General features: G+C 35.7%; 3 protein-coding genes and 1 long non-coding RNA gene across 12 annotated transcripts; 2 read left to right on the top strand and 2 right to left on the bottom strand.

The window, feature by feature from the left end:
• The first annotated feature begins 19,386 nt into the window (after window positions 1-19,386).
• HCF152 (Tetratricopeptide repeat (TPR)-like superfamily protein) lies at window positions 19,387-38,269 on the top strand. Of its 9 annotated transcripts, XR_015781557.1 has the most exons (4): window positions 19,389-21,662; window positions 22,143-22,222; window positions 34,961-35,181; window positions 37,993-38,269. XR_015781557.1 is itself a non-coding variant. In XM_088096251.1 (2 exons), exons 1-2 carry the CDS (start codon window positions 19,463-19,465, stop codon window positions 22,118-22,120), a joined length of 2,172 nt encoding a protein of 723 aa, XP_087952377.1. In that variant the 5' UTR covers window positions 19,387-19,462; the 3' UTR covers window positions 22,121-22,280. The 9 variants fall into 9 exon arrangements, 2 of the variants coding, with proteins under 2 accessions (XP_087952377.1, XP_087952379.1); XR_015781561.1 differs by lacking the exon at window positions 34,961-35,181 and having other exon boundaries at window positions 19,388-21,564; XR_015781560.1 differs by lacking the exon at window positions 37,993-38,269 and having other exon boundaries at window positions 19,388-21,564; window positions 34,961-35,400.
• A 22,621-nt stretch (window positions 38,270-60,890) lies between these two features.
• Window positions 60,891-61,912, bottom strand: LOC148194229 (uncharacterized). Its single transcript, XR_015781398.1, has 3 exons — window positions 61,703-61,912; window positions 61,421-61,566; window positions 60,891-61,168 (listed from the first exon to the last, which is right to left on the bottom strand). It is a non-coding gene; the product is annotated as an uncharacterized LOC148194229 (long non-coding RNA).
• A 2,175-nt stretch (window positions 61,913-64,087) lies between these two features.
• LOC124824650 (uncharacterized) lies at window positions 64,088-67,773 on the top strand. Its single transcript, XM_047297109.2, has 2 exons — window positions 64,088-64,291; window positions 64,381-67,773. The coding sequence occupies exon 2, from the start codon at window positions 64,390-64,392 to the stop codon at window positions 67,411-67,413; it is 3,024 nt and encodes a 1,007-aa protein (XP_047153065.2). The 5' UTR covers window positions 64,088-64,291; window positions 64,381-64,389; the 3' UTR covers window positions 67,414-67,773.
• A 2,577-nt stretch (window positions 67,774-70,350) lies between these two features.
• Window positions 70,351-72,001, bottom strand: LOC124824652 (small ribosomal subunit protein uS12). Its single transcript, XM_047297110.2, has 4 exons — window positions 71,846-72,001; window positions 70,968-71,123; window positions 70,753-70,879; window positions 70,351-70,656 (listed from the first exon to the last, which is right to left on the bottom strand). Exons 1-4 carry the CDS (start codon window positions 71,848-71,850, stop codon window positions 70,516-70,518), a joined length of 429 nt encoding a protein of 142 aa, XP_047153066.1. The 5' UTR covers window positions 71,851-72,001; the 3' UTR covers window positions 70,351-70,515.
• Window positions 72,002-72,089: the final 88 nt, after the last annotated feature.

Below are 72,089 nucleotides of genomic sequence, written 5' to 3'. Positions count from 1 at the left end.
ATTAAGTATAAAAATAACGATTTTTCAACCGTTATCAATATCTTAAACATGATTTAGCCTTTGTTTTATGTTTAATTAAGTTAAGTGTTGGTTAGTTATAACTCTCTATTTTTGCACTTTTATTTGTCTTTAGAAGTCTAAGTTAGCTTGTTTTTCTTTTTAATTGCTTAGAATTAGGATAGTTTTAGGTTTTTCCTTTAACTCTTTAGTTTTATAAAATTTTAGTTAAAAATAGATTTTTAGTGTATTTTAAGTATATTTGTAAATAGGTATAGGAAATTAGTATTTTTAGAAATTCTTTCCATAAAATTGTTTTGTTCTAATTAGATGTTAATTTCATGATTTTTTTTTTCTTATTTGCATTTTAACCTTTCAATTCAATTTTTTTAGATTTGGTGTTGTTGAGTACAGTTGGGTTGAAAGGCTAAATCATTTTAGAAGAATTATGTCATTGGAATGCATTGATAAATTGGGCCAAAGCTACTGCTGATTGAAAGTAAAATTGGGCCACTATTTTGGGCAGATTTCTATTGAGCCGCTGCCAGGGTAGCTAATCTGCACCGCTGCACCGTTTCTGCCACGCTTGAAGTTGGGGCTGATGCCACTGAATTGGGTCGCTAGGAAGCTTTCTGTACCGCTGGAATGCATTGATATATTGAGCAAAATGAGTTGCAAATGGAGCTTGGCAGATGCACAACCTGAGCAGCAGCATTGGGCAATTGGATTTGGGCCTGAGTTTATTGGAACGACATCGTTTTGGTAAGTTGTTGCTGCCCTGGGAATTTTGCTCGAGCTTCAGACTTTATTTGACTGGTGAAGATGAAGAGATTGAAGATGATCGGATGGTCGGAAGTGGAGCTCGCAAGGGAAAAATGCGGACCGTCTGATTGAGATTTGGGAGGTGTCAAGGAGAAGCTTACAACAAGCAAGGTTCCTATTTTTGGGGTTGTGGTAACGGTTAAAAAGCCGTTATTTTTATAATTAATTTTTGTATTAAAAACAACCTTTATGACTTAGAAACAGGCTTGAAATTTTGCTTAAGTTTTGGAAATAAAAGAGTTGGATAGGTTTTATGCTTGGTTTTCCTTGTTTTGACAGGAGTTAGGATGAATTAGATGAAAGAAGTTGAAGTAGTAAGGAGCTGGACTTAGGAAAGGAAGTAAAAGTGCACAAAAGAAGAGTCGCATTCACCACTCAGCGCAACTTTTACCGCTAAGCGGCGTTCTGAAGCACCGTAGTCACCGTTGAGGGCTAAAACTACAACTGAGGAAATTATCCCAAGAGCAATATTACCTAGACATAGGAATAAGAGGATTGGTTGCCTTTAAGCTTCTGTGCGAATGTAATGCATGAATAATTGCTAGGGAGACAAGACATTGTAAACTAGTGATTAGGAGTAGGCTTTCTTCACCGAGACATCAGGTTTAAGGTAAATTAGAAAGTGACATTAACATTAATGAAGGAAGATGAATTCTTGAATACATGAGAGTGGATAGGATGAGTCGGAAACCCAACAACATAATCATTCATATTTTACATCAATCACTTTTGCATCTTTCAATTCAATTGATCAACACATTCATTCATATTTACTTTTCAGTATTTGCATCTAAACCTAAGATTTTGTTTACAAGTCTAATTTAATCAAGAAATCACATAATTGTTTAGGCCGTGAGTCCTTTAGGAAACGATAGTTGGTCTTACCATTTTATTATTACTTGATATTGTCGCAATCGGAATCGCGACGGGACGACGATCCAAAAAAAGAACGGGTTTTGAAAAGAGATTTGGAGTCGCCACCATAGTTTATTCTGGAAAACTACAGAAAAACCATAAAATAATAAGACACGGCCCACGAAAACCATATTCTGGGTTCGGGAGTCGGTTACGCGTAGGGAATGTGTTAGCACCCTACAACGCCTGCCCTAAGGCAGTACCTTTAATTAAATACGCGAATGTGATGTGGTTCTCAAAATATTTAACTATCCCCTAAAATAAAACTCTAAAGAAACAAAATATATTTTTTTTGTTTTTTGGGCCCGACAAGGATTGACCTTGCTCCTACGTATTCTCATTCAAAATGAGAAATCAGGGTTACGTAGTTCTTTTTGAAACTGTTTGAGAAGTTTGTTTGGAAATTGTTTAAAAATTTGTTTTGAAATGATTTTGGATTTTAGGAAGTGAACCTAACAAGGACTAGCCTTGCTGTATCTCCACTTTTGATGGAGAATCAAGGATCACGTAGTTTTGGCTAAAAGGTTGATTGTTGTTTGAAGATGCGAATGTTTTATATTTTGGTATTTTCATGTGAGAAGGAGAAAAATTTTTAGCACAAGGACGATGCGAACGTTCACACATGTGCCTAAACCTTTAAAATATATTTTTGTGTTTTTATAAAAGAAAGAGAAAAGGTTTCTAGCACAAGGACGATGTGAGTGATCACACATGTGTTTGACCTTTAAAATGTATTTTTGTATTTTTATAAAAGAAAGAAAAAGGTTTATAGCACAAGGACGGTGCGAGCGATCACACATGTGTTTGACCTTTAAAATGTATTTTTTGTATTTTTCTAAAAGAAAGAGAAAAGGTTTATAGCACAAGGACGACGTGAGCGATATGCTGGACCTTTAAAATGTATTTTTGTATTTTTCTAAAAGAAAGAGAAAAGGTTTATAGCACAAGGACGATGCATGCGATCACACATGTGCCTAAACCTTTAAAATATTTTTGTAAATTTTGTATGTATATATATATATATATATATATATATATATATTATTTTTTATGTATTATTAAATATGTATTTTAAAATAAGTAGATATTTAGAATAAATAAATAAAATAAAATGAAAACAATAAAAACCAAAACAACAATAAAAATATTAAAATAAAAAAAAACAAATAGAATAAGATAAATAAGGGAACAAAATAAAATAGATAAAGAAAAGCAAATAAATAAATAAGTAATAAAAATAAAACAAATAGTGGGGGTGCCTAAATGAGAAACTGGGGTGTCTAAACTATTTTTTTTCTTTTGTAAATGCACTAGGCCAAAAAATCCAAGCTGAAAGGGGGTGTGGAAGTGAGAAACAGGGGCTGCGGGAGAAAAGGTTTTCAATTATTCTTGGGCTTGGCCCAACACTGGCCCGAGGTGGTTTTCCAGACCTAGAATCCCCTAGGGGTTCAACATTCCCCTTCCATTCCTTACCCACTCAGATTCAACATTCCCAAGGTCTCTTACTCTGACCCATAAGCTCACCGCCGCTTCTGCCAGAACCGGCCACCGTCGCCTCAGCCAGAACCGGCCACCGTCGCCTCAGCCAGAACAAGCCTTGGCCTCGCCGACGACAACTTGCGCCACCAAAACCACCGCCAGCCACGACGCCACCGTCTCCACTCTTCTCCCTTCGAAAACGGCGATCCCAAGGGAGGGTCTCGCCTCCGCCACACACACCGACGCTACCCCCCGTTCGCGGCCACCGCTGCCTCTGATGCCACACTGCCGCGTCCTACAACTGGATCAGAGACATCATCGGCGGCAAATGCTAATGTCAGAAACGCCTTCGCTGCTCACAGGTCTCCTCACGGGTCTCCCTTTCACGCTTGGGATAGAAACGCCGCCACCGGCACCCCCCCTTGTTCGACCCTAACTCACGCCGGCGCAACTCCCAACCACCGTCGCCGGTGTGTGCAGATGATTGTTCTACATATTTCCTTTATCTTTGTGTTTAGGTTTTCCTCTTTAGGTGATTTGAATCTGTTTTGGTGTTGTTTGTTGCCATAGCAATGAAGACAGATTTTGATTTTTTTTTGCAGTTAATGGTGTAGTCAATGATGGATGACGGGTGAAGATAGGTGGTGGCCGTGAGGTGTTGGTAGTGACCGGTGAATATGGATGATGGTTGATGATTGGATGAGGGAATGAGGTTTGGTTGAGTAAATGGAGGAATAGGAAGTTCGCGTGTGTGCCCGTGATGATGGGTGGGAGTTGCAGTAGGGAATGAAGGTGATCACGGGTATTGGAAATCAAGTGTTGGAGGTGAAGATTGATGATGTTTGGTAATAATGAGCATATACAAATATCAAACAGAGATATGTTCATGGGCAAATAACCAACTCAGTAGAACATGTTGTTTAAGGTATTACTTACCTCTCGAAGATCTGTTTGCTATTGCCAACCTTGCGTCTCCCTCTCCTTTGGCTGGCGTCTGTCTTTTTCTGCAGGTGAAAATGGTGAATGCTCTCAGGGAGACTCGATGATGATCGAAGATGAAGGTCCGAGAGACAGTGTCCAATCCTCCTTTGCTTTTCTCTCCCAAAACCAGAATCATAATCCCTTCCCTCTACTCTCTCTGTGCTTGCTTTTGTGCAATTCCCTGCCCCAAAGTGTATTGTACTGATTTCGTACGCACCCAAATCGCGTCTGCAACCCTGCTCTCCTCCAAAACGTCTCTGCCACCACCTTGGCTCTCTGTAGAAACGGTTTCTGCCCCCCTCTTCCAAGCACACACACGTACACTGTTCCGTCCAAACCAAACATTCTTTTCTCCTTTTTTTTAACTTATATCATATTAAAACAAAATAAAATAAAAAGGGTAAAACTAAAAAATAAAAAGTAATAAAAGTGGAGAATGAAATAAAAATAAAAATAAAAATAAAAATAAAAAAATAAAATAACATATATATAAATAAAGATGGAATAAACCAAATAATAAATAAAAAAAATAAATGGCAATAAAAAAAATAAAATAAAATAAAAAGGATAAAAAATGAAAATAAAAACAAAAACAACAATATAAATAAAAATAAATAAATAAATAATGAAACCTAGGAGAATAGACTACAGTAAAAATCCAAAAACGATCCGGATGAAATTTGGTATTGACAGATACGATTCGGTACACTTGCTGAGTGATGGACAAATTTGTAAGCACCAAAATATGATGTCACAAACTTGTTTCACAATCGGCAAGTATGACCGAATCGTTTCAAGTAATAAACTTGGTAAGACCAAGTATCGTTCTCCCAAAGGACTCACGGCCTAGTTTAGTTATGTGATTTCTTGATTAGCTAAGACTTAAGAAAACAATGATTGAAATTTTAATATGCAAGACGAAAATAAACATGTATGCATGAATTGATCAATGGCAAAGACATAAGATAAACACTTTCAATGGAATATATGAATGAATATGTTGTTGGGGGTCAATTTCATCTCATCCACTCTCATACATTTTAGGAATTCAACATTCAAATCATCATTGTTAATGCCACTCACTAATGTACCATTCTAGATGGCTTCTCCCTAATCAAATAGTTCATACAATTCCTAGCATTCCTAATGATTAGTTCATTACCTCAGGAGCTTAAGGCAACCAATATAATATTGTCAGTAAAATATTGGGAGAAATTCCCCGGATCTAGATTTCCCCGTACGTGTCCGTATCAACAAAACCAATAATCATGCATTAGAATGAGTTAAACAATGCAAGCATTGAGCAAAGAGGAAAAACCCTAACTAATGATGAAAAGAAAGCATATGTCTTAATTCAAAGATGTATTCAACAAATCCATATATGAGAGCTTCAAGAGATTACATTGATTCCCCAACAAACATACAAGGTTTAGTTCACCATATTCATGGTGAACCTAGATGAATAACAATGAAAGTATGAAAGAATAAACCCAATAAAGGTGAAGAGGTAGCCTGAGCATCCAAGATCCTCCTTCAAAGGGGTGAAAGAGAGAGTGTTTGCCTCGTTTCTGCCAAAAGATCCCTAACTATAGGACGTGCAAGCCCTTATATACTAATCTAGAGTTACAAAAGATTACAAAAGCCCAAGCCCAAAAAGTGCCGCTCAGCGCCATTTACCGCTCAGCGGTGGTTACGCGTCTTCTTTCTTCCCCTCAGCGGCCATTTGCCCCTCAGCGGTTCCAACGCCACCTCTTGAGTGCCGCTCAGCGGTAGTTTGCCGCTGAGCGGTGCCTTCGACTTCTCCTTTTTGCACTCTTTCTTGTCTTTTCTAATGTCCTCTCTCTCATTCTTCACTTCTTTCACCAAATTCACCTCAAAACCTGCACAAAAACACTCAAATCAAGCATAAACCTGTCCAGCTCTCTTATTTCTGAAAATATAAACAAAATGCATGATTTCAAGCTATTTTCTAAGTCTAAAGGTTGCTTTTAGTATCACTTTTAAGCATGAAAATAACAGTTTTTCAACTGTTATCACAACCCCAAACTTAGAACTTTGCTTGTCCTCAAGCAAACAAAATGTAACTCCATCTCCAACCAATTCATATGATGATTCACTCATTCAAAATCCTCTTTTCAAGATAAGTAATAACTTCACTCAAACTTATGACCAAGAGTTAATTCAAGATGTGCACATGCTTTAGTGTTCACAAAGTCATTTAAGTTCCAACAAATGCTATTTTTCATGAATGATCAATCAATTAAGCATGGATGTTCATGTGCTTATGGAATCTTTCCTCACTAGGTAAAGTGTTTCACTCAACACACAAGTATATAAGAGGTAAAGTGTTTCACTCATTCACTCCACTATCACAATGTCACATGAATCAACTTTGCCTTTCATTTAACCACAATCAAATACATTCACAAGCATGCATCATCACAAGGACTTTTCAATGGCTTATAATGTGGCTGGGCTAACAAGAAAATTGGTTTTTCTGGATCACAAAATCCTTGAGTTAAGAGAGTCATAACAACACAATCTTCTTATTCATTCCCAACTTTCTTTTGCCTTTGCTTTTGCATTTGCATTGAGCTTTGCTTCTTTTTCTTTTCTTTGCTTTTTCTTTGCATATTTTTACTTTTAGCTCTTAGCTCAATGCTTTTCCTTTTTCATGTTTCCCCAATAACCCCAAACTTGAACATTTAACAATACCACACAAGATCTTCTACTTAACTCAAGGTAAAGATTTTCAATCAAGGGTGTTCAGTGTATGTTTAAGGCTAAGGGTTCAAAGGATAGAACACAACGTGTTCTCTTTTAGTAGGCTAACTTTATGAATTTGGCCAATAAAATGGGTTTCAACAACACGGCCTTGATCATATGATGCAAAACAAGCAATTGATTCAATCATAGAAAACCTGGGCAAAATCATTCATGCTTTCAAAGTAATAGCATTCAACAATAATAACTCTGGAGCTCAAAACCTCACATATAAGCTCATTCACATTTGACATGCACATCCTGCTTAATTTCACAATCACAATCATGATATTATGCATTTGTTCACAAAGCTTGTGAATCACCTGTATAAGCATTTTAATGTGCACATCATCTCAACATCAATCAATCAATAAGCATCATCAAGCATTACTTATCACACAATCACAGTTAATAGCAAACCATCATAAGGAACCAGGTGTTCAATAGAGTACATCAAACCCTAATCTAAAAACAAAAACAAATAAGTTCAGAAAACTTAAACCACAAAAGCATAATCATATGATAGCATTCATCAGTAAATGCTATCTCAGCTCCTCATCAGTCCGAGCTCTCTGTATCTTCCTCTTCCTCTTCATCATCATCTTCATCAAATGCATCCTCCTCCTCAGCTTCATCTTCATCCATGTCTCGGGCTGAAGCTTCAGCTGCTTCAGCTCCTCCATGCCATGGTTCTTCTGGCCAAGCTACCACATTATGGAATTCATCCATAGTCCACCTGTGTGCTGGAGGGGTATCATACATCCCCACTATCATCTCAGCCGTGGCCACCTGCCCTCTGTGGATGGACTGCAACTGAGCACCTATAAGAGACATATACATGTCCCTCATCTGGAATGGTTCTGCCTCATGAGTATCAGCAGAAGTCCTGCCCTGTGCTGGCCTTCTCTCTCTACGAGCCTGGCGTGGTGGAACTGGCTGGGCTGCCTCCTCTCCTCCACAGTACTGTCTGTAATAGGCCTCATCTATAGCTTTTCTTGGCCTCTCAAATGGTGGAACAGAAGTGTCCACCCCAGCTAGCTTGCAAAGGTGAGTGATCAAAGAAGGATGTCCCAGTGGTGCTTTGTTGTTTGAGGTGTTAGCACACACACTAATCTCATCAGCTATCACCTGTCCAATATTAACATTCAAGTTTCTGATAACACAGTAGATGAAGAGTGCCCTGCTGAAAGTAATATCTGACACATGTGAACATGGCTGAATGTTGGCATGAGAAAATGCCATCCAATACTTTGCAAGAGGAGTCAAATCTGTCCTCCTAATGTTAACCACTGAGCCAGATCTATTCCTTTGGAAGTGTCCTCCAGGTATACACAATACTCTCTCCACATCCTCATAATCAGCACCTTCCTCCATGCTAAGAGCAAACTGGCATTGCTCACCAGCCCACACAGTATCCAGAAAGTTATTTATGGAGTCAGGATCATACCTGATAGCATGGCCTCTAACATAGCCCAAATAATTCTCAGCTGGATAATCACCAATCTTCTTTGCATTGGTATAGAATTCTTTCACCACAGCTATGTTGGCAGGTGATGGATAAGTGGCTAGCTTCCCCCAATCATTCCCTAACACTTGCTCTCCAAATTGAGGAGCAAAGTTAGGTATCATTCCAACCTTTCTCTCCATTAGAAGTCTCCTGTCCTGAACCACCCTAAAGTGCTTCTCATGTTTCCTAGAGAGGAACCTGCCATTATGGGGCTGCTCTGGTTCCTTTTCCTTTCTCTTGGTTGCCATGGTTTTCAATCTCTTTCCTGAAGAGGATGCCATTCCTGCATTCAAACACAAATCCAAAACCACAGAACATGATGTTCATCATTAGTAAACTCAGAACACAACTCCTTTCGAAGCTAAACCACCGCTGAGGGCCAGAATTTCCCCTCAGCGCCACCAGTGCCACATTCAAACACGCAATAAACCAGAAAAAAAACAAATCTGGCAGAGTGCCGCTCAGCGGTGATCTGCAGATTTTTGCAAATCTCTTTTTAAAACAGTCCTAACTCCACCCAAATGCAATTTTCAGTTTTTCCAGTTCATAATCAAGCAGTTTAATTGGTTCAAACATCAAATATATCATCAAATCATGCATAGAAACTAAAACCCCTAAATATTCATGCTTTGACAATCACATTCAAATTCAAGAACCCTAGAATGAACAAAATGCATTTTACTTACTTGGGTGGAGATGCTAGATGATATGAGAATGCTTCGAAACTAGAATGCTCTCTTCCAACCCCAAACTTTGATAGCACACTAGTGTAAAAGTGAGTGGAAGAGAAATTTTCTAAAGAGGAAAGAGTAAAAAGATGTGGAAAACCTAAGAGAATGTGTGTGGAAGTGTTTGTGCAGAGAGAAGCCAGAAAATAAACCCTTAAAACGCAGCTTGGGGTATAAAAATACCCTAATGGGCTCGGGTCCCGCTAAGGGGAACTTAAGCCCATCTGCGATAGTACCGCTCAGCGGTAATTGCCGCTCAGCGGCACTTTCGTGATGTGCCCTTCTCCTTCTTTTCTTGACCTACGTGCCTTCCTAGCATACCCCTCATAGGTTCCCTGCAATTCAATGTTAAAAATGCTTATGCAAACCCTAACTAAAATAAACAAACAGAAAACAATCAATCAACTGGGTTGCCTCCCAGGTAGCGCTTGTTTAACGTCACGAGCCTGACCCAAATTCCACCAACACCCATCAGTAGGTGTTTCCAACTTACCAGCACCCATCAGTAGGTGCAAAATCTTCTCACCAACACCCATCAGTAGGTGTTACAAACTTAGTATCCTTCAGTAGATACTTAATCACCTAGCATCCTTCAGTAGATGCTAAATCCAACAAAATAATGTCCAGAATAATGTTCACAAATTATAAATTACAAAACCAAATCAAAAGTTTGTAAATCCACTGGGTTGCCTCCCAGCAAGCGCTTCTTTAACGTCACTAGCTTGACCCTGTTAAAGCTCACGTTCCATCTTCTTTATAGTTGACGTAGTCCTTCCACCAACCTTTCAACTGCTTCCTTTGGACTGTCTTAGATTCTCTAGAATATGGAGACTCTATCTCTATCATCTCCTTCTCTTTAAAGCCTTTAATAACCCACAACTTGTTCTTGAGTCTTACAGGTGTGCCAAGTTGGAGTCTTAATTTTTTCCAGTCTCTAGGAACTTCTTCTCCTTTTCCAATCTCTTCTACCTTGGGTACCTGAAAATACAAACAATGGTTATCAGAAACCTTAAGATTTTTATTTTTACCTCTCGTTATGGGTGCATCTCGAAATGCAGCTTTATAACTGGCTTCTTCCTCCTTTGCTTGTATCTCATCTTTGAACACATCCACCACCACTCTCTCCTCTCTGTCTTGGAGAACCACTATACCTTCATTCACATCAATGATAGCCCTGGCCGTTTTCATAAACGGTCTTCCAAGTATGATAGGTATCTTCTCGGTCTCCATCTTCATCACCACAAAGTCTGCCAAGAACTGAAGTTTGCCAACACAAACTATAATGTCCTCTACAATTCCACTTGACTCCTTTGAAGATCCATCGGCCATTACTATTCTAACCTTTGCAGGTTTCATTTTAACCTTGCCAATTTGCTCCAGTAAAGAATAAGGCATCAAGTTAACACTTGAACCTAAATCAAGGAGAGCTTTCTTTACCTTTTTCTTCCCTATAGAACAAGGGATAGAAAAGCTGCCTGGATCAGATGCTTTAGGAGGGAATGGCTCTTTTTTAACAGCTATACACTTCTTTGCTTCCTCATCTCTACGTCTTTTCTTTATAGAGATGTTCTCATCAGATTTTGTGTAAACTGTGATTTTCTGTAGAATCTGCTCCCAAGGTGCTTCATTATCCAACATATTAAATAATTCTGTGAAATCCATTTGTTTCTCCTGATTTATTGGAAAAGGAAAATTACTTTCACTCTCTATTTCTCTTCTTTCTTCTGTTTCTTCTTCTTCTTCCAACTCAATGATCTCTTCATTTACACTCTTGACCACTTTGCACTCTTCTCTGGGGTTAACCTCAGTATTAGCCCCAAAGTTTCTGTTGGGTCTTTCTTCCAATTGCTTGGTGATCTGACCCATCTGAATCTCCAGATTCTTTATAGCAGCTTCAGTGCTCTTTTGAGAAGATTCAGTTTTTTGGATGAATTGCTGAAGAGTTTCTTCCAACTTTGTTGATCTGTCATTAAGCATAGATAATTGTTGCCACAAAGTTGGTTGCTGCTGCTGCTTATTAAACTGATTAGCCTGCCCAGTTTGTCCTTGGCCAATGCTTGGATGTGGTTTCCAACCCTAATTATAATTTCCTTGACGGTATGGAAACTGATTAGCCATGAAGTTAACATCCTCCAAGGCCTCTACTGGAAAAGCACACTGGCCATTGATGTGATCACCTCCACATAGTTCGCACAACTGGGTTTGTACCTGTGCAGCAGATTTTAACTCTTTAGGTAGTGAAGCAAGAGTTTTGGTCAGAGTTTCCAGCTGTTGAGTTAGAATCTTATTCTGTGCTAGCAGAGCATCATGGGTTTGTAATTGAAGAACCCCTTTCTGTTGCATAGGGGTGCCTCTTTCATTGTGAAGCTCATTATCACTTGTAGCCATATTTTCAATAATTTCAGTTGCTTCCTCTGGAGTCTTCCATTTGATATTGCCTCCAGCTGAGGCATCCAACATCATCTTGGTTTGTGAACCAAGCCCTCCAAGGAAAGTTAGGACTACTTCTTGATCTTCAAAGCCATGCGTGGGAGTTTTACGTAACAAGCTTTTATACCTGTCCCATGCATGTCCCAGTGATTCCTCCATGCCCTGCTTGAATGAAGATATCTCTTGCTTTCCTTTAGTCACTTTAGATTGTGGGAAGTATTTGCTTAGAAACTTTGTAACCACTGCTTCCCACTCCGTGAAACTTTCTTCTGGAAAAGAGTTCAACCAAAGCTTAGCATTGCCTCCCAATGAGAAAGGAAACAAGCTAAGTTTGATAGCTTCGTCTGGCACCCCATTGATCTTGACCGTGTTGCAGATCTCATTAAATGTTGTAAGGTGCTCATATGGGCTTTCATGTGATAACCCATTAAATTGATTACTCTTTACCAGTTGAATTAATGCTGGTTTGACCTCCATGTTGGCTGCATTAACTCTAGGCCGAGCTATGCTATTGAAGTGCTGAGGTCCAGCAAGATTAGTGTAATCTGCAAGAGTTCTTCTAGCATTATTATTGTTCTCCATACTCCCTGTGCTGTGAACAGAACCTTGTGGTGATGATTGTAGGAGAGTTTCAGGAGAAGGGAAAAGTTCTCTGGACGTTCTGATTCTTCTCCTCCTTCTACTCTCGTCTAGCCCTTCAAGTAGTGGTTCTGTTGTTTTCTTACTTCTAGTTCGAATTGCCTTCTGCATGCACAAGAAAACAAAACCCTAGAACAGATTTGTTAGCACAAAAAGATATAGAAGAAAATAAAGATTGAAAAGATATAAGAAGATAAAAGATTTAGAAGATAGAATCAAATAAAATAGAATAAAACCTAATCTAAAAAATAAAATCTAATCTAAAAGATAAAATAAAATAAAATCTAACCTAAAAGATAAAAATAAAATCTAATAAAATCTAACCTAAAAATAAAAAAACAGAAAACAGAAAAACAGAAAACAGAAAAATAAAATAAAAATTCGAAAATAAAATAAAATAAAATCTAATCTAAAAAGATAAAAATAAAATCTAACCTAAAAGATAAAAATCAAATTTAATAAAATCTAACCTAAAAATAAAAAAAACAGAAAACAAAAAAAACAGAAAACAGAAAAATAAAATAAAAATTCGAAAATAAAATAAAATAAAATCTAATCTAAAAAGATAAAAATAAAATCTAACCTAAAAGATAAAAATCAAATTTAAAAAGATAAAAAATAAAAACAGAAAAAATAAAAACAGAAATTCAAAATTAAAGTCAAAGGTAATCAATAATCACACAAATTAACCAGTTAAACCACGAATCCCCGGCAACGGCGCCAAAAACTTGATGGACAAATTTGTAAGCACCAAAATATGATGTCACAAACTTGTTTCACAATCGGCAAGTATGACCGAATCGTTTCAAGTAATAAACTTGGTAAGACCAAGTATCGTTCTCCCAAAGGACTCACGGCCTAGTTTAGTTATGTGATTTCTTGATTAGCTAAGACTTAAGAAAACAATGATTGAAATTTTAATATGCAAGACGAAAATAAACATGTATGCATGAATTGATCAATGGCAAAGACATAAGATAAACACTTTCAATGGAATATATGAATGAATATGTTGTTGGGGGTCAATTTCATCTCATCCACTCTCATACATTTTAGGAATTCAACATTCAAATCATCATTGTTAATGCCACTCACTAATGTACCATTCTAGATGGCTTCTCCCTAATCAAATAGTTCATACAATTCCTAGCATTCCTAATGATTACTTCATTACCTCAGGAGCTTAAGGCAACCAATATAATATTGTCAGTAAAATATTGGGAGAAATTCCCCGGATCTAGATTTCCCCGTACGTGTCCGTATCAACAAAACCAATAATCATGCATTAGAATGAGTTAAACAATGCAAGCATTGAGCAAAGAGGAAAAACCCTAACTAATGATGAAAAGAAAGCATATGTCTTAATTCAAAGATGTATTCAACAAATCCATATATGAGAGCTTCAAGAGATTACATTGATTCCCCAACAAACATACAAGGTTTAGTTCACCATATTCATGGTGAACCTAGATGAATAACAATGAAAGTATGAAAGAATAAACCCAATAAAGGTGAAGAGGTAGCCTGAGCATCCAAGATCCTCCTTCAAAGGGGTGAAAGAGAGAGTGTTTGCCTCGTTTCTGCCAAAAGATCCCTAACTATAGGACGTGCAAGCCCTTATATACTAATCTAGAGTTACAAAAGATTACAAAAGCCCAAGCCCAAAAAGTGCCGCTCAGCGCCATTTACCGCTCAGCGGTGGTTACGCGTCTTCTTTCTTCCCCTCAGCGGCCATTTGCCCCTCAGCGGTTCCAACGACACCTCTTGAGTGCCGCTCAGCGGTAGTTTGCCGCTGAGCGGTGCCTTCGACTTCTCCTTTTTGCACTCTTTCTTGTCTTTTCTAATGTCCTCTCTCTCATTCTTCACTTCTTTCACCAAATTCACCTCAAAACCTGCACAAAAACACTCAAATCAAGCATAAACCTGTCCAGCTCTCTTATTTCTGAAAATATAAACAAAATGCATGATTTCAAGCTATTTTCTAAGTCTAAAGGTTGCTTTTAGTATCACTTTTAAGCATGAAAATAACAGTTTTTCAACTGTTATCACTGAGTGTTAACAATTTCGTGCTTTCCTTTTATTCTTGTTTTTTGTGTTGAGATTGTTATGTGATTTTGATGTCTGTAGTGGTTTTGTTTAGAAAATGATTTGGATTTTGTATCTCTACAATTTTATAGTTCCTTTTGGAATTAAATGACTCTGTATTGAGCATTATTTTTCGAGATGTCTTCTCGAGTCAGAGTTGAGTCCAATGTATAAAGATTCATCCAAATTTGTGTTTCTATTCTATTCTTTTTATTGTATATCACATTTAGATTTGCATTGATTAAGAATGAGTGGAAATTATCATTGTAAGTTCTGAAACATGAACTATAAGACCCTGTGATGGGCTTACTTTAGTTAAAATGTCTTTCTGAGTGTAATTGAAACTTTATCCTCAATCATTTGCACATTTAAATTTTGTTCTATGCTTTCTTGACTTTGTTTGTGAATTTTAGATTGATAAATATGCTAATGAACATTGATTGGACAAATGAGTGGAAAGAGGCAATTCAAACTTCTGAAATATGAACTAGAATACCCTGGATTGGGATTCACATTATTAGGATGTCTTCCTGAGAACTCTAAGCACTCTTTTATTCAATCCAATGTGCATTTCACCTATGAATTCAATTCTGCTTTGAGATTTTTAATTGTTTTGATAGTAATAGACTTTGATTTTGTTTTGCTTTCTTAGGCTTGTAATTAGTTGATTTGTGCATGTTATATTTTCTGATTTGGTGTTGTTTTAAATCTGTATATTTCATTTAGTTGTTGATTTCAGTTTTAGTTGATAATACTTTTTACTCTGATTCTTTGATTTTTTTCTTCCTGTGAATAAAGATTAGGTTCACTAGCTCTACCATTTACTAGTACTTGTTCACTCCTAACATCACCCTAAGCTAACATTATTAAGGTGATCATTGAAAAAGAGAAGACAAAACACGAAAAAGACAACACAAAAGTAAGGGTAAGCTAATATACCAAAAAATATAGTTATAATTAAACTGTAAATACCACACATCACAAATGAATCAAGCAATCCTAAGCATACAGTTCTAGACTCACTATCCGGATAAGGTATGAATGTCGAGCTATGGCAGGTCATGCACTTGTGGTGGCCTCTACTGTTTTGCAGAGTCATTGTCAATGGGTTTCGCCCTACCACACTCACAAGGTTAGTCCATTAAACAACGTCTTAGGCCAAGGTAAAGCTTCTAGACTAGGACATCCTGCTACTCTCACCACATGTCTCACCCATCTCTACTTGAAAATGGATGACCATTAGAGTGTTAGGATAACCCCAAGACTAAGCTTCCTACATTCATACCAACAACACTTTGATACAACCATTAAGAATCTTCCTTATAACTCTTACAAACCTCTCTTACAAACCTCAAATGCATACCATCATATATTTCAAATCACTTCACTGAACATAAAAGTAATAGTCATACCAATTACTTCCAAACGTATAAGAGAAATACAAATAAAACCAAAACACACTCATTCTCAACACAAACTCATATTTAATAAACAACATACATGTTCCCCATCATGTTATTAACCAATCATTATTTCATCACTCACAAAATCACACACATTAAACACATCATAAAAGACATGGGTAAACTTTTTACTTAACCACCAGATTTGCTCGCTCAACTAAAAGTGTTTGATAACTCACTCACTCAGCCACTAGATCTGCTTGCTCAGCGAAAGCCCATTCGCTCAGCCACCAGATTTACTCGCTCAACTAAAAGAGTTAGGCAACACACTCGCAATCTGTTCGTTCAACAAAAAAAACCATTGGAACTTACAAATTTAAAATCTTCTAAAAGTCGCCTAACGAACCAAAAAACAAAGGGCTTTGCTCGCCCAACGACCATACTCACCCAGTGAGTTTGGAGAACAAAAGTTATGTAGAATCTAGACCTAACAACCTCAAATTTTCGTGCTTCAACCAAACCTTCAATGCATATATGACCCAAATTGTTATTCTAGGCCCTAGATGTAACTCACCAACATATTTATGATTCAACTTAGGCAACACTATGATTATTTAACCATAATTTAGACTTACCAACCAAAAATCAATATTTAAAAGCTCACACTCAATTCTACCCATTTATAATCACATTTTGGTAAACTAAGTGTTCAAATAAGTTCTAAATGAACTAAAAACAAACCTTAAACCTAAAGATTTCACCTATCAAACACCCTCTACACCAAAACTAGTCTATAACTCTACCTAGTAACTATGTTCGAATCAAAAAACATATTTTTGGTTAACTAAGGTTTTAGACAAGTTTTAAATGACCTTAAAATAAATATCAAACCTCAGTTATCACTCTAAAGTCACTCCTCTAGAAATTCACATACCAAAACCAATTTGGATCACAAACCAACCCAACAACTCTCCATTTTAACCACTTTAAATTCTACATCAACTTATTGCCTAATTAATCTCTAATACAACAACATCAAATAATGAATCAAGTACCAATTCACAATCATTCAAAACAACATTCATTACTAGGTAAAAATTCATTCAACAAGATACAAACATCACCTAACATTCATCTCAATTTATAACAAATCCAACTAAGTATACATCTCAAACTCAACCAAACATAATTACGTACTTCTTAACACGAAATAAAACAAATATTAGCTTACCTTCCCTTTTTAGAAGACTAAATCATTCTAGAGAACCTTGTACCACTCTTATAGCTCAAAGAGCTCTATCTGCACCTATAGACAACAAAAATACGATCAGGATACACCGTTAGAACCATTGATCAGTAAAGAACTTAAAAGAAAACTCAAACAATACATGTGGAACAACAAAACCCCATATGCATTGGAAAACATGAAACTAGAGAAAAGAGTAAAAAACTAACTTACTCTATTTGAGAAACTGATAGAGTAGAGTTAAGATCTCACCGCGAGGATTACACACACGGTCTTCAATTTTCAAACAGATGAACAAGGTGTCAGAACCCTTAGAAAGAGGGTAGATGAACAAGTGTGATGGAATCTTTCCTAACGTACCTTCTTTAGTGTTCTCTTTTTGTACTTTTACATTTTATTGTATACGTGTATCAGCTTGCAAGGAGCATGGATTACTATAAATACCCAGCTCCTCTCTTTGTAATGGACACTTTTGAGATGAATGAGAATTATATTTCTGAAACCAGAATAATTGTCCTTGAAAGTCAGGCTAGAGAGTCCAAAGACTCCCTCTAGTCACCTTTCGTGCACACACCTCCATTTCTCATTTCCATTAGCTTTTCACTGTGCTTCCATTAATTGCTTTCCTCCATGACGCTCTCCTTCATTAATTTCCCTTCATCAGCCACATCTTTCTCTCAAATTCGCATCATCAACATCCACGTCTTCATTCTCTCGAGGCTTCATTTCGCTCAAGCCTCTTCTCGCTTCTCCATACTCCAAATCAAGTTATCTTCTTCATAGAGCTACATTTTCTCCTTCCAATCCTTCCTCGTTTTAGCCATTTCGGCCATAGTACATCATCTTCATCGTTCCTTCGATTTCCACCGATTAAAACCTTGTTTCACCAATTAAATCCATTTTCCACCGATTCAACTTTGATTTTCATCGATCAATCGGTCCAGAAGAGGATTCCTTCTTTTCATAGGGTTTCTATTGGTTTTCGTCAAGCTAGCTCTTGTTAGCGTTCTTCTTAATTTCCGCTATGTCTTTTCTTACTAGAGGAAGCTTCGAGAACCTTAAGCACGTTCGCGTCGCGCCTACGATCATCTTCTCGGAGCCGCTCGTCCATTAAAGTGATCCATAGAAAAATGACGTGTTTTAAAATAATGAAACTAGTTTATGATCAAACCATTTATATTAAAACTTTTTAAAATATCATTTTCTAAGTCTTTAACAAAAACCTAAATTTTAAAATATGAAAATTTCAAATTTTTCTTTTAAATGAATTTCAAAAATTTTAATTATAAATAATTCTATTTAATTTTAAAATTTCCATCTTTTTGAAAATTCTTTACTCAAACAATCCATTTTCATAAAATATTTTTATTTATTTTTATTTTTTCTTAAATTATTATCTTTATATCTTAACTTTTTTTTTTAAATTACCCTTACTATTAAAAACTGGATTTTTTTTAATTTGAGTTTTAAATAAAAGTGGGACTTTATTTTTTAACTAAAATTATAATATCTTCCCTTTTTAGAAGACTAAATCATTCTAGAGAACCCTATATTACTCTTATAGCTCAAAGAGCTCTATCTGCAACCATAGACAACAAAAGTATGATCAGGATATACCATTAGAACCATTGATCAGTAAAGAACTTAAAAGAAAACTCAAACAATACATATGACACAGCAAAACCCCATATGCATTGCAAAACATGAAACTAGAGAAAAGAGTAAAAAACTAAATTACTTTATTTGAGAAATTGATCGAATAAAGTTGAAGATATCACCGCGAGGATTACACAAACGGTCTTCCATTTTCAAACCGATGAACAAGGTGTCAGAACCCTTAGAAAGAGAGTAGATAAACAAGTGATTTAAAGAAAAATAACATGTTTTAAAATAATGAAACTAGTTTATCATCAAACCATTTATATTAAAAGTTTTTAATATTAGAATAATCAAATCTTACTAATTTTAAACTACTATGTATTATTTTTAAAATATCATTTTCTAGGTCTTTAAAAAAACATAAATTTTAAAATATGAAAATTTCAAACGTTTCTTTTAAATGAATTTCAAACTTTTTGATTATAAATAATTCGATTCAATTTTAAAATTTCAATCTTTTTTGAAAATTCTTTATTCAAACAATCCATTTTCATAAAATATTTTAATTTATTCTTAATTTTTCTTAAATTATTATCTTTATATCTTAAGTTTTTTTTAAATTACCCTTACTATTAAGAACTGGATTTTTTTTTATTTGAGTTTTACGTGGGACTTTAATTTTTAACTAAAATTATAATAACCAAGGATTGAATGGCGGGAAGAGAAAAAACCAGTAATATCCCTTCCATCCACGTATGTGAAGGGAACACCCAAAACGTAGTTTGCTGCAAACCCATTTATCATGTTTTTATTGTTATTATTACTCTCTTTTCTTATCCTCTCAATTCCAAATGGATGAGCCGCAGTCATGAACGCTGTTCTTTTACAATCCCCACTTTCACCTTTCCAACGCGCCGCCACCACCAACGCTGAACCCCGCGACCAGAAGCTTCTCTCGCTCTTACGCGACCGAAAAACGGAAGAAGCCTGGCACGCCTATGCCCACTCCACGCACCTCCCCAACCCCACCTGTCTCAGTCGCTTGGTCTGTCAGCTATCTTACCAGAACACTCTCTCCTCTCTCACGCGCGCCCAGTCTATCGTCACGCGCCTTCGCAATGAGCGCCAGCTCCACCGCCTCGATGCCAACTGCCTTGGCCTCCTCGCCGTCGCCGCCACCAAGGCCGGGCACACGCTCTACGCCGCCTCCGTGCTCCGCTCCATGATCCGTTCCGGCTACCTCCCTCACGTCAAGGCCTGGACCGCCGTCGTTGCCCGCCTCTCCTCCGCCCCTGATGACGGCCCCGTCGAGGCCCTCAAGCTCTTCCGCTCCGTCACGCGCCGCCTCCGGAAGCTCCCAGACAAAGACATGGCTGCCGCGTCGCGCCCTGACACGACGGCTATCAACGCCGTGCTCAACGCATGCGCGAACCTCGGCGATGCGAAGGCGTTCTTGCAGGTGTTCGATGAAATGCCACAGTTCGATGTTGCGCCTGATGCGCTGAGTTATAATACTATGATGAAGCTGTGTTGCAAGATTGGTAGAAAGGACTTGCTTTTGTTTGTTTTGGAGAGGGTTCTTCAGCTGGGGATTCCTTTTTGTGTGACCTCTTTGCAGTCCCTCGTTTCTGCTTATGTTGAGTTTGGTGATTTGGAAACTGCGGAGAAGTTGGTTCAGGCAATGAGGGAACAGAGGAGAGATATTTGTCGGGTGCTTAGGGAGTGTAGTAATTTAGAGTATTTGAGTGGAAATGAAAGTGATTACGATAATAGTAATAATGATGAGGATGAGGATTGTGTTTTTGAGAAATTGCTTCCAAATTTGGTGGATCAGAGTGGCCATGAAGCTGAGCCACCCTTGTTGCCTAAAGGGTATGCTCCAAACACTAGGACTTACACCACTCTAATGAAGGGTTATATGAATGCAGGGCGTGTGAGTGACACGGTGAGGATGCTTGAGGCTATGCGGCGACAGGATGATAAGGGTAGTCACCCTGACCACGTTTCCTACACCACTGTGGTTTCAGCTCTTGTGAAGGTAGGTTCCATGGACCGTGCTCGTGAGGTTCTTGCTGAGATGACAAGGATTGGTGTGCCGGCGAACTTGATAACTTACAATATTCTCCTCAAGGGTTACTGCAAACAGCTGCAGATTAATAAGGCAAAGGAATTGCTTAAGGAGATGGTTGATGATGCAGGGATTCAGCCTGATGTGGTGTCCTATAATATTCTCATCGATGGGTGTATACTGGTGGATGACAGTGCTGGGGCTCTTTCCTTCTTCAATGAGATGAGGGCAAGGGGAATAGCTCCCACCAAGATTAGTTACACTACTTTGATGAAGGCGTTTGCGTACTCGGGTCAGCCGAAGCTCGCTCACAAGGTGTTTAATGAGATGGACAATGACCCTCGGGTGAAGGTGGATTTGATCGCGTGGAACATGCTGGTGGAAGGTTATTGCAGGTTGGGGTTGGTGGAAGAGGCGAAGAAAGTGGTTCAGAAGATGAAGGAGAGTGGAGTTCACCCTGATTCCAGCACTTATGGCAGTTTAGCCAATGGAATTGCACTGGCAAGGAAACCCGGAGAGGCTCTTCTGCTTTGGAATGAAGTGAAGGAGAGGTGTGAGATGAGAAAGGAAGGGGAGAAGTCTGATTCTTCTGTTCCTCCATTGAAGCCAGATGGAGGGCTTTTGGATACTCTGGCTGATATCTGTGTGAGGGCTGCTTTCTTTAGGAAGGCTTTGGAAATCGTGGCTTGTATGGAGGAGAATGGGATAGCTCCCAACAAGACCAAGTTTACTAGAATCTATGTGGAAATGCATTCAAGAATGTTTACTAGTAAGCATGCTTCAAGGGCTAGACAAGACAGAAGAATTGAGAGGAAAAGAGCTGCTGAGGCGTTTAAGTTTTGGCTGGGTTTGCCTAATTCCTATTATGATGGAAGTGAGTGGCGGTTAGAACCTATGGAAGGGTATGGCACCACCTCCGATTCGGTTTAGTTGCTTCCCTTACATACACGTCAAAACGTGGAGAAATCTACAGTGTAGAAATCAATGTAACTTAAAAAAGGTGGTTATTTTGTAATCTACTGTGTAAATTTTGTCACTAAAACAGATTTTCCAGTGAAGAACGGAGATGATTATTTTTAACACTTGACTCTTCATTCATTCTTTAATTTAAATTTTTATTTTAAAATTTTAAAAAGTTATTAACTTAGATAAATATATATTATATTTAAAGATAAATATGTGTTAATGTTTATCAATATTCTTTGTTATTATTTATCAAAAAAGTTTGCTAATATTTGTCAAGTTTGTTTGCTAATTTATTCAAAATTGTACAGAATATCATCGAATGCAAAGTTATATTTTCAGTTTGTCTTATAGTTCTAGTCAGTCATTTAGTCAAGCCACAGAAAAAAGGTCATGATGCTTGGCCCATAACTTCTGTATTGCAGGAACTATCTAGGTTGTGTAGCCGCAAATCCTTTTTGTCATTTAAGGTTCTCTCCCAACTCATTCACATAGTATCATGGTTTTTAATATGTAGGTTTTCTCACCACTCATTCTCAGCATAAGTTCCAAAATTTTAAAGTCGGTTGACTCCACTGCCATCTCCCTGAAGAACAGGTGATGTTTGTAACATTCATTATTGATTTACAAATATACCTGTCTATTTCTCTGTTTATCTTGTTCTTGGCGAATGAGTGATTTACAAAAATGTTTCTACCTATTTCTGTGTGTTTTTTTCTAGTTCTTGATGAGTGAGTAATTTACAAATGTTTTAGCCTGTTTCTTTGTTATCTTGTTCTTTGTGAATAAGTTATTTGTTGGAGCAGTAAGTGGAATCATCATCCTCTGCAAACTTGAGTTGTAGACAACATGCATGACTGACTTTCTTGCATGGGGTTCATCTAAGTTTTTAATTCTACATAATTGTTAGTGCCCGTTTTGAATCTTGACTATGACAAAATGAATATCAAGTCTCGAGGTCCACACATCAAGCAAAATTGACTGCAGTTATTGGCTCAACTGAATTTAGAAAAGAAAGTTCAAGGACCTTCCTGATTAACGAACTTCAATTGATATTAGTCTATACTATTCCTACAAAAATTGATGACATAAGTTCTTGCAGAGTCGAATGAATATCATGACACTAAAAACATTCAAAATGTTTTAAATCTTCAACTTTCAAGGTTCTCATCCTTCGTCGTCTCTAAGTCGAATAGGAGTTATGTATACAAAAAATACTTTTAAGTTAACCAATTATGTCAGTAACTAATAAATATGATAATTAATGAACGTAATTAACGTATCTCGTAAAATATGTTATCTATAGTATTGTTAGTGAATCTTTTCTTAGAGGGACTTGAATCATGTGACCTAATTACCTATTAATCTTGGGTTAATTTTTTCTTCTTAATTGTAGATTATCTTAACTAACAATTAAGCTAACTAAGCCGACATGTATTTTGCCAGAAGCAGGTTCAATACTATGATGTCCTAAGCAGGTCCTTTGACATGTACAATACACTAAAATCGCAAGCTTAACATGTCATATGTTAAAGACTTGCAGAAAGTTTTATAATGTTAAGTATCAATAATCGTCTTAGTTGTGAGAATGTCGATGTTCAACCCTCATCTTGTTACTCTTGATGTTGGTACCCAACCCTCATTTTGTTTTGCAAAGAAAATTTGTATTTCTTTGGTTACATAACCTTATAAGTATAATAACCCTAGCCTTGAGAAGCATAGTAGATGAAAAGGGTTGATTAATGGGTGTCAAACCTAGAAGAGTCCAATAATCATGACTCCTTGACCATTAGATTTGAAAGGATGTAATAGTTGAGGTTGAAGAGGTAAGAGATGAAGAGACACAAAAAAACTATAAATAGTGGGAACATTTAGTCCATTTGAGTATCTATAACATTTCATTCTCTGGTATCGATATCTATTTCAAGAGTGACTAGTGGTCTAATTTATGAATAACATCAAGTATATCATCATCAAATAGTTTCGATATGTATGTTAGGGATAACCCAAAGCCAAGTACTAGTAAGTCCTCATGCGGTCCTTCACGAGTGTTATCCCTTGGGAGCAAATAAGTGTTTATTAAGATGAGGGAGGAATTTATTGATGAGGTAACTGAGTCTAAGTGGTTACCTAGGGGCGGATATAAGTGGGTAGATCCAAAGGTTAAGATGTATATGTTAAAGTTTAGTTGGTCATCTATGTTGAATTCCTGTTTGGATAACATATATGGTGTCGAGTTCGAGGACATAGTGACATTCGAGAAGACAAGTGCAATAGATTATGTCTACCATAGGAGAGCGGGTCATCCTAAAGAGTTTTTTTTTATGTGTACATAGCCTTCTTCACTCAATTACATGTTTGTTTACCCTTTGTCAAGTTCATAATAGGGGTGTTACATATTTTGAATACAGCGCCTACCCAATTACACCCAAACAACTAGGGTTGCCTGCATGCATTTTAGCTTGTTGTTAAGACTTCGACAAGTGTACCGAATCATATCAAGTAATAAATATGGTAAGACCAAGTATCGGTTCCCTAGAGACTCACGACCTAAACAGTTATGTGATTTCTTGATTAAATAAGACTTGAAAACAAACTCTTTTGGGTTTAGATCAATTGGATAAAAGTGCAAAGATGAACGAATTTGATATTATGGAATGAATATATTGTTGGGGTTAGATTTCACCTAGTTTACTCTCATGTATATATGAATTCTACTTCTTCATTAATGTCAATGTCACTGTCTTATATATACGAATTCTACTACTTAAAACCCGATTCCTCGGTGAAGAAAGCCTATTCTTAATTATTAGTTCATACGATTCCTAGCATTCCTAATAATTAGTTCTGAAGAACATAAGCTTAAGACAACCAGAACTCATACCCCATTCCTGAGCAATACTGCTTTTGGGAATAATTCTCCAGATCATGAATTGTGAGATACCTTCCGGTACTCATGCAAATCATACATCATGCTAAAGAATGAGTTAAACAAAGCAAACATTATGCGAAGAAGAATTATTACCCTAACAATTAATGAAAGAAGCATATATAATCAAGAATAAATTCAATACATGAGAGTTTACAAATGTTACATCATTCCCCAACAACAAATAGAGTTTAGTTCACCATTAACATGGTGAAACTAGATGAATAATGGAAAAAGAATGAAAGATAAAACCCTAGAAATTGAAGATAAGAGCTTTCGCATCCAATCCGCCTCTGAGGGATCAAAGAGTGTGTTTCTAGGCCTATTCCGTCCAAAGATGTGAACCCTAGGACGTCCAAGTCCTTAAATAGAACATAAAAATAACAGAAAATGGGTTCAAGCCCACAATACTAGCGCTCAACGCCCCACTTAGGGCGCCCAAGCGGTGTGCGAGTCAGAACTAGCGCTTAGGGTCATCTCAAAAGGCAAGCAGGTGTAGTGTGACTCGATGAAGTTGCGCTGAGCACCCCTGAAAAGGACGCCCAGGCACGGGCCAGGTGCATCCTACAGTGAGGGCTTCAGAAAAGGGTAGCCAAGCGTGAGACAGTGTACTCTGGCATTGAGGGTCCCTAAAGTGGCGCTCAGCGCTACTGCGATCCTCCTTTCTGCTGCTTTTCCATCTCTTCCTGAGTTCCAACTCCTTACTACTTCAAATCTTCTTCCAAATCATCTCAATTCCTATTGAAAACAAGGAAATCTAGAACAAAACCATTAAATTAATCTTCAACTCTCTTATTCATCAAAACTATGATTCCAAGCTAGTTTCTAAGTCAAAAAGGGTGTTTTATAGTATGAAAATTAAGTATCAAATAAAGGTAAATTCAACCGTCATCACAACCCCAAACTTAGAACTTTGCTTGACCTCAAGCAAACAAAATGTAACTTAGCTTTCAACCAATCCTTTAAATGGTTTCAACACATTTCAAAACCTTTTCTTTCAAGACAAGTAATTGCTCATATCAACTTATTATAGAGAATATCAGTCAAGATGAATAAATGCCTTGATTCAATTAAAGCTCATTGTGGTGCTCACCTAATCACAGAATATTCAACAGATGCTATCCTCATGAATGATCAACCAAGAAAAGATGCATACATGGAACTAGTCCTCACCAAGAAAAAGTGTTTCTCTCAAACAAACAGGTGTATATAGAGGTGACTCATTCACTTTACTATCACATTGTCACATAAATCTACTATGCCTTCCATTTAACCACAATCAATCAAAATCACAAGCAAGTATCATCACAAGGGCTTTTCTATGGCTTGTAATGTGGCTGGGCTAAGAACAAAATTGGTTTTTCAAGATTACAAAATCCTTGAGTTAAGAGAGTTATTCATAATTTCATCCTTTAAACACAATCTCTCTCTTTAAGAAACCATTCTCACTTATTCCCAACTTTCCTTTGCATTGAGCTTTTCTTTCTTTTCTTTTCTTTTCTTTCTTTTCTTTTCTTTTCTTTTTCTTTTGCTTTTTCATTTGCTCAACACTTAGCTCAATGCTCATTCTCTTTATTTTCCTTTTTCAGATTTCTCAACAACCCCAAACATGAACCTTTATCAATAACACACAAATATTCTCAACATAACTCAAGGTAAAGATTTTCAAAAAGGATTTTCATATCATGTTTAAGATAAAGGTTCAAAGGATAAAACACATTATGTTCTCTTTTATTGGGCTAAAATCATGCATTGGCTAAAAATGGATAACAACAGATGGCCTTGATATGACACATGCAAACAAGTGATTCAATCATAGAAACCTGGGCAAAGTTATTCATGCTTTCAAAGTAATAACAATCATTCAAAAAAACTCTGGAGTTCAATCGTCACACAGGCTAATTCAAGTTCCAACATTTAGATAAACATCCTGCTTAGTAATCACAAATCATCATGCATCTGTTTCACAATATTGTGAGCAACCACCTGTATATCAACATCATGCATCATCTTAACATTAATGAATATAATCAACATCATGAATCAACACTCATCACAAACATCATCATCATCATCAAACCATTGCATCACAGATAAAGTTCTAAGCCAAGTACATCACATAACATAAGCAAAACATAGTTCAACAATCAATAAAAACAGTAAAAGACATCATGTTCTAGAGACAAAGAAGCACCCATCAGTAGATGCTATCTACAATCCTCAATCATAATCATCAGAATCCTCTTCATCTTCAGCTTCCTCTTCCATAGCTGAAGCTTCAGTTGCTTCAGCTCCATCATCTGTCTGTGATGGGGCCATAGGCCATGCCACCCGAGCTGCAAAGTCCTCCTGAGATATAAACTATCGCTTAGGAAAGGCGAACGTCAATGTCCTCAGCAGCTCCTGCTCGCCCCTATATAAAGCATTCATCCTCTCCTCCATTAAGGACATGTTCATGTCCCGCATCTAAAATGGGGCCGCCTCATGAGCTGGCTCCTAGGCTGGCTGTGGTGCTTGCCTATGAGCTCTAGGAGGCTGTGGCGGTGGCACTGGATATCCTGCCTCATCCAATGCACAATACTGAGTGTAGTATGAGACATTAATTTCCTTCCTAGGCCGCTCCAATGGTGGTGTGGACACATTAACTCCTGCAATCTCGCACAGATAATGATCACAGATAATTTGTAGAGCAAGCACAATTATGGATTTCATCAGCTATTACTTGATGATAAACAAATTTTTAATCCCTGGAAACAGAGTCAAAAACTTGTTAAGACCTCGGCAAGTGTACCAAATCGTATCAAGTAATAATAAATGGTAAGACCAAGTATCGTTTCCCAAGAGACTCACGACACTAAACAGTTATGTGATTACTCAGCTAATTAAGACTCTAAAGAACAAATTTTAGGGGTTTTGAATGAAAATGCAATATAATAAACATGAATGCAATTTGATCAATTGAGGCTAAACACAAGAATGAATGGATGAAGTTGATGACATTGTTGTTGGGTTTAGATTTCACCTAATTTACTCTCATGCATATATGAATTCATCTTCTTCATTAATGTTAATGCCACTTTCTAATTTACCTTAAACCCGATGTCTCGGTGAAGAAAGCCTAATCCTAATTACTAGTTCACAATGTCATATCTCCCTAGCAATTAATCATGCATTACATTTGCATAGAAGCTTAAAGCAATCGATCCTCCTATTCCTATGTCTATGTAATATTGCTTTCAGGAGAATTTTCCCAGATCTAGATTTCCCCGTATGTGTCCATATCGAAAAAATCATTGATCATGCAAATGAATGAATTAAACAAAGCATGCATAAAGTGTAGAGGGAAAACCCTAACAATTAATGAAGTAAAGCATATTTAATCAAGAATCAATTCAATACATGAGAGTTTAAGATGTTACATCTTTCCCAACAACAAATAAGGTTTAATTCTCCATCGTCATGGGAAAAACTAGATGAAAAATGGAATCAAAGAATGGAAGAGATAGAAAAGCCCTAGAAAGAGAAGAGGAGAGCCATCACCATCTCCAAATCTACCCCAAGGGGTGAAAATTGTTTTTCTGTGCTCAAGCCATCAAAAGATACCATCCCTAGGACGTGCAAGTCCTTAAATAGAACATAAAAATAACAAAAAACAGGTCCAAGCCCATAAAAATAACAGAAAACAGGTCCAAGCCCACATCGTCGGCCCTCAGCGGCACTTTTGGTGCTCAGTGGTAGCTGCGGCACTCAAATGACGCATGACCACTCGATTTCACTTTTTTACCGATCGGTCTTACACTGTTGACCGTTTGACATGACTTCTACCACTTCAGTTAGCTTCTCCTCTCACAAACCGTTCGGTTTGTCTATGTTTTTCTACAGCCGTTCGGTCCTCAGTTACACCGTTCGACAGTTGTCTTTCTTGCTCACACCGTTCGGCCTACTTCCACCACCTTAACACCGTTTGGTCTCTATTATGAACCGTTCGGTCTCTGTCTTCTCCTCTATCTGACCATTTACTCAGTCTCAGTAATCGTTCGGTCTGGGTTCTTAACCGTTCGGTTTGGATTTTCCCGCATCCTACCATTCGGTCTGGTACATTTTTTGTCTTTTCTGGGTTCTAACTCCTTGCTACTTCAACTTCTTTCATCCAATTCATCATAATTCCTGTAAAAACAAGGAAAATCAAGCATAAAACCCATCCAACTCTCTTATTTCCAAAACTTAAACAAAAACATGATTTCAAGCTAGTTTCTAAGTCATAAAGGGTGTTTTTAATATTAAAATTAAGTATAAAAATAACGGTTGATCAACCGTTATCACTTGCCTCATGTTGATGTTTAATCCCCTTAGAACACAGAAGAGGAAAATGGCCTTGTGGGTAGTAATGTCAAAAACGTGGGAGCAGGGTTGGATGTTAGCATGTGTAAAAGCCATACAATATTTGGCCAGGGCTGTCAGATAGCAACGTTTGAGGTGAATAGGTGCCCCCTGCCTGTTCCTCTGGAAGTGTCCACCAGGGACACATAAAATCCGCTCCACTTCGTCAAAATAAACTCCTTCCTCCACAGAAAGTGCAAATTGGCACTTCTCTCCATCCTAGTCTATGCCTAGAAAGCTGTTCATTGTGTCAGCATCAAAGAATATTTTCTTACCCCTTACGTAGCTCATGTACGTCTCTTTCTCTCCACCCATTGCCCTTGCATTTGTATAAAATTCTTTAACCACAACAATGTTGGCAGGAGTAGGGTAAGCTGCGACATTCTTCCAGTTCCTTCTATCCAGCTCTCTTCTAAATTGTGGAGCCAAAAATGGTATGATTGCTACCTTACGCTCCATCAGCAGTGTTCTCCCATCCACTATTGGGAAATATTTTTCATGTGCAGCAGTGAGAAATTTATTAGAGTAAATGAGTTCTTTCTCCTTCCTCTTGTGTCCCATGGTTTTCACCCATTTCTCTAATGAAGAAGCCATTCCTACACCAAACAATTCACAAAACAACAAATGTCATCAAGCATCAGTACTTGAAATTAAAACAACTCAGAACACAACTTCTTAATAGTGCCGAAGGAAAATTAGAGGACCCTCAGTGTCACCTGCTGATGAAAAAAATTTTAATCCCTGAAAACGGAGTCAAAAACTTGTCAAGCCCCCGACAAGTGTACCGAATCGTATCAAGTAATAATAAATGGTAAAAGACCAAGTATCGTTTCTCAAAAGACTCACGACACTAAACAGTTATATGATTACTCAAATAATCAAGCCTCTAAAGAACAAATTGTGGGGTTTTTAAATACAAATACAATAAAATAAACATCAATGCAATTTGATCAATTGAGGCTAAACACAAGAATGAATGGATGAAGTTGATGATATTATTGCTGGGGTTTAGATTTCAACTAGTTTACTCTCATGCATATATGAATTCATCTTCTTCAGTAATGTTAATGCCACTTTCTAATTTACCTTAAACTCGATGTCTCGGTGAACAAAGCCTATTCCTAATTACTAGTTCACAATGTCTTATCTCCCTAGCAATTATTCATGGATTTCATTCGCACAGAAGCTTAAAGGCAACCAACCCTCATATCCCTATGTCTAGGAAATACTGCTTTTGGGAGAATTTCCCCAGATCTAGATTTTCCCGTATGTGTCCATATCGAAAAAATCAATGATCATGCATTTGAATGAGTTAAACAAAGCATGCATAGAGTGTAGATGAAAAACCCTAACAATTAATGAAGTAAAACATATATAATCAAGAAGCAATTCAATACATGAGAGTATAAGAGGTTACATCTTTCCCAACAACAAATAAGGTTTAATTCTCCATCATCATGGAAAAACTAGATGAACAATGGAATCAAAGAATTGAAGAGATACAAAAACCCTAAAAAGAGAAGAGGAGAGCCATCACGATCTCCAAATCTACCCCCAAGGGGTAAAAAATGTGTTTATGTGCTCAAGCCATCAAAAGATACAATCCCTAGGATGTGCAAGTCCTTAAATAGAACATAAAAATAATAGAAAACAGTTCTAAGCCCATAAAAAGAACAGAAAACAGGTCCAAGCCCACATCCTCGGCGCTCACCGACACTTTTGGCGCTCAACAGTAGCTGCAACACTCAAATGACGCATGACCGTTCGGTTTCACTTTTGACCGATCGGTCTTACACTATTGATCATTCGGCATGACTTTTACCACTTCATTCAGCTTCTCCTCTCACAAACTATTCGGTTTGCCTGTGTTTCTCTGCAGCCGTTCGGTCCTCAGTTACACCATTCAACAATTGTCTTTCTTGGGCACACTGTTCGGCCTAGTTCCACCACCTTCACACCGTTCGGTCTATGTTATGAACCGTTCTTGCTCTGTCTTCTCCTCTATCTGACCGTTTGGTCAGTCTTAGTAACCGTTCGGTCTGGGTTCTTAACCGTTCGGTTTGGATTCTCCCGCATCCTACCGTTCGATCTGGTACTGTTTCTATCTTTTATGGGTTCCAACTCCTTGCTACTTCAACTTCTTTCATCCAATTCATCTTAATTCCTGTCAAAACAAGGAAAACCAAGCATAAAACTCATCCAACTCTCTTATTTCCAAAACTTAAACAAAAGCATGATTTCAAGCTAGTTTCTAAGTCATAAAGGGTGTTTTTAATATCAAAATTAAGTATAAAAATAACGGTTTTTCAACTATTATAAAAACCCCAAACTTGAAACTTTGCTTGTCCTCAAGGAAAGTGTAACTTGGCTTCAACAAAATAATCATATTACAATGGTTTAGCACACCAAAAAGCATTTTCCTGTAGGACAAGTAAATCCCTCATGTTTGTTCATCATAAAAAGATTAGTCAAGATATAATGATGCTTTAGCCAATCAAGCTTCAACTATGGTGCTTACATAATCAAGACATACACAACAGATGCAAATCTCATTAATAATCAACAACCAAGCAAGAATGTTATCATAAAGTGCATGGAAATATTCCTCACCAAAGATAGTGTTTCACTCAAGGACTCAAAAGTGTTTCACTCAATTACTCAAAACTGTTTCACTCAACTCAAAGGTGTATAATGAGGTGACACTCTTACACTCTACCATCACAATGTCACATGAATCAACTTTGCATTTCATTTAATCACATATCAAACACACTCACAAGCAAATTATCATCACAAAGACTTTTCAAGGCTTGTATTGAGGCTGGGTTAAGAAGAAAATTGGTTTTTCTAGACAACAAAATCCTTGAGTTAAGAGAGTGTACAATTCATTTATTCTCATTAAAATCTCAGCTCTCTTTCTTCTTTTATGTGAGAAACCAATATTCAGCTCATTCCCAAACTTTAATTGCATTAAGCTTAACCTTTTCTTTTCTTTCTTTTCTTCTCCTTTGCTTTTTGCTTTTGCCCAATGCTTTTTAATGAATTTCACAAAGTTCTTTCCGGTTTCTCACCACCCCAAACTCGAACCATTCTCCATTACCACAAAACATACTCTACTTAACTCAAGGTAAGGATTTCAAAAAGGGTTTTTCCACTTTTCAAATTTAGGCTCAAGGTGCAAAGGATAGAGAAAACATTGATCCTTATTGGGTTCACCTATAAGCATTGGCTCTAAGGGAGAAGAAAAATATGGCCTTGATCATTTGTAATAAGTAAGCAAGTGGTTCAATCAAAGAAAATTAGGCAAAATTAATCATGCTTCCAAAGCAATATTATTCAATCAATCAAAAATTCTGGAGCTCAATCTCTCAGAGGTTAACTCAAGTTCAAACATTAAGATAAACATCTTGCTTAGTATCATAATCGCAATCACAATTCATCGTGCATCCGTTTCACAATATTATGAGCAACTACCTGTGTTATTAGCATCCATGCATCATCTCAACATGAATCAATATAATTAGCATCATAAAGCAACACTCATCACAAACATAACATCATCATCAAACCATTGCATCACAGATTAAATTTTAAGCCAAGTACATCATAACCTATTCTAGAAACAAAATCAAATTAAAGTTCACAAAAATAAAAAGACAAGTTTAGAAAACTGGGGTGCCTTCCAGGTAGCGCTTGTTTAACGTCACGAGCCTAATCCAAAATCCTTCAGCATCCTTCAGTAGACGCATATCTTTATCACCAACACCCATTATTAGGTGTATACAAACATAGCATCCTTCAGTAGATACTCTTCCACTAACATCCATTAGTAGATGCAAATCATTTTCATCAATACTCATCAGTAAGTGTCTAATAACATAGTATCCTTTAGTAGATTCTTAATCATCTAGCATCCATTAGTAGATGCAAATACTTTTCATCAACACTTATCAATAAGTGTCTGATAGTATAGTATCCTTCAGTAGATACTCAATCACTTAACATCCATTAGTAGATATTGTGCTTCTTCTCTTGATGATGTTGTGCTCCTAGTACAAATTTTCGAATTTTATCCTAGAAACACTAAAGAACACTATACTAGAGCATCCAATTAGCACAAACAGATAAAAAATTAAAAAGATAAAAATGAAGAGATAGAAAGATAAAAAGATAGAAAGATAGAAAGATAGAAAGAAAAAAATAAAATGGTCAAAAGATAAAAAGATAAAAATATAAAAAAAAGAAAAAATAAAAAATAAAAATAAAAATAAAAACATAAACCGATAAAAAGAAGAAAATAGAAAGATAAAAAAAACTAAAAAATTAAAAGAGAAAAAGAGAAAAAGATAAAAAGAAAAAAGATAAAAGAGAAAATGATAAAAAGATAAGAAGATAAAGAGAAAATAAAAAGATAAAAAGATAAAAAAAAATAAAAAGATAAAAAGATAAAAAGATAAAAGGATAAAAGGATGAAAAAAAAAGATAAAAAGATAAAAAGAGAAAAAGATAAAAAATAAAAGGATGAAAAGATTGAAAAATATAAAGAAATAAAAAGATTAAAAGTAAAGATAAAGTCTAATCGGTTAAAAATCACACAAATAGAATAATTATACCACGAGTCTCCGGTAACAGCGCCAAAAACTTGATAAAGAAATTTTTAATCCCCGAAAACGGAGTCAAAAACTTTTTAAGACCTCGACAATTGTACCGAATCTTATCAAGTAATAATAAATGGTAAGACCAAGTATCATTTTTCAAGAGACTCACGACACTAAATAATTATGTGATTACTCAACTAATTAAGACTCTAAAGAACAAATTGTGGGGTTTTTGAATGCAAATGCAATAAAATAAACATGAATACAATTTGATCAATTGAGGCTACACACAAGAATGAAGCGATGAAGTTGATGATATTGTTGTTGGGGTTTAGATTTCACCTAGTTTACTCTCATGCATATATGAATTCATCTTCTTCATTAATGTTAATGCCACTTTTTTATTTACCTTAAATCTGATGTCTCGGTGAAGAAAGCATACTCCTAATTACTAGTTCACAATATCTTATCTCCCTACCAATTATTCATGCATTACATTCGCACAAAAGCTTAAAGGCAACCAACCATCATATCCCTATGTCTAGGCAATACTGCTTTGGGGGAATTTCCCCAGATCTAGATTTCCCCGTATGTGTCTATATCGAAAAAATCAATGATCATGCAATTGAATAAGTTAAACAAAGCATGCATAGAGTGTAGAGGAAAAACCCTAACAATTAATGAAGTAAAACATATATAATCAAGAATCAATTTAATACATGAGAGTTTAAGAGGTTACATCTTTTCCAACAACAAATAAGGTTTAATTCTCCATCGTCATGGAAAAACTAGATGAACAATAGAATCAAAGAATGAAAGAGATAGAAAAGCCCTAGAAAGAGAAGAGGAGAGCCATCACCATCTCCAAATCTACCCCCAAGGGGTGAAAATTGTGTTTATGTGCTCAAGCCATCAAAAGATACAATCCCTATGACGTACAAGTCCTTAAATACTACATAAAAATAACAAAAAAACAGGGCCAAGCCTATAAAAATAACAGAAAACAGGTCCGAGCCCACGTCGTCGGCGCTCAGCGACACTTTTGGCACTCAACGGTAGCTGCGACACTCAAATGACGCATGACCGTTCGGTTTCACTTTTGACCGATCAGTCTTACACTGTTGATCATTCCGCATGACTTCTACCACTTCATGCAGCTTCTCCTCTCACAAACTGTTCGGTTTGCCTATTTTTTTCTGCTGCCGTTCAGTCCTCAGTTACACTGTTCGACAGTTGTCTTTCTTGCTCACATTGTTCGGCCTAGTGATAATGGTTGAAAAACCGTTATTTTTATGCTTAAAATTGATACCAAAAGCAACCTTTAAGACTTAGAAACTATCTTGAAATCATATTTTTGCTTTAGTTTTGTGAATAAGAGAGTTGAAAGTGAATTTAATGGTTTTGTGCAAGATTCCCTTTATTTTGTAGGCTAATTGAATGATTCGAAAGAAGAATTGAAGTACCGAATGATTGGAGGGCTGAAAAGTAGACCAGAAACTAGAAAAGTCAACCAGTCAACCAAAAAAGTCAACCAGTCAACTAGAAAAGTCAACCAGTCAACCATAATGCTGAAAAGTCAACCAGAATGCAGAAAAAAATGTGACCGAGCGGCGCTGAGCGGAAATTTGTCGCTGAGCGGCAGTTTTCAGGTGCCAAAATCACCTCTTCACCTTTCTAGGATTTTATCCTTTATTCTTTCATTATTGTTCATCTAGGTTCACCATGAATATGGTGAACTAAACCTTGTATGTTTGTTGGGGAGTCAATGTAATCTTTTGAAGCTCTCATATATGGAATTTGTGCTTGCATCTTAATCTAAGAACTATGCTTTCTTTCATCATTAGTTAGGGTTTTTCCTCTTTGCTCAATGTTTGCTTTGTTTAACTCATTCAATGCATGATTATTGATTTTGTCGATACGGAAACGTACGGGGAAGTCTAGATCCGGGGAATTACTCCCAATAGTATATTGGTTGTCGTTAAGCTCCTGTGCTAAAAGAACTAATAATTAGGAATGTTAGGAATTGTATGAACTCGTAATTGGGGATAGGCCTTCTTGACAAGGTAATTTAGAGAGTGGCATTAACAATGATGAATTGAATGTTGAATTCCTAAAATATATGAGAGTGGATAAGATGAAATTGATCCCCAACAACATATTCATCCATATATTTCATTGAAAGTGCTTGTATTTTGTTTTGCCATTGATCAAAACCTCATGCATACATGTTTATTTTCGTCTTTTGCATAGTAAATCCAATTATTTTGTTCTTAAGTCTTAGCTAATCAACGAATCACATAACTAAATTAGGTCGTGAGTCCTTTGAGAGAACGATACTTGGTCTTACCGAGTTTATTACTTGAAACGATTTGGTCATACTTGCCGATTGTTCAACAAGTTTGTGACATCATATTTTGGTGATCATAAATTTGTCATCAAGTTTTTGGCGTCGTTGCCGGGGACTCGTGGTTTAACTGATTAATTTGTGTGATTATTGATTATCTTTGACTTGAATTTTGAATTTCTGTTTTTATTTTATGTTTTTATTTTTCGGTTTTTATTTTATTTTATTTTCTGTTTTTATTTTATTTTCTGTTTTTTTTATTTTTTTGTTTTTATTTCCTATCTTCTTATCTTTTCAATTATATCCTTTGATTTTTTTATCTTCTCCATCTTTTTGTGCTAACAAATATTTTCTAGAGTTTTGTGCCTAATGTTTGTAGGATGCAATTCGAACAAAAATTTAATAGGCACTCAATTCTACTAAGGTAATTTCAACCACTGGTGGGATCTCACTCAAGCATGGATAATGATCAATTTTGGCAAGCTGTCAAACAATTTAAGAATCGACCACCACAACAATGGCAGCAAAAACCCTCGTTGGAGGAGGCAGTTCAACAGTACATACAGATACCTAATTGTCATCACAAAAGCACTCAAGCTACCGAAGAATTTGATAGGCCGCCACCACAACAATGGCAGCAACGACCCTCTCTATCAGTAAATTTGGATGACACCCTTCAACGATTTTTGAAAAATTCCGACTCTACTCAGAAAAGCATTGAAGAATCATGTAAAAGGATGGAGATGCACCTTCGTTTCATTAGTCAAAAATTGAATGTTTAGGTTAATACTAAAGTTAACCTTAAGGAGGAAGGTCAAGCCATTGTCACTGAAAGTGACAAGACTTTTATTGAAGAAAAAATAGAGAGAGATGAGGAAAAGATAGAGAGAAAAGAAAAAGAAGAGTTGAGTGAGAAAGATAAAGATGAAGAAAAATAAAAAGAAGTGGTTGAGAGAGAAGAGAGAAAGAAAATGTGTGTGAAAATAAAGAAGTTGAGGAGAAAAAGAGAAGGGAAGAAAAAAATAAAAGAAAAGAAAAAGAGAAAATTTGGGGAGAGGAAGCGTAAGAAAAAGAAGATGTGAGGAAAGAAGAAGGAATCATATGAAAAATTCCATCCCCATCTAAAGAAGAATCATAGGAAGGAAAAAAAATTTAAGTGCTTTATGGAAATCTTCAAAAAATTGGAGATTAAAGTTCCTATGATTGAGACACTGCAACAGGTTCTTGGTTTGATCAAATTTCTGAAGAAGTTCAGTAGAAAGAAGAAAAAGAAGATGGAACATGAGCTTTATTGGGTCAAGCTAGTGACGTTAAAAGAGCGCTTGCTGGGAGGCAACCCAGTGATTTAAAAACTTTTGATTTATTTTGGTTTTGTAACTTTTAATTTGTGGACATTATTTTGTAAATATTTTGTTGGATATAGCATCTACTAAAGGATGCTAGGTGGTTAAGTATCTACTGAAGGATACTAAGTTTGTAACACCTACTGATGGGTGTTGGTGAGAAAATTTTGCACCTACTGATGGGTGTTGGTAAGTTTGTAACACCTACTGATGGGTGTTGGTGGATTTTGGGTCAGGCTCGTGACGTTAAACAAGCCATACCTGGGAGGCAACCCAGTTGATTGATTGTTTTTGTTTGTTTTATTTTAGTTGCATAATAGGGTTGTGCATAAGTAATCTGAGCATTGAATTGCAGGGAACCAGTGAGGGGCATGTTTAGGAGGCACGTAGGATAAGCAAAGAAGGAGAAGAGCACATCACGAAAGTGCCGCTGAGCGGCAACTTACCGCTGAGCGGTACTCTCGCAGAATGGGCTTTAGTTTCCCCTTAGCGGGACCCGAGCCCATTAGGGTATTTTTATACCCTAAGCTGCGCATAAGCTTTTATTTTCAGGCTCTTCTCTGCACACACACTCATACATACATTTTCCAAGGTTCTCCACATCTTTTCCCTCTTCCCTCTTGAGAAAATCTCACTTCCACTCACTTTCTCACTAGTTTTCCATCTAAGTTTGGGGTTGGGAGAGAGTATCATTGAAGGGGCTGATTTCTTCATTGTGATTTACTAATGCTTAACAATGTATCTTTTGGTTTTGTGAATTATGTTTGATGCAGGGATGGCCTCCTCATCGGGCAAAAAGAATCAAGACTATAAGATCCAAGAAGAAGGAGGATACAAAGGACAACTCAGATTGATGGGGAGCTAAGATAGCATTTACTGATGAATGCTATCATGAACTTATGCTTTTGTTGGTTTAAGTTTTCTGAACTTATTTATTTTTGTTTTAGATTAGGGTTGATGTACTATATTGGAAATCTGGTTTGTTATGATGGTTTGCTATTAACTGTGATTGTGTGATAAGTAATGTTGAATGATGCTTATTGATTGATTGATGTTGAGATGATGTGCACATAAAATGCTTATACAGGTGATTCACAAGCTTTGTGAACAAATGCAGGATATTATGATTGTGATTGTGAAATTCAGCAGGATGTGTATGTCAAATGTGAATGAGCTTATATGTGAGGTTTTGAGCTCCAGAGTTTTTGGTATGATTGAATGTTGTTACTTTGAAAGCATGAATGATTTTGCCCAGGTTTTCTATGATTGAATCAATTGCTTGTTTTGCATCATATGATCAAGGCCATTTGTTGGAACCCTTTTTATTGGCCAAATTCATAAAGTTAGCCCACTAAAAGAGAACACTTTGTGTTCTATCCTTTGAACCCTTAGCCTTGAACATAAATTGAAAACCCTTGTTGAAAAACTTTACCTTGAGTTAAGTAGAAAATCATTATGTGGTATTGTTAAATGTTCAAGTTTGGGGTTATTGGGAAATTATGAAAAAGAAAAAGGGAAAAGCATTGAGCTAAGAGCTAAGAATTAAGAATATGATAAGAAAAGAAAAAGAGAAAGAAAAGAAAAGAAAAGAAAAAGCAAAGCTCAATGCAAAGGCAAGTTGGGAAAAATAAGAATGATTGTGTTGATGTGATTCTCTTAACTCAAGGATTTTGTGATTCAGAAAAACCAATTTTCTTGTTAGCCCAGCCACGTTATAAGCCATTGAAAAGTCATTGTGATGATGCATGCTTGTGAATGTTTTTGATTGTGGTTAAATGAAAGGCAAAGTTAATTCATGTGACATTGTGATAGTGGAGTGAATGAGTGATTACCTCTTATACACTTGTGTTGAGTGAAACACTTTACCTAGTGAGGAAATATTCCATGAGCACATGAACATCCATGCTTAATTGATTGATCATTCATGAAAAATAGCATTTGTTGGATATTAAGTGACTTTGTGAACACTAAAGCATGTGCACATCTTGATTGAAATCTTGGTCATAAGTTTGATTGAAGTTTTTACTTATCTTGAAAAGAGGATTTTTGAATGAGTGAAACGTTATACAGATTGGCAGAAGATTGAGTTACATCTTATTTGCTTGAGGACAAGCAAAGTTTTAAGCTTGGGGTTGTGATAACGGTTGAAAAACCGTTATTTTTATACTTAAAATTGATACCAAAAGCAACCTTTAAGACTTAGAAACTAGCTTGAACTCATATTTTTGCTTTAGTTTTGTGAATAAGAGAGTTGAAAGTGAATTTAATGGTTTTGTGCAAGATTCCCTTTATTTTGTAGGCTAATTGAATGATTCGAAAGAAGAATTGAAGTACCGAATGATTGGAGTGCTGAAAAGTAGACCAGAAACCAGAAAAATCAACCAGTCAACCAAAAAAGTCAACCAGTCAACCAGTCAACCAGAATGCTGAAAAGTCAACCAGAATGCAGAAAAAAAATGTGACAAGGTAATTTAGAGAGTGGCATTAACAATGATGAATTGAATGTTGAATTCCTAAAATATATGAGAGTGGATAAGATGAAATTGATCCCCAACAACATATTCATCCATATATTTCATTGAAAGTGCTTGTATTTTGTTTTTCCATTGATCAAAACCTCATGCATACATGTTTATTTTCGTCTTTTGCATAGTAAATCCAATTATTTTGTTCTTAAGTCTTAGCTAATCAACGAATCACATAACTAAACTAGGTCGTGAGTCCTTTGGGAGAACGATACTTGGTCTTACCGAGTTTATTACTTGAAACGATTCGGTCATACTTGCCGATTGTTCAACAAGTTTGTGACATCATATTTTGGTGATCATAAATTTGTGCATCACCTAATTCTACCACCTTCACACCGTTTGATCTCTGTTATGAATCGTTCGGTCTCTGCTATGAACCGTTCTTACTCTGTCTTCTCCTCTATCTGACCATTTGGTCAGTCTCAGTAACCGTTCGGTCTGGGTTCTTAACCATTCGGTTTGGATTCTCTCGCATCCTACCGTTCGGTCTGGTACTGTTTCTGTCTTTTCTGGGTTCCAACTCCTTACTACTTCAACTTCTTTCATCTAATTCATCTTAATTCTTGTCAAAACAAGGAAAACCAAGCATAATTTCAAGCTAGTTTCTAAGTCATAAAGAGTGTTTTTAATATCAAAATTAAGTATAAAAATAACAGTTTTTCAACCGTTATCTCGCACTGAGTCAAACAACCAAGATCATGCAAACAGCAAGGAACAACAAAAATCATTTATGCAGAATCACGCTGAGCGCCCCTTAGAAACGCCCTTAGCGCCAATCAGTACAACCCAAAAATAGCCCTTGTTGGCCTTAAGCACTATCCAATCACTTCCTACTCAATCCCAACCATCAATACCAAAATTTAATCGGTTTAAATAGCAGTAAATCCAACAAATCATGCATAAGCATCAATATTCATCAAGAATCAAACTTTCAAATGCTTTAAATCATAAAATGCATGAACTTACTTGGTTGGGGGATGCAAAGATTAGTGAAGAACGCTCAAAGAGATTGAAGAAATCAAAACCATAGCAGCACAACAAGCAAAAACCACAAACTTTAATGGAAGAATGATGCAAAGTGAGTGGGAAATAAGGTTTTTGGTGGAAAAATGAAAGGGAAAGTGAAGAAAGTTCTTAGGGAGAGTGTTTGGAGAGTTTAGAAAGAGTGAAATCTGAGAAAGGGGGCTTGGGCGAACTCTAGGGAGTAAAAAGAATGAAGTGGGCCGCACCCTACGCAGAGCTCAATCTTTAAAATCCCTAACAGCAGAAAGTCGCGCTCAGCGCCCCTAGCAGGGCGCTGAGTGTCATGCGTGACTTAGGTCCCCTCTCTTCTTGTCTTGTCTTGGGTGTTCCTAGTTAAGGTCCCTCAACTTCAACTCCAAATTTTCAATATTCCATGTATTTTTCACCCAACTCACATATCAACACTCACTCAAAACATTGAATCTCTCTACAGCCCTCAAACATTCACCAATAAACACATAATGCACACTAGAGCACAAAACAAAAATCTGAGTTTAGAAAACTGGATTGCCTCCCAATAAGCGCTTGTTTAACGTCACGAGCTTGACCCAATAACTCTTCCAACACCCATCAGTAAGTTTCTGGTAGCATAGTATCCTTCAGTAGATACTCAATCACCTGAAATAGCGCTTGTTTAACAGGCTCATGAACAAAACAAAATAAAATAACAAAAGTTTAAAATTACATCACCAAATAAAAAAAATTAAAGTTTTCAAATCACTAGGCTGCCTCCCTCAAGCGCTTCTTTAACGTCACTTGCTTGACCCAATAAAGCTCAAGCCATTGCTTTCATGTTGATGTTCTTCTTTTTCCTCCCACTCCAACTCATCAACATCTTTTTGGTCACCTTTTTGACTCTCCTTCAGTATGGAGCTTCAATCTCTATGACTCCATTATCTTTAAACTCTTTAACAACCCACATTGTGCCCTTGAATCTCACTGGTGCACCAAGTTTGAGTTGTTCATCCACCGAGCCATAATGAACCACCTTTCCTTCACCATCTTTTTCTTTTCCTTCCTTAACCTGTGATAAGAAACAATTTTTACCTTTGATAACCGGCTTGACAACTTTAAGGCTAGTCACTGATGCATCTTCTTATTTAACTTTATCACTAGTCTTCCTCACTTGATTATGCTCAGTATTGAAGACATTAAAGATCACCTCCTCTTCTTGGTTTTTAAGTGTTATCGTCCCATCATCCACATTGATTATTAGCTTGGCCGTTTTCATGAATGACCTTCCAAGAATAATAGGAGTCTTCACATCTTCCTCCATCTCCATCACTACAAAATCAACCAAAAATCCAAGTTTGTCTACGCGAACCACAACATATTCCGCCACACCATAGGGCTTTTTAGTAAATCCATCCGCTAGTTGCAGAGTAACCTTTGTAGGCTTCACTTTAAAACCTCCAATCCTTTCAAACACAGATAAGGGTATCAAATTAATGCTTGATCATAAATCAATTAGGGCTTTCCCTTCCCAATGATGCAAGGAATAGTAAAGCTTCCTGGATCTTTAACTTTTGGAGGAAGTGCCTTCTGAAAATAACACTACAATTGCCCTGTACATCAATGGTTTTCTCATCTATATATCTCTTCTTTTTGAGGAATCTCTTCAAAAATTTGTGCATACACAGGAACCTATTGCAATGCTTCAGCCAAAGGAATTTTAATCTCCAATTTCTTGAAGATTTCTTTAAAACACCCTAATTGCTTCTCCTTTTCTTTTCTACTACACTCCTTAGGGTAAGGAAGAATGTTTTCAATTTTTTTCTCTCCCCTCTTCGTTTCTTTTTCTTTTCTCTCAACCTCACTTATTCTCTATTCTTTTTCTTCTTCTAGCTCAACTCTTTCTTTTCTCTCCCATACTCTCTCATCACTTATACTCACAATAGCTTTACATTCTTCCTTAGGGTTAACCTCAGTATTAGCTCTAAATTTCCTCTCAACTTTATCCTCCAACTTCTTGGCCATTTGGCCCACCTGCATCTCCAAATTTCTTATAAGAGCTTTAGTGCTCTTGTGATTGGAGGTAGTGTTAACCCTCGGCAAGTGTAACCGAATCATATCAAGTAATAATAAAATGGTAAGACAAGGTATCATTTTCCAAAGGACTCATGGCCTAAACAATCATGTGATTTGTTGATTAAATTAGACTTGTGAACGTATTCTTGTAGGTTTAAATGTACATACTGAAAATTAAATATGAATGCCTGTATTGATCAATTGGATCAAAAGAAGAAAAAATGATTGATGTAAATTATGGAATTATGATGTTGTTGGGGTTTTCAATTCATCCTATCCACTCTCATGTATTCAAGAATTCATCTTCTTCATTAATGTTAATGTCATTTTCTAATTTACCTTAAACTCGATGTCTCGGTGAAGAAAGTCTACTCCTAATCACTATTTTACAATTTCTTGTCTCCTTAGCAATTATTCAAGCATTACATTCGCACAGAAGCTTAAAGGCAACCAATCCTCCTATCCCTATGTCTAGGCAATATTATTCTTGGGAGAATTTCTTCAGTTCTAGATTTACTCATATTGTCCATACAAATAACATCAATGATCATGCAATTGAATAAGTTAAACAAAGCATGCATAGAGTATAGAAGAAAAACCCTAACAATTAATGAAAGAAAGCATATAGATTAAAGAACCAATTCAATACATGAGAGTTTCAAAGGATTACATTGATTCCCAACAACAATGAAGGTTTAGTTCACCATAACCATGGTGAAACTAGATGAAAAATAATGAAAGAATGAAAGATAGAACCGTAGAATTTGAAGAGTGGAGCTCGAGCATCCAAAATCCTCCTTTGAGGGGTGAAGAAAGTGTGATTTTGCTTCGTTCTGGCCAAAGATGTCTACCCTAAGTCAACTAAACCCCGTTAATAATTTCTAAAAATTACACAAAATAAGCCGAAGACCATAAACATGGCGCTCAATGACACTTTTTCCGCTCAGCAGTAAGTGCGACTCTTCAGTATGAAGCTCAGCTGCATTTTTAACCCTCAGCGGTGATTTTGGCACTTCAAAATTGGCGCTCAGCACAACTTTTTTTGCACACTGGTTGACTTTTCGACATTTCTGGTTGACTGGTTGACTTTTCTGGTTGATTGGTTCCAGGGTTCCAACTCCTTAATACTTTACTCCTCTTCCAAAACATACCAATAACCTACAAAATTGAGGGAATTAGTGATAAAACTCATTAAATATAATCTCGACTAACTTATTCAATAAATTCAACTAAAAGTAAGAGTTTAAGTAAGCTTCACAGTCAAAGAGAGTTGATTTAGTATCAAAATTGCATCACAGATAATGGTAAACTCAACCGTTATCAGTGGTGTCATACACAAGTCAACTACAAAAGCTCCCAACCTTAGTGTTGTGATCATGTAGTGCAAAACTACCTCATAATTAAAATTCCTAATCTTCAAAGCAACCATCCCAAGCATGTAAATGAAGGTTCATATTGTTTTAGTTCACTTCTTTTTCTAAGTTAATATCTTTGTAAAACGCTTTTCTTCTTGATCGTTTAAACCTATTGTTTTACAAGGTGTCAATTATTCATTAAAACAACCAGTATCGTTGAGTCGGCAACGGAATAAAATAGCAGAAAGCGTGTTCGGTTAATTTAAAAAATGGTTCCTTTAATTTTCTTATAAACGTTTTATCAAACAATTGATGTGCAGAAAATGTAAAAAGTATAGGGAGTAGAAAAATCACACAAATGATTTTTATCCTGGTTCGAATCAAAAGATTCTACATCCAGTCGTTAATCACTATGACCTTTTTCACTAAAAACAGTTTCACAGTGTTAAAAAAGACGTGCTTAGTTTCTCAAACCAAGAGGGGGTGAATTGGTGAAGTGTAAAAATATAAACTTTCAAAATCTTTTTCGCAAAATATGATGTCTTTATGCTTTTCTTGAATTGCAATTTAAATAGTATGTAATGCAACAGTTCACTTAATTGCATACAATAACAGGTTAATCGACTGTAATGAAAAAGTGTAGGGATTAGAGAATTCAAACGCTGGTTTTTATACTAGTTTGGCCAAGCCTACATTCAGTGTCCTTCCAACCACAGAAACCAAATGCACTATAAAGATCAAGGTTTTTACACCAAGGTTTTTACAGTGACCTCACGTCAAAAATTTAAAACAACTCTCTAACCCTTTAATCTAATATAAGCAGTAAACAATACAGAAGCACAACAAGAACACCCTCTTCTACTGTCAAACCCTTTGAGGCACCCTCAAAGTCAAGAACATAGTTCTTCTTCCTGAAAAAACCACAGGGAATCCAAGCCAATCTTCACAAATTTCAAATTCTTGATCGTGTAGAGTACACCTCTTCGTGCAGATTGATCAGACGTTCAATACCCAGTAAATCTTGCTTCTCAAGAAACCTCTAAGCCTTGATCACCACGGTCAATCTCATGTTCTTGGAGCTTTTCTTTTCCTCTATAAGAGACAACGTTCTTTGAAAGATATGAAACTGTTAATTCTCCAAAAGTTCTTACAGAATTCAAAACAACGTCAATTTTGTATTACATACATCAGACGCATTTTAATCGGTTTAGCTATTAATCTAGTCGAATACATTTTGTAGTTATAACAGACTAATAGCAATCACAACATTTAATTGAATGCACATTTAATACAATTGACTCATAATAAATGTTTGGTCAACATATTTAAAAATATGACTGTTATGTCAGTTGTGACAAGCATAACAGTTTTCAAAAACTTAACAAACTTAATCGAATACAAGAAGCATACAGTCGATTAAGTAAAAACACTTAGAACAATTTTTAAAAACTTTTCTCTTCAAAATATCTCACACCACACTTGAAAAGAGTTTGTGCAAACCCACGAGTTTTAATCGATTCATCCTATAATGTAATCGACTTAAAACTGTTGTTTTGCCACACATTAAAGTTCAACCAAAGTGCTTGTGGTTTTTCATTTCCGAACACTTATGTTATGTATACACATATAAAATCACATATTAAACACAGGGGTATGCTTTAAACAACAAAATAATGTTCACACATATGCTTGTACATATATAAAAAAGTAAGCAAAAGCATATAACATGTGTAACACAGTATACACGTGTTATTATTAATTATGTGTTGTCATCATCAAAAACACAATCATCACTAAGATTGTGTGGGTTTAGCTAAACTTATGCTCCCCTATCAATAATCTCAACACACAGTTTGTACATATTACAAGATAGTGAATGGAGATTAGGAAACAAGAACACCTTTCATTCAACAAACGAACTGAACAATCTTCCTTCGACAAACGAACCGAAAGCAGCTTCCTTTGACAAATGAACCGGAAGCAAAAACACTCAGCCAACTTGAAGAGAACAGCTCCGACCTTTGACACACAAAGCATGAGATTCTCCCTTTCACAAGACTTGACAAGAGCAAGAACTAACACTTGAGAACTTCCTCATATTGCACTGTATTCTCAAAATTGTAAAGTTAATTTCGAAGGGTTTGGAAAAGAGTGTATATAGCCTATTGGTCTGAAACTAAAACATCATATTACAACTGCTAGTGATAATCGATTATTGTAAGTGATAATCGATTATCTGCAAGACTTGGAATAGTTTGAATATTGACTTTTCAAACCAGTCGGCTTCAGTTCTTCAATTCCTTTTACCGTTCGGCTTGAGCCCTTACAACCTTTTGTCGTTCGGCTTCCTTCTTCTTCTTTCTCACAACTTTCCATCATTCGGTGGTCTTCTTCTTCTTTCTTACCGTTGTCCACTATTTGGCTAAACTTCTCTCTGCCTTCCAATTTCTAACATTTTATTCTACAATGTTAGTTGGACTTAATATCATTTGGCTTATGTCAGCTAGTGTTCAGCCTTCATCTATTAGTGACCGTTCAGTCACAGTCATGCCTTTGCTCGGTTGTTAAGACTCAATTTTTCCTATATCACCACTTTTGTCGGTATCAGGAAAACCAGTATCGTAGAGTCACGCAGAGGAATAAAATTAAGCGGATAACGTGTTCGGTCACAACTCAAGTTAAGATGGTCCGTTTTTATAAAATTAGTTTTCTTAGAGAAAATTTATCAAACAATTGATGTGCGGAAAATGTAAAGAGTTTAGGGAGTAGAAAAATTCAACACAGAATTTTTATCTTGGTTTGAATCAAAAGATTCTACGTTCAGTTGTTAATCACTATAAACAGTGATTAACGTTTTCACTAAAATCAGTTTCACAGATTTACAATAGAGTAAATGAAACAGTAAGATAAAACCTTCCTTCAACGAACGAACTGGAAGGGTGCTTCATTCAACCAACGAACCGGAAGCGATCAATCTACACCTTCCTTGACCAACAAACCGGAATAGTTCAGAAACAGTCTTCCTTCGATCAACGAATTGGAAGAACAACAACGTTGCCAACTCGATTATTCTGAGGAACAATCGATTATTCAAGGGACTTGCGCAGTTCTCATCAAGACCAGTGATAATTGATTATTTGAAGTAATAATTGATTATTCCAGAGAAAAAAAATGGTTTTCCAAGACAGCTCAAGATAATCAATTATTCTATCTCATAATCGATTATATACGTAATTTCTTTAGATATACGAAATTTCGAAGTTATACATGCTTAAACTTTTTTTCTAATACATTTGCAAACTACTAAAGTGATTTTAAAATAATTATAACTTGATTCTTCGAGTTTTATCACTTGCAGCATCATCAAAATCTTTTATCTTCAAAGTACCAATGCTCCTCATTAGTAACAATTGCTTGGTCTCGTTCATGCTTTCCATTACTCGGTCGTAACCGCTTGGTCTTGGTCATACCTTACTTGGTCTCGGTCATGTACATGTGTTGTGTTTCTATCTTATTCGAATTTCAACTGTTATACGTCATTCAGCCTTTTTGCTATGTTCAACCTTCAACTGTGTTCGGCTTTCTTCTGCTATACGTTGTTTGGTCTTCAATTGTGTTCGTGACTGTTCAGCCTTTAACTATTATACATCGTTCGGGTTGCAGCTGGGCTCTTATTCCCTTTCCTCGTGAACCAATATACAAGAGTGCTTTTTAAACTTAAGACAACAAGGGTCTTCATATTCTTCACTTGTAACATCATCAAAATCATTATCTTCATGACACCAATGCTCCACATTGGTAACACTTATGAACTCTTTTCATTGATATAATGTTTTCACTTGATAATCCTTGTAGTTTGGGAAAATGTTGTTTGCTAGATCTTTTATGATGAGACTATTCAGATTAGTGGTTAGACGCTTTTGACCTTAAGTCTTCTTAGGCTTTCAGTACTTTTGCTAGAGACACTTCTAGATTATTTGAGCCTAACTCTTTTGGTTTCTATCTCTTGGTTGAAATGTCATCTGAATCATTCTATTTGATAGATGTTGTCGGTGATTCTAAGATATTATTTGTTGCCTAATGTTTAGACACTCTCTCTTGTGATCACTCAAGGATATATCTATGTTTTCTTAGGATTGTATCTTTGTTTACTTTTCTCAAACACTTGTTTCCTACAAGGTTCTTCAACAGTTTATTTTCTAGGTCTGTTTTCTCAGGGTCATGTTTAAGTTTAATTTCTTCAAATGCTCTTTTCTTTAAGATGTTATTTGTTAAACTTCACATCCAGAGTTGCTAGACGATCCAGTCTTTCTAGAAGATCTTGTCTCAACACACATGACAATGTTGTCAGTCGAGTAGAGACTGACTTGGGTGATGTATACAACAACGTGCTCATCCGGGTCAGTACTACCATTATAAAGGTCCAACGTGAGGGCTTTCCATTGCTTAGGGAGTGGGGTATCTATGATGTTGTTGACGAAGGGTATCGACGAGCTCCTCCTAATACCAAGGAGGCGTTAGTTGCTCCTCTAATCTTATAATCACTATCTCCCTTATTTTCATTGATTGTGCATTGGTGTGATGAGATCTTATGCACCAAGATCGTGCTTGAAGGACTCTTCTTCTCTTTCCCCTTATCTTCAGCCTTCATCCTCCTCTTCAACTTAGTGTTCTCTTGCCTCAAGGCATTCATCTCTTCAATGCTCTTTTTTCCTAAACTCATCAAACTCCTATTGTATTTTCATTTGGACTTCTAAGTTAGCGGTTATGGTGGCCATGGACGATCCTACTTCTTTCACTCCAACCATCCTAGTTCTCGTAGACACTATAAACGTTTCTCTTCACTAAATATAAGTCGGTCCCATAGTGGCACCAATTGTTCTTATAGAGCCAAATGTATATCTTATAAAGACCTCAAAAGCACTCCAAACACTTCAAACCTTCAACTTCTAAGGTACTTGTCCTTTTTAAGGATACTTATCCTTTTTGAGTAGGAGTTGTGCTTGTAAAAGACACTTCAACACTCAAATCAGCTAATTGTGTCATGTGATAATTAATGAAGTATCTCGTATTGTTCACAAACGATGGACATGAACCATGTAACTTAATTACTTGTTAATTTTAAGTTAATTCTTTCATCTTTATTTTAAGTGTAGATTATCTCAACTAACGGACTACCTAACGTAATTTTGTTCTAATTAAATAAGTGAGTCAAATATATATGATTTCATTAAACCGATATATATTTGACTAATAACAAATACAATATTATTATATCCAAACATATTCAGAAACATATAGAATTCAAAATATTATATATTATATGACAAACTAAACAAACAATTAGACTGCCAACTTGTGTCTTTCAAATTATTAGGATAGAGGTAGCAGAAACTCCAAAAGTTATTAATAACAACTTCCAAACATTTTTTTATTATAGAATTCCAAGTTTAATCACTACAAAAATCACAAATTTTACCAGGGATTTTTTTTGCATTACCGGCGATTTTAACCCCAATAAATACATTTCCCGGGGTTGACAAAACCACTGGGAAAACCACCGTCACAAAGATTTCCGACAATTTGCGGGGGTTTTCTGAAAAATCGCCACTATTTGCAGGGGTTATTCAAAAACCGCGGCTATTTGCGAGGTTTTCAAAAACTGCTACTATTTGCGGGGGGTTTTCAAAAACCGCCGTAACTTGAGGGGGTTTTGACAGAAATCGCCAGTACTTACTGAGATTAATAGAAACCGTCGAAACTTGCGTAGATTAGTCAAAAACCGCCAGTAATAAAAATAATTTAATTTTTTTATTATTCAAATAATTTAATTAACGTGATTAATACGAAATATGTTTAATATTAAACCAAAAGTAATTATTATTATATAAAATAAAATGTAAAATTAAAAATACAATTAATTTGTCAAGAAATAACATATCGTCGTTTACATCTTTTTCTTCACAATCGTCAACAATCTTTTTCTTTCCTAGGGATACCCTTTGGATTTTACCATCTATACATTCTACATTATCAGCATCAAAAGTAGGGATGACTTTTGTAAATATTTTCAAGCATAGCAGCAACTTCATTATAGTCCACATCCAAGGAAGATGAGTCATTTCATCCACTTCAAATGCTATAATTAAAGATCTCTTCAGATGATTACAGGAAAAGTTTGTATTAAATCCCCCTGGAGTCCTCATAGCTGAGCTAGAAACAGTCACAACTCCCATACCAGGTAACCTAATAATCTACGTTTAGTAAGAAATGGCAAGTTTTTAATGCTAAGATCTTACAACATAATTAACTTAGGTTCGCAACTAATCCTTACTGAGAATTATCAATCAGTTAGCACATTCTCATTATTAATCATTACTACAGCGTAAAAAATGTATACCAAAATAATAACATATGGACGAGTAAACATATTGCTCTACCAACCATAAAAAACTTGCCATTTCTATCATGACAATGTAATATAGGTTGCAATACACATAAAAATAAACAATATAAGATTTAACCAAAACAAGAGAGATAGGGAGATGAAAAGAAAATATTTAAACAGAGGATATTAGATATGAAGAATTCAATTCGATTCCTTTTCAATGGAACCTTTATTGGTGACTTGTCATGACACTAGTTAACCAAACATTGCAAAAATTTATATGTGTTTTGTTTCACTAGCATATGATATTAAAATTGAACTCTATGATAAAACAAAATTAAACTGTGTAACTAGATAAGTCTGAAATCTATTTTAAATTAGGGATCATAATAGATCATAAAAGTAGTTAAACTCAAGACAAGAAAACACAATTTGGACCTCAAGTGAAGCATTACTTCATAAAGAAAGTTCTAAATATTTGTTTAATTTTTGGGGTGAACTTAAGGAAACATACCTTAGAGATTCAGTAGGAACATATATGCAGCACTCACTACATATCTTGTTTGTTGGCAAAAACAATCAAAACAACATCTCTAAGTTCATCTTGAAACAAATCAACATTACATTAAAAAAACTATCCTAATAAAATGATAATGCTTGAAAAACCATTATTTTTATACTTAATTTTGATATTAAAAACAACCTTTATGATTTAGAAACTAGCTTGGAATCATTTTTTTGCTTAAGTTTTGGAAATAAGAGAGTTGGATGGGTTTTATGCTTGGTTTTCCTTCTTTTGGCTGGAATTAAGATGAATTAGATGAACGAAGTTGAAGTAGTAAGGACCTGGACTTAGGAAAGGAAGTAAAAGTGCACAAAAGAAGAGTCACAGTTACCGTTGAGCCAAACTTTTAACACTGAGTGGCATTCTTAAGCACCGCAGTCACCGTTGAGAACCAAAACTACGGTTGAGCGTCATTTAGAAGAACCGCACTTACCGCTAAGCGCCGAAAGTGTCGTTGAGCGCCAAAAGGGTCGCTGAGCGCCATTTAATTTGGATTGGGCCAATTCTCTGTCATTTTTAATAAACTATATAAGGGTTTAGTCGACCTAGGGTTAGTATCTTTAGAGAGAAAGAGGCGAAATCACACTTTCTTCACCCCTTGGAGGCGGATTTTGGATGCGAAAGCTCCTTTCTTCAAATTCTAGGGTACTATCTTTCATTCTTTCATTGTTTTTCATCTAGTTTCACCATGTCCATGGTGAACTAAACCTCCATTGTTGTTGGGGAGCCGATGTAATCCTTTGAAACTCTCATGTATTGAATTGATTCTTGATTTTATATGATTTACTTCATTAATGGTTGGGGTTTTTCCTCTTTACTGTATGCATGCTTTGTTTAACTCATTCAATTGCATGATTATTGATGTTATCTATATGGACACATATAAGTAAATCTAGAACTGGGAAAATTCTCCCGGAAGCAATATTAACTAGACATAGGAATAGGAGGATCGGTTGCCTTTAAGCTTTTGTGCGAATGTAATGCATGAATAATTGCAAGGGAGACAAGACATTTTAAACTAGTGATTAGGAGTAGGCTTTCTTCACCGGGCATCGGGTTTAAGGTAAATTAGAAAGTGGCATTAACATTAATGAAGAAAGATGAATTCTTGAATACATGAGAGTTGATAGGATGAGTCGGAAACCCCAACAACATAATCATTCATATTTTATATCAATCTATTTTTGCTTCTTTCGATCCAATTGATCAAAACTTGCATTCATGTTTATTTTCCGCAATTCAAACACAATGATTTTGTTTACAAGTCTAATTTAATCAAGAAATCACATAACTATCTAGGTCGTGAGTCCTTTGGGAAACGATATTTGGTCTTACCATTTTATTATTACGTGATATGATTCGGTACACTTGCCGAGTGTTAACAAGTTTTTGGCGCCGTTGCCAAGAACTCGTGGTTTAACTATTCTATTTGTGTGACTATTGATTAACTTTGACTTGATTTTTATCTTTTTGTTTTATCATTTTATCTTTTTTATCTTTTCTATCTTTTTGTTTTATCTTTTTATCTTTTTATTTTTTTATCTTTTTGTGCTAAGAAATCTTTTCTAGGGTCTTGTTTTCTTGTGTATGTAGCATACAATTCGGACTAGGAGCAACAAAACAACGGAACCTCTTCTTGAAGGATTGGAAGAAAATAGAAGGAGAAGGAGGATCCGAACATCTAGAGAATTATTTCCTTCTCCAAAGACACTCCTAGAATCCTCACCACAAAGATCTAACCAGAGTACTGAAGAGATGGCTGAAGAAAATAATGGTAGACGTACTCTAGCGGATTACACCACTGTTGTTAGCTGATAACGGTTGAAAAACTGTTATTTTTATACTTAATTTTAATATTAAAAACACCCTTTATGATTGAGAAACTAGCTTAAAATCATGCTATTGTTTAAGTTTCGGAAATAAGAGAGTGTGATGGGTTTTATGTTTGATTTTCCTTGTTTTGACAGAAATTAAGATGAATTGGATGAAAAAAGTTGAAGTAGAAAGGAGTTGCAACCCAGAAAAGACAGAAACAGTACCAGACTGAACGGTAGGATGCGGGAGAATCCAAACCGAACGGTAAAGAACCCAAACCGAACGGTTACTGAGATTGACTGAACGGTGAGATAGAGGAGAAGACAGAGACCGAACGGTTCATAACAGAGACCGAATGGTGTGAAGGTGGTGGAATTAGGCCGAATAGTGTGAGCAAGAAAGACAATTGTCGAACGGTGTAACTGAGGACCGAATGGTTACAGAAAAACATAGGCAAACCGAACGATTTGTGGGAGGAAAAGTTGAATGAAGTGGTAGAAGTCATGCCAAACGGTCAACAGTGTAAGACCGATCGGTCAAAAGTGAAACCGAACAGTCATGCGTCATTTGAGTGTCGCAGCTACCGCTGAGAACCAAAAGTGTCACTTAGCGCCGACGACGTGGGCTTGGACCTGTTTTCTGTTATTTTTATGGGCGTGGACTTGTTTTCTGTTATTTTTATGTTTTATTTAAGGACTTGCACGTCCTAGGGATTGTATCTTTTGATGGCTTGAGCACGTCATAGGGTTATTCTATCTCTTTCATTCTTTCATTCCATTGTTTTTCTAGTTTCTCCATGATAATGGGGAACTAAACCTTATTTGTTGTTGAGAAAGATGTAACCTCTTAAACTCTCATGTATTGAATTGATTCTTGATTATATATGCTTTACTTCATTAATTGTTAGGATTTTTCCTCTACACTCTATGCATGCTTTGTTTAACTCATTCAATTGCTTGATCATTGATTTTGTCGATATGGACACATACGGGGAAATCTAGAACTGGGGAAATTCTCTCGGAAGCAATATTACCTAGACATAGGAATAGGAGGATCGATTGCCTTTAAGCTTCTGTGCGAATGTAATGCATGATTAATTGCTAGGGAGACAAGACATTATGAACTAGTAATTAGGAGTAGGTTTTCTTCACCGAGACATCGGGTTCAAGGTAAATTAGAAAGTGGCATTAACATTAATGAAGAAGATGAATTTATATATGCATGAGAGTAAATTAGGTGAAATCTAAACCCAACAACAATATCAACAACTTCATCCATTCATTCTTGTGTTTAGCATCAATTGATCAAATTGCATTCATGTTTATTTTATTGCATTTGCATTCAAAAACCCCAAAATTTGTTCTTTAGAGTCTTAATTAGTTGAGTAATCACATAATTGTTTAGTGTCGTGAGTCTCTTGGGAAACCATATTTGGTCTTACCATTTATTATTACTTGATAAGATTCGGTACACTTGCCGATGTCTTAACAAGTTTTTTACTCCGTTTTCGGGGATTAAAAATTTGTTTATCAAGTTTTTGGCGCTGTTGTCGGGAACTCGTGGTATAATTATTCTAATTTGTGTGATTCTTAACCGATTAGACTTTATCTTTAATTTTTATCTTTTTATTTCTTTATATCTTTCTATCTTTTCATCTTTCTATCATCTTATCTTTTTATTTTTATGTTTAATTTTTTTATCCTTTTATCCTTTTATCTTTTTATCTTTTTATCTTTTCAAACTTTTATTTTTTTATCTTTTTCTCTTTTTATCTTTTTATCTTTTTCTCTTTTTATTTTTTCATCCTTTTATTTTTTTTTTATCTTTTTTTTTTATTTTTATTTTCTTATCTTTTCCTCTTTTTCTCTTTTATTTTTTTTTTCTTTTTATCTTTTTATTTTTTTATCTTTTTAGTTTTTTTTATCTTTTGACCTTTTTATTTTTTTATTTTTTTTCTTTCTATCTTTCTATCTTTTTATCTTTTTATCTTTCTATCTCTTCATATTTTTTTCTTTTTAATTTTTTATCTGTTTGTGCTAATTGGGTGCTCTAGTGCATTGTTCTTTAATGTTTGCAGGATAAATTCAAAAGTTTGTACTAGGAGCACAAGATCATCAAGAGAAGAAGGAGGAAAGAATCTACTGATGGATGTTAGGTGATTGAGTATCTACTGAAGTATACTATGCTATCAAACACTTACTGATGAGTGTTGATGAAAAGGATTTGCATCTACTGATGGATCCTAGGTGATTGAGTATCTACTGAAGGATACTATGCTATCAAACACTTACTAATGAGTGTTGATGAAAAGGATTTGCATCTACTGATGGATGTTAGTGGAAGAGTCTCTACTGAAGGATACTATGTTTATATACACCTACTGATGGGTGTTGGTGATAAAGATATGCGTCTACTGAAGGATGCTGAAGGATTTTGGGTCAGGCTCGTGACGTTAAACAAGCACTACATGGGAGGCACCCAGTTTTCTAAACTTGTCTTTTTATTTTTGTGAACTTTAATTTTCTTCTGTTTCTAGAATAGGTTATGATGTACTTGGCTTAAAATTTAATTTGTGATGCAATGGTTTGATGATGATGTTATGTTTGTGATGAATGTTGCTTTATGATGCTAATTATATTGATTGATGTTGAGATGATGCATGATGCTAATAACATAGGTGGTTGCTCATAATATTGTGAAACAGATGCATGATGACTTGTGATTGTGATTATGATACTGAGCAAGATGTTTATCTAAATGTTGGAACTTGAGTTAACCTGTAAGAGATTGGGCTCCAGAATTTTTGATTGATTGAATAATATTGCTTTGGAAGCATGATTGATTTTTCCTAATTTTCTATGATTGAACCACTTGCTTGCTTGTTACAAATGATCAAGATCATGCTTTTTCTTCTCCCTTAGAGCCAATGTTTATAGATGAACCCAATAAGGATCAATATTTTCTCTAACCTTTGCACCTTGAGCCTAAATTTGAAAAGTGGAAAAACCCTTTTTGAAATCCTTACCTTGAGTTAAGTAGAGTATGTTTTGTGGTAATGGAGAATGGTTCAAGTTTGGGGTGGTGAGAAATCGGAAATAACTTTGTGAAATTCATTAAAAAGCATTGGGCAAAAGAAAAAGCGAAAGCAAAAAGAAAAGGAGAAAAAAAGAAAGAAAAGAAAAGGTTAAGCTCAATGCAATTAAAGTTTGGGAATGAGTTGAATATTGGTTTCTCACATAAAAGAAGAAAGAGAGTTGAGATTTAATGAGAATAAATTAATTGTGCACTTTCTTAACTCAAGGATTTTGTTGTCTAGAAAAACCAATTTTCTTCTTAGCCCAACCTCAATACAAGCCTTGAAAAGTCCTTGTGATGATAAACCTTTGAGTGTGAGTGAAACACTTTTGAGTGATTGAGTGAAACACTTTTGAGTGCTTGAGTGAAACACTATCTTTGGTGAGGAATATTTCCATGCACTTTATGATAACTTTCTTGCTTGGTTGTTGATTATTCATGAGGTTTGCATTTGTTGTGTATGTCCTGATTATGTGAGCACCATAGTTGAAGCTTGATTGGCTAAAACATCATTATATATTGACTAATCTTTCTATGATGAGCAAACATGGGTGATTTACTTGTCCTAGAGGAAAATGCTTTTTGGTGTGCTAAACCGTTGTAGTATGATTATTTTTTTGAAGCCAAGTTACATTTTGTTTGCGGACAAGCAAAGTTTCAAGTTTGGGGTTGTGATAATGGTTGAAAAACCGTTATTTTTATACTTAATTTTAATATTAAAAACAGTCTTTCTGATTGATAAACTAGCTTGAAATCATGGTTTTGTTTAAGTTTTGGAAATAAGAGAGTTGGATGGGTATTATGCTTGGTTTTCCTTGTTTTGACAAGAATTAAGATGAATTGGATGAAAGAAGTTGAAGTAGCAAGGAGTTGGAACCCATAAAAGACAGAAACAGTACCAGACCGAAACGGTAGGATGCGGGAGAATCCAAACCAAACGGTTAAGAACCCAGACCAAATGGTTACTGAGACTGACCGAACGGTCATATGAAGGAGAAGACAGAGACCAAACAGTTCATAACAGAGACCGAACGGTGTGAAGGTGGTGGAATTAGGTCGAACGGTGTGAGCAAGAAAGACAACTGTCGAATGGTGTAACTGAGGACCGACGGTTGCAGAAAAAATGATGGAAGAGGCTCCAAGGAGAGGTCGATTGAAGCTACGCGAACACGAACCGGACCTCCTTGAAGCTTCTCCGACAAAGAAATACGCAGCGGAATGTAGACGAAGCTGTAGATTGAGAGCTGACTCGAAGGTTACCAAAGAAATCGAAAGAGGAAGGACTAATACCCTAGGTTTAAGGTTTAATTGGTGGAGATGAAGGAAAATAGAAAAGGTCGAGGAAACCCTAGCGAAGGCCATAGATCGAAGAACTATTCAGTGAAGATGAGGTTCTATGGCCGAAAAGGATGAAGTGAGGGAGAAAACGAGGTAGAATGTGGCTTACAATCGGTGAAAATTGGGGAAAACGGCAGATCTGAGGTTGGAGGATGGTTGGAGACGAGGAAGAGCTCTTGCGGAAGAAGAAGCTCTTTCTGATTCGCGAGAGAATAATGAATGAGATGCGAGCCGTGCACAATGCAATGAAGACGTGGTTGATGTGTTGGAGCAGTGATGTAACAAGGAGCTAACGCGTGCATGAGAGGGGTAATGGAGGAGAGGTAGCGTGGAGGAATGAGAAGCACCGTGAAATTTGGAAAATGGAAGTGAGAGAGGTGTTTGGAAGGTGGCTAAAGGGAGTCTTTGGACTCTCTAGCCTGACTTTCAAGAGAGAATTAGTTTCTATTTCATAAAGCCTAATTCTCATTAATCTCAAAAGTGCCAATACAAGAGAGGAGCTGGGTATTTATAGTAACCCATGCTCCTTACAAGCTAAAATACTTACACAATAAAATGTGAAAACTACAAAAAGAGAACATTGAGAAAACACATCAGGTAGGATTTCATCATACCCTCCCTCTTAAAAAAGGATTTGTCCTCAAATATGGCAATCGCCTTATGAAGAAGCTCCACACAATCTTTGGGAGCATGGTCATCTTGAAGTGACCTTATTCTTTTATATCCACTTTTTCTTCCTCCTGGATCAAACACAAATCTACAATAAATATCAAATATTTTTTCAATTAATATCAATCCAAGAAAGAATATTTCTATAAAAACAAGGAAATAAGGACTTCTAATATTTTGTTTTATCATATTTGGAAATTCTAGAAGTCCAAATTCACTTTTGTCTTGAGTTATTTCTTTCCTAAAAGATAAGAATAATTCAAGATTTGAATTGTCATATTTTGAAAAAGTTTGCATAGAATATGAGATGACAATTTGTTTGTAAGAGAAGTTAAAAATTGAAAAATAATCAATTATTGGAAAAGAAGTAAAGATTTGGAAACCTTCCCTTTTAGGTTCCATGGTCTTTGAAAGAATAGGATTTGTCATCAGTAACAATTTCTCCTTTTCTTTCTTCTTTCTTTCTTGCCTTTCTCTCTTTTCTTCTTCTTTTCTCTCTTTTTCTTTTCTCTCTTCTTCTTTTCTTTTATCTTCTTCTCTTTCTTCCTTTTCTTCTTCTCTTCTTCTTCTCTCTTCTTCTCTTCTTCTTCTCTCTTCTTCTCTTCTTAATTCCTCTGTTCTTTTCTCTTCTCTTTTCTTGTTTTCCTTTCTCTCTCATCTCTTCGTCTTTCCTTTCTTCTTGTTCTTTTCTCTCAATCTCTCTTTCTCTTTTCTTATCCCTGAGTTCTTTAAGTCTTGCCTCAAATTCTATTTCTCTACGAAGAAACCCATGATCATTTAAATTCTCAAGAAATAATTTTCTATCATCAATGCAATCTCTAATTAGTTCTAGGTTTCTTTTAATGCTTGAAGGCACAAACTTTCTTCTCATGCAAGCTTTAAAATCATGTCAATTATGAATGGGAGACTTTCTACATTTCCTAACATGATATTGTCTTTCATCCCACCACTCACTTGCATGCTCTTCTAACTTAGAGAGATATATGCTAGGACAATTTTCTGCTTTTCGAGTGTGGTTTTAATGCAAAAATAAACTGATTTTGAAAAAAGAAACGTCCAGTAGACGTCGGTTAATGCATTGACGAACGTCTATAGACGTCTAGCAGTGCACAAACGGATGGCCAAACCCCCTAATCCATAAACAACTCGTTCAGGCATATAGACGTCCGGGGTGCCTTCAACGGACGTCTATATAAACGTCCGTTGTGTGAGGCCGGACGTCTATATAGACGTCCGTTGTGTCAGGCCGAACGTCTATATAGACGTCCGGCCTGACACAACGGACGTCTGACTAACGTCACCCACAAAGACGTCAGGTACAGGTTGGATGTCAAAAAGCCAAAAGAACAAACGTCTAAAGCCCTTTCTACAATAGTAAATTTTGATATTAAAAACAACCTTTATGACTTAGAAACTAGCTTGGAATCATGTTTTTGCTTAAGTTTTGAAAATAAGAGAGTTGGATGGGTTTTATGCTTGGTTTTCCTTGTTTTGGCAGGAATTAAGATGAATTAGATGAAAGAACTTGAAGTAGTAAGGAGCTGGACTCAGGAAAGGAAGTAAAGTGCACAAAAGAAGAGTCGCATTCACCGCTGAGTGTAACTCACCATTGAGCGGCATTTTGAAGCACTGTAGTCACCACTGAGGGCCAAAATTGTAGCTGAGCGCCATTTAAAAGAATCGCACTTACTGCTGCGTGCCAAAAGTGCCATTGAGCGCCATTTAATTGGGCTTGAGCCTATTTTCTGTAATTTTTAATAAACTATATAAGGGTTTAATCGACCTAGGATTGATATCTTTGGAGAGAAAGAGGCGAAATCACACTTTCTTCACCCCTTGGAGGCGGATTTTGGATGCGGAAGCTCCTTTCTTCAAATTCTAGGGATTAGGATTAGTCTTTCTTCACCGAGACATCGAGTTTAAGGTAAATTAGAAAGTGACATTAACATTAATGAAGAAAGATGAATTCTTGAATACATGAGAGTGGATAGGATGAGTCGGAAACCCAAACAACATAATCATTCATATTTTATCAATCTCTTTTGCTTCTTTTGATCTAATTGATCAAAACTTGCATTCATGTTTATTTTCCGCAATTCAAACACAATGATTTTGTTTACAAATCTAATTTAATCAAGAAATCACATAATTGTCTAGGCCGTGAGTCCTTTGGGAAACGATACTTGGTCTTACCATTTTATTATTACTTGATACGATTTGGTACACTTGCCGAGTGTTAACATAAAACAACTGAAAAATGTGAATATGCTTGAACCAAAGGACAACTCATGTAGCAACAAGTGAATTTTACAGAATAACACATTAACCTATGAGACCAAATGTGCATGGTACATCAGGTCCAATTTCAGGTGGAGTTACAAAATGCAAAAGTATCAAAAAGAGAATTGGACTTTCATCTCCAAAATATGTATCCTAAAGATTTCTATATATTATCATATCAGCTCACTTTTTTAAAGTGAAATTCCAATTCTAAAACACAAAAAATTGTTCAAGTAACGAATGAAGCAGCAACACAGTAATTGATTAACTAAGCAAAGAATCACTCACCATTTCCATCCACATTCCAAAGTCTTGTCGAAACCCATTTAAGGACTTATTTGATGGCAACACCTAAGGCTTTGACATCTGCATTACAAAAGAAAGAAACACACAAAAATTCCAAAGCAAGCATAAAAGTAACAAACACATTACAGATAGTTGAGGTGTTAGTTGTGCACTGGAATCCTAATAGTTTTATGTTACCTTCCTCATCCAGAGGTCCCAGACCAACTGCTATCACCTATTATAACATCAAAGACAGAGTACAAAAAAAAAGAGTAAATATATACTGTCAAAAATAAGATTTGTTTTGTATTGTCGCCATATATGGAAAATTTGTTGACTTTCCTAATAACTCATACTAAAAAAACAACTATTTAGGACAATGAAATACAACACTGTTAAGAATCAATCAAATTGTTCTCAATGTATTCCACTGACAACTCCAACATTTTTTTCAAAATTAATTTTTTCTATAACTATACTAGCTTTTCAATGCGAGGTCAAGAACAACATGAAAAAGCTCACTGTTCCAATAGATGGTTTCTCCTTGGTTGCTTCCGTACGCAACAAACCTCCAACATCTTTTTCCTCAGCATCAACAACCTGTAGTATATATTTAACCAAATCAGCACAAATAACCTCATTAATTCACATCTGACGGAGTGAATGAAGACGAAGCTCTTCGGTTGTTTCCGCAACATTCATTGCATTAGGAAGATCTTGCTTGTTGGCAAAAACAAGCAAAACAACATCTCTAAGTTCATCTTGAAACAAATCAACATTAACATTCAAAAACTACCCTAATAAATTTCCAGTTTATTGTCACGTCTTTTAATCCCAAAATCCATTACTTACATTATATTCATCTATTTGTACTAAATCCCTCCTCGTTCAATAGTGAAACAAACTCTGCAATCAGAAAAGCCCCAAATCAGATGATGAACGAGATTCGCGCAACCATCAACATCTCACCATCTGCATCTTCTTCACGACCCAACTACCTGCATTCACGAACCAGAGAAACCCCAAATCAAATTGAAATCGCACCAACAACGAACCAGCACCGTGAAACATCATGTTCCTCGCACATAGACCTGCAAAATCAGAATCTAATTTGTGAACAAACAAAAGCAAAACCTCCATCACGAGGCTTCATTGTGTTGGAATCGCACCACAGCCATGGTCTTACGCATTATCGCCAGAGAAGCAAAACGCGATGTGGAGAGGCGAAAAAAGAAAAGAGAGGAAGGAAAGAGAAATGGAGAGGTGCGGCGTGGAGAAGGAAGAAGGAAAAGCACGGCATGGAGATGGAAGAAGGAGAAGAGAAGACACGAAGATTGAAAATGATATGTGAGGCACAGAGAAGATGAAAAGTGAAAGTGAAGGGCGAAGAGGTGAAAAATAAAAAAGAAGTCCGAAAACCTTAAAATTAGAGTTTGATTATCGGCGATTTTATTAAATATCTGCCAAAAAATTTATTTTAAAAGAGTTTAAAGAAAATCTAACTGTTGTTTTGTTTAATAATTTGTGAAAAAAGTTATTTAAAAAATTAAATTAAAATTTAATTGCTTTTTTAGTTAAAACCCCATAAATTAGTAGAGGTTTTTAAAACCTCTAAAGACAATAATATTATTTTTGTAGTGAATTAAAGAATAACATTAATTACATCTATATGCACTACATGAGTTTTTTATTTAACAGTAATCTAATAAATGAAACACAAGATAAAACTATGCTGGGACCACCTCCTCTTAAGGTCTCGCACATATTTTCATGTCTAATACAATTAAGTGTTCATGTATAAGAAAATTAAGTGTTGAAAAAGAAACTTGCTAGACCATTTTATCAGAGTTGCTGGTTCATCTACTCACACATATGACATGCCAAGATACAATTATTTGTTCTTAAAACATTATAGGATAACATGTGAAATATCTAATATTTCTTTTAATTCACTCTATTTTAATATTATCACTTGAAAATTAAGAATTTAATTTGTTTAGTGTTGTTGTTTAAATTAATCCTCCTGCTCGATCATTAAAAGGTTTTGATCATACAAAAATAATCAATGTTGTTTCTTAACTCTTCAGAATGTGTATAAATGTTTAAGAACCAAAAATGTTCATTAAAGAAATTAAATTTTTATTATATAAATATAAAAATATTGTTAATTGATTAGTTAAAATGTTTTGGATGATTTTCTTCACACTTAGTAAACATTTGTTCTCATCTTTTACTATAAGAATAGGGAAACTATATAATATGGATGGATTGAAAAGAATGTTAAGCAAAAAGACATCTTAAAAGAATATTAAAAATATTTATTTTTAATTCTTTAATTAATGTTATAAGTTTATGAGAGCATGTCAGTGTTAACATTTAATAAAGTACAAAGTTATAGAAGTGATTAAGTTTTTTTAATGAAAAATAAAGTATTTATCAATGAAATATAATTTATGGGAAAAACCAATAAATATAATATAAGTTTGTTATTTTAATACAAACTAATATCTTTTAAATGTTCAAAAACTTCAATATTAAATTGGGTTGTTAATATTTTCTTCCCTAGTGTTATGACCAATATTATTGTACTTTATTCTTACAATATCCTTCTAATTCTAAACTAGTTGATTTTTTTTATTAGATAAACAAGACCACTTGTACTTTTAAGATGCAATATTTTGAGAATACACATATTATGTATATTGATTGAAAAAATATATATGATAAAAGAAAACACTTTTATGAAAAATAACTAGTGTTGATTTAATCAGTTACGATGTTAAATATACCTGCTATTATTCTCAGGAAATAATCACGTATTTATGCTAAAATAATATTTTTAATGATTAATTTATCATTAATGCGTGATTTCTTTAATAGAAGAAAGAGAGAAAAAAAATGAATGTGCTTGATTGTTCAATTTAATTGTAAACTTCAGACCAGCACAAATATAGAGATGAAAGAACCTTACTCTTCCTTTGTATATATGTAAAAATCTTTAAATGATTTAGGTGCAGATGATACTGAGTGTGGAGTTTTGTTTTTTTTAAATAAATTTTTAAGTAATTTTTAAAAAAATATCTTTTCAATTACATTTTAAATTCATTTTGATTAAATTTGATTCTTTTTTTTTAATATTATATGGTTTTTAAAAATGAAAACAGTTGGTAGTTTTTTATCCTTTAAAATAATTATTTTCTATTTTTATTTTACTTAAATTTAAAAATATAGTTAAAAAATCACACATTAAAAGAAATGAAAATATTTGAAAAGTTACATTCCCAACGTAATAAAAAACATAAAACAGATTTTTATTTTCTTTATTATTATATACAATACGAAAAATATAAAAACAATAAAAAAATTATATTTCATAGAAACTTTTTAATATAATATCATAATAATGTTTTCTTACAATAAAAGTGTCAATGAAAATTATTTTTGTTTTTAAAAGGAAGTAAACTAGAATTACAATAAAATCTTCAAATTTCATAACAAAGTAACAAGAAGATGAAGATGTCAAGTCAGAACTGCATTTTCCAGTGGTACTACACACAAAAAGTTTTCTCAATGCTCTAACCTTTTTTCTCTCTCTTCAAATCTCTCAAACCATTCACATTTTTCACTCTCAATTTAAGGACACTCCTTTGCATTCTGCAGGCTCTCCACTCTCACAACAAATAACAACTCTGCTGAAGAAATAAGAATCAAGAACAATAAAAGGTTTGAACTCTGTTGTTTATTGTTTAATGTTCACATTGTTAAGAATTTACAGGTGAAAGTGTCAATGGATGTGTTGTTTTATGTTTTAGGTTATAATAATGTCTGGAAATACCGGCCAAATTGATTTAAACTCTGATGCTGGTTTGTTTGATCGGGAAAATGATGTTGTGAAATCGTCAGAGTCCAACCATGTTAGTACGGGCATCTTTTGTTCTAGAACCCTAAGTGATGATCCTGTTAGCGGAAGTGATGTCGTGGATCGTGATCAGAAGGTTTTTCACCATGGAGATGATGGAGGAGGAGTCAATGGTTCTGTAGCGCTGCTTTGTGGTATGAACCATGAGTGTGATGTGATGATTAATGGCAGTGGAAAAGTGGATTTTGGTGAAGAACTTGAATCGGTGGGTGTAGGAGTTCGGTTGGAGGAAGGAGCGGAGGTTGTTGATGGAGGGTGTAAAGAAAAGGGGGTTTATTGTGGGATGGAGAAGAATGAAGATGAGAAGATTCCAACTAAATGGTCAGATGGAGTTTTGTTTGCTAATGGGGATTCAGAAAGCGGTGGTGGTTCGCTGAGCACTGAGGTTTCAGGAAATATCATGGCTCAAGAAACTGATAATGATGCGGCTGAGGAGTGTGAGGATGTTATGGATATTACTCAAAATAGTTTGCTTGTGGCTCAAGGAGGTGATAATGATGCAGCTGAGGAGTGTGAGGATGCTATGGAGATTACTGAAAATGGCTTGCATGTGGCTCAAGGAGGCGACAATGGTATGGATGAGGAGTGTGAGGATGCTATGGATGTTACTGAAAATGGTTTGTGTGTGGTTCAAGGAGGTGGTACTGATGTGACTGAGGAGTGTGAGGATACTATGGATATTACTGAAAAATGTTTGCTTAGCACCAATGCAACAGGGAGTAATATGGCTGGAGGATGTGTTAATGATGCAGGGCAGGAGTATGAGAATGCAATGGGTAATGTGGTTGAAGGATGTGATAACAGTGTGGCCAAGGAGGTAAAGAATGCTGCATTGGTGAATTTAAGCGCAGTTGTGGAGGATGACAGTGTGAGGATTGCAGATGATAGTTTGGTTGCTAAAGACGGCCTCAAAGATTTGCCAACTGCAGAAGCTGCAATACAGGACAGCATTCCATGTACAGAAGTTGTGAATGTCAATGCCAAAGAATCTTTGCATGTGAAAGGTTTGTTAAGGAATTTCCTTGAGCTAGAACCTGCTTGTGAGTTGAAACAACCAGCCTTTCATGTAGATGCACAAGTAGATGTGATGCAGAATCAAACCACAGTTGCAGATTTTGTTCAAGGACAGGTGTTTGAGAATAATCAGGAGTGTCTTGGTGTTAATCTTGTTGTAGATCTTAATACTTACAGAAACATGCAGGATGTTGACATATATCAGGGATCGAGATTTTCAGATTTGAATTTGTGTCTATCGGATTTAGTGTGGGGAAAGGTCACTGGCCATCCTTGGTGGCCAGGTCAGATCTTTGATGCCTCAGCTGCATCAGAGAAGGCAAAGAGGCACCTCAAGAAAGACTGTTACCTTGTAGCGTATTTTGGGGATCAAACATTTGCTTGGAATGATGTGTCTATGATTAAACCGTTTCAGGCACATTTTTCACAAATGGAGAAGCAGACCAATTTGGAAAATTTCCACCATGCTGTTAATTGTGCTTTAGATGAGGTCTCAAGACGGGTTGAGTTTGGCTTGTCCTGCCCTTGCATACCTGATGGTGTGTTTTTCAAGCTTAAAGCCCAAGTAGTTAGTAATTCTGGAATCAATAATCAATTCAGCAGAAGAAAAGGAGGGGACAGAATTATAAATTCAATGTCTTTAGAACCCACAAAACTTGTCAATTATGTCAAATTATTAGCCCAGTCGCCACTTGTTGGATCTGATAGACTGGATTTTGTAGTTGCACATGCCCAATTGTTGGCCTTTTATCGCTCGAAGGGTTATTCTCAACTGTCTGAGTTCACAGTAATTGGAGGGTTATTCGATAATGATATGGAAACCCTACTAATGAGGGGGAAAGAGCAATGCGATTATCAAACCCATGTTGGCCTTTCACTAGAGGAGTGCAAGTACATCCCTGGGGATAGCAAGCGCCGTGGTAAGAAACATAAACTTATGTCAGATTTGATGTCTGAAGGGAGCTTATGTATTTCAAATGTTGAACACACATCAGAACAGAAAACTAAGTCAGTTCTGCGGCGTCGGGGTAGGAAAAGGAAAGCAGCTTACAATGCTTCGGAAGATTATTTCCATAATTCTCAAAATAGAAAGTTCAACCAATTACAGAATGCATCTGTAAGTGGGATGTCGTCCCAACTCTTCTTGGCCGCCAAGAATCCAACTGGACAAAGTTTCTCCAGTCGCCTAGTGCATTTTTTTGCAGAATTTAGAAATTCCATTAGCCTTGAATATTCTGCTTCCCTGGAACAAAAACTGTTGTGTGAACAAATGCTCGGTGATGAGACTGGAGCAACCTCCGTGGGAGCATTTGCTACTGTGACATCTGAGCCTTGCATTGATTCTTATTGGACTGATAGAATAATTGAAAGTATTCCTGAAAAGCAATCGTTGACAAAATATCAGAATGAGAGAGCCATTTTTCTGCCGGAGACTCTAAGTGAGGTTAACCCTATCTGCTTGAAGTTGCCACCATCTGCTGAAAATACCACAGATTTGAGTATTAACCAGCAAGATACTGATAGACTTTTTGGATCAGAATCTTCTAAGCCTGCAGAACATTGGGACGAGAGTTCTACCCCGGGCTTTTCCCCCACCGCTCTAACTCTGAAATTTTCAAACTTGGATTCTGTTCCTTCAACAACAGATCTCAACGAGATTTTTAGCCGCTTTGGACCACTGATTCAATCAAAGACTGAACTACTAGAGAGAACTAACAGTGTCAGAGTGGTTTTCCTAAAACGTTCTGATGCGGAAGCTGCTTTTAGTAGTGCTGGAAAATATAGCATATTTGGACCTTCACTTGTTAGTTACCGCCTCAAGATTTTGCGTCGGAAGCCACAAAAAGGTATAATAGGAAAGCGGGGCAGAAAAAAGAGAGTAACAAGTTCTGTGGATGGGGCAGCAGTCTGATGCCTTCGTGTTGACCATTCCATCCTTACTTATGACATCAATCATGGTTGTGTTTTCATGTGAATGTCAACATTCACCTAGTATATTTTGATGTGCTTAACCAAACTAATACTTAGAATTCAGTGGCTGACTGATTGATATTTAGAAATATTTGAGAATAGGATAATTTACAATTTAATTATTATGTTGCATATACGTTGAACTGATATAAGTTCTTGGGGGGTGATTTATGACTTTTGGGAAAGAAATCAGTGCTGAACAAGAAATGAACTTGTCTGGTATACGAGAAGATTCATTCTCAACTCTCATTTGAATCAGAGGGCTTTAGTTCTGAAAACCAGTGCCCACGATTGCAACATATTTCCCAGGTCCATCAAAAGAATTTTTCAGTTTATTTTAAAGGAATGATTGTTTATTTCTATTAATATTTTAGATTTTTAAAATTAACTAATTATTTCTTTAAGAATAATTTCAATCAAACTTGCACTCAAAGATGTTAATATTACAAGGAAAGAGATTTAAGAACGTGTACTTGGTAGAATCCTTACTCAATGTCTACCATTTTAATCTAACCTCGATTCCTCCATACAAAGCAAAACTTTTGGTGAAATAACAGTTTTAAAGGCTTAACATAAGAATACTACTTTCTTGTTTTCCCACTTATTATAGATATATATGCATTAAAAACTTTTTAGAAAATGCTAACTTTATTCTTACATATAAAGATACGTAATTATATTAAGTAAAAATTAAAAAAAAATATAGTAATCTTAATTAATAATATAAAAAATTTCCAATTTTATTTAAAAATATCCATAGGATAAGTGGATTAAGTTGAAATCTAAAAAAAAATTCATTCGACTGAGTGTGTCTTATATTTGTGATGAACTTTTCATTTTGGATTAAGGATATTAGTGTTTGTTTGAACAGAAAAAAAAAATCCTAGTAGTTAAGTCGAATGAAAGGTGTTAAAATGGAGGACATTGAAGCTATGGAAATGCGGAAACAGAAAGAGTCATGCCACTTGGAGGAAGTTCTAATATAAGTGAGGAAAATTTGCTACTTTGAATAGTAAAATTCAAATATAAGAATCGAACTTCCGAAAAACAACTAAATACTTAGAGAAAATCTCAGTTTTTTCATTAATTCAAATTTGTCTTTTCATTAATTCAAATTTGTCTTTAGAAACAAGACAACCACTATTTACAGTTTGAGTAAGTTATCCTAAAATTAGGTCAAACTAAACATGAATTAACTTTTCATTACAATCCTTAATAAAAGAAAACACAAAAATAACATATGTGGGACTTTTTAGGCGTGTCACACTTATTGGGTGCAATTCTTGGCCATAGCAAATGAATGGCCTCTAACTTAAGGTTGATCTTTGACCTTCTTTGGCAGCTTTAGGCCAACCTAAAAGATCGTCTGAAAAGAAGTCCAATAGCCCAGAAACATAGAAGCTCAACAGCATGAAGCTTGGTAGCTTGGAGCTCGACAACACAGATTGGCAACTCAAAGGCTCGGTAAGATGGCAAATACGCAGCAATGGAAATTGACAACATTGAAGCTCGGCAACATGGCAGCCTGATATTCTAGAAGCCCTTAAGCATACAGATATAAAAGAAGGTCATGTTTGCCACTCATTTCAAGCTACATAAAACCCACACCTATTCCCACTACTTCACATGACAGCTTAGTGACAACTTCAAACGAGCACCACTGGCTTTCTAAAATATTTTCTCTTAATCTATCTCCACCAACACACAACATGAAGAGTTGTGGTTCCTACTTTAGCTATAACTAATGTATCTTCCTTCTCCTATCTTATTCCAACAGTCAAATGTGTAAACTTCACGCTTACATATTTAATGGAAAACACAAAGTAACTTAAATCAACACGTCATTATTTGCATTGTGCGTCGAGGTTGAGATTGCCAAAGATTGCCAAAGTCTAACAACATAGAAGCACAACAACATATTCGACAACATAAAAACCAACCGCACGAAAGTTCAATAGAACAGAAGTTCAACGTATCAACAACATAAAAACTCAACAGCTTGGACTTAACAACAAGGCAGTCCAACAATCTAAAAGATGCAATAGAATGTGTCATAGTCCATTTTTTCTATATATTATTTGCAATAATAATACATAATTTTATCATTCTATATTACCCATGTTATAAAACAATAAAGTTTAATAATAGCTTTTATTTTTCTCTCTCATACTTCATCATTATAACACTATATTTGTTTATCACAGCACTTAAAATTTTACAAATTCTAAAATAATACTAATTACTAAAATCCATCACAATTTATAAGCTCTTTTATTTATACACTTAAACCTTTTAAAACCTAAAAAATAATTCCTTTCACATTTTTCGTCTAACATAATTAAAATTTAATACAATTAAAAATTTACTTTATTGTGTGTATTAACATCATCCAATCGAATTAAATATTAATTATTTCTTTTGAGATGTACAACAATCAATTTCTGTCTTCATGAATGAGGTTCTAATTAAAATAAAATTCAAAATTAATTAAAATTTGAAAGTGTTTACTTTCTCGTAAATGGGATTTTAATTAAAAAAATCAAATCTAATTAAAAATAAGAGGTTTTTCAGTTAAAATAAATATGATGCAAAAGTCACTTGAGGAGTTTGCACTTGATAATAATCCTTTTAATAATGAGTGAATTATGAAAAATGTTGAAGGAAAAACCAGAATATAAATTTAAATTATGCTTCCATAATATCCATAATGGCCATATATCTCTTATTGATTATAATTTTCAAATAAATCACAAAGCCCCAAAAAATGTATTAAAAAGTTTTAACAATAGCCAATTCTCAAATGAGATCACAGCTCTTGAACTGCCCTATGATTTCAATTAGAAAGATCTAGAGTGCGAGTGGGTATGAAGTCTATGCGAACACAGAATACGAATCCAAGATATTTCAACTAAAAATGTCAAATAATAAAGTTCAGTAAATGAACAAGAAAAGATACAAAATTGTTCACAAAACCCATTCACCTCAAAACAAAATTCATAATACTTAAGCGAATCTATTGAAAACAAACTACCGTCCAACAAATTTAAGACCTTGGTTTCTCCTTCTTCTCCTTGAAAAGAGCCAAAAGGGAGACACCAGAAACCTTCACAACCTTAAACCTGACACCAGGAATATCTCCCACAGCATGACCCTTCCGTCCAAATCCAGCAATCAAAACTTCGTCCTACAACCACGGGCCACAATCAGAGTTAATAACAAAATAATCAAACGGAATCAATCAATACGTGATAAACAGTAAGTAACGATGGCAAGCACTCACATTCTCTTCTATGTAGTTCAAGCAACCATCATTTGGGACAAAAGCAGCAATCTTCTTCCCATTTTTTATGAGTTGAACCCTGGCACACTTTCGAATTGCAGAGTTGGGCTGCTTGGCCTCAATACCTCTGCATTAAACAAATACATTTTCATCACTCAACATAATACCCTCTTATCTAAATCTCAAGATATGCAAATCATGCTACTTAATCTTACATCTTTTCAAGAACAATTCCCTTTGCGTGGGAAGAACCAGCAAAAGGCTTCTTCCACTCGTTCCCAAGATGAGATTTCTTGTATGACTTATCAGCCCACCTTTGCCTCCTGCGATGGGACTTGAGCTTGCGAGCAGCTCCCATTCCACGTGTCTTCCTGTAAACCAGAAAGAAAACCTAATATAATTCAATACATTCTATGCTCTTTGTTGAAGAACCAATTTTTGAACAAAATCTACCAAAATACATTATACTGTCCTTGTTGTCCGGTTTCTGAACAAAATCAACCATTTCTAAAAACCACATGTAGCTAAAAAAACATTTGTTTATTATTGGTCGCATTTTCCTAAATTGTTACAAAAATATTTAAAACCCATCCTCCAAAACAAAAATCGGAACTTAGTTCACTTGTCACACCCCTAAGAATGTAAATTTTGCATACACAAAATTCTCCGGCGTATCTGACGCGGTATCCGTGTGCCCGCCACGGGAGTCCGACGCGGAGGCGCGCCATCGTTATGGCGTGTGGGAGCTTGATAGATTAAAATAAGAATTGCAAACAATAAATAAAGGGTCGACGAAATAACACTAAACAAAAGCCCTGAAGAACCTAATCGTCTTGCTTAAAGCGGAAAAATCAATTTAAATCCTAGAATGATAAAAATACAAAATAAAATTATAAATGTAAACTTTTGGCAGGGGAAGTAGCCTCAGAAGGATTAGGTTTGAAACGGATCCAGTGAAAGCATATAAGAATTCACAACTCAAGTTATTTGTGTATGTTCAATTTGAGGTTCTAAGCAAACAAAAACATAAAAAGAAAACAAATAAATAAAAACATAAAGCATATAGAAAAGGTGAAGGAGGAAATTAGGTTACCCCATGGCTTCGTTCTTCTGGGCACAGCTTGGGATGGACGATGAGTAGCAACCACAGCTAAGAAACCCTAATGGAAAACTGAAGTTGGGGGATAATATAGTAGACAAAATGAAAATTCATTATTGGGTCTGTTCCGATCCACTGGGCCTCTTTAACAAAGCCCATTTGATTTAAAGGCTTGTAAGAAAACAAGTATGTCTCACTGACACATATATCACCAGTGGGCATTTACTAAACTATAATT

Source organism: Vigna umbellata, chromosome 8, assembly GCF_029865625.1.
Source record: "Vigna umbellata cultivar VRB3 chromosome 8, Vumbellata_1.0, whole genome shotgun sequence".
Classification (NCBI taxonomy): Eukaryota; Viridiplantae; Streptophyta; class Magnoliopsida; order Fabales; family Fabaceae; genus Vigna; species Vigna umbellata.
Note: the sequence above shows the minus strand (reverse complement) of the source record. Positions and strands in the feature narration are given on the sequence as shown.

What these genes read in the sequence shown, in the direction of transcription:
- HCF152 (XM_088096251.1), top strand. Translation starts at nt 19,463, where the DNA reads ATGAACGCTGTTCTTTTACAATCCCCACTTTCACCTTTCCAACGCGCC. An exon ending in CGGTTAGAACCTATGGAAGG is followed by an intron (nt 21,565 to 22,050) that starts GTATGGCACCAC and finishes TCTGTATTGCAG; the next exon opens with GAACTATCTAGGTTGTGTAG.
- LOC124824650 (XM_047297109.2), top strand. Translation starts at nt 64,390, where the DNA reads ATGTCTGGAAATACCGGCCAAATTGATTTAAACTCTGATGCTGGTTTG.
- LOC124824652 (XM_047297110.2), bottom strand. An exon ending in GGAATTGTTCTTGAAAAGAT is followed by an intron (nt 70,880 to 70,967) that starts GTAAGATTAAGT and finishes TGTTTAATGCAG; the next exon opens with AGGTATTGAGGCCAAGCAGC. An exon ending in TGAACTACATAGAAGAGAAT is followed by an intron (nt 70,657 to 70,752) that starts GTGAGTGCTTGC and finishes CCGTGGTTGTAG; the next exon opens with GACGAAGTTTTGATTGCTGG.